This window comes from Salvelinus alpinus, chromosome 14 (genome assembly GCF_045679555.1).
Source record: "Salvelinus alpinus chromosome 14, SLU_Salpinus.1, whole genome shotgun sequence".
Taxonomy (NCBI): Eukaryota; Metazoa; Chordata; class Actinopteri; order Salmoniformes; family Salmonidae; genus Salvelinus; species Salvelinus alpinus.
This window is the reverse complement of record NC_092099.1, coordinates 49792747-49864835: the sequence shown is the minus strand read 5'-3', so window position 1 is coordinate 49864835 and position 72089 is coordinate 49792747.

Sequence of the window (72089 nt, the reverse complement as noted above, 5' to 3'; positions counted from 1 at the left end):
GAGTGTGTGTGTGGCAACAGTGTGCCTGTGTGTACGTGTTATATGTGAGTGTGTGTGTGTTTGAGTGAGTGAGTGAGTGAGTGAGTGAGTGAGTGAGTGAGTGAGTGAGTGAGTGAGTGAGTGAGTGAGTGAGTGAGTGAGTGAGTGAGTGAGTGAGTGAGTGAGTGAGTGAGTGAGTGTGTGTGTGTGTGTGTGTGTGTGTGTGTGTGTGTGTGTGTGTGTGTGTGTGTGTGTGTGTGTGTATATATGTGTTGGAGTGTCAGTGTGTGTGTGAGTGTGTGGGTAGAGTCCAGTGAGTGTGTGGGTAGAGTCCAGTGTATGTGTGGGTAGAGTCCAGTGTATGTGTGGGTAGAGTCCAGTGTGTGTGGGGGTAGAGTCCAGTGTGTGTGTGGGTAGAGTCCAGTGTGTGTGTGGGTAGAGTCCAGTGTGAGTGTGTGGGTAGAGTCCAGTGTGTGTGTGAGTGTGTGGGTAGATTCCAGTGTGTGTGTGTGAGTGTGTGGGTAGAGTCCAGTGTGTGTGTGAGTGTGTGGGTAGAGTCCAGTGTGTGTGTAAGTGTGTGGGTAGAGTCCAGTGTGAGTGTGTGGCTAGAGTCCAGTGTAAGTGTGTGGCTAGAGTCCAGTGTAAGTGTGTGGCTAGAGTCCAGTGTGAGTGTGTGGGTAGAGTCCAGTGTGTGTGTGAGTGTGTGGGTAGAGTCCAGTGTGTGTGTGAGTGTGTGGCTAGAGTCCAGTGTGTGTGTGTGGGTAAAGTCCAGTGTGTGTGTGTGTGTGTGTGTGTGAGTGTGGGGGTAGAGTCCAGTGTATGTGTGAGTGTGTGGGTAGAGTCCAGTGTGTGTGTGAGTGTGTGGGTAGAGTCCAGTGTGTGTGTGTGTGTGTGGGTAGAGTCCAGTGTATGTGTGAGTGTGTGGGTAGAGTCCAGTGTATGTGTGAGTGTGTGGGTAGAGTCCAGTGTATGTGTGAGTGTGTGGGTAGAGTCCAGTGTGTGTGTGTGAGTGTGTGGGTAGAGTCCAGTGTATGTGTGAGTGTGTGGGTAGAGTCCAGTGTGTGAGTGCTATCTGCATTGACCGTTTTTGCACTAACGTGGCTTGTTGGAGAACATAGAGTTCACAGCCAGAGCTTAGTCACAGTGAGTATGTTATTGAGTGACATCTGACTAAATATTTAATAAAAGAGACAAGATGATACACACACAGGTCAAAATGCAGCTCTTAGAGGAGGAGAAGGCTTAGAGGAATCGTTTATTTCCACGACAGACAGAAAAAGGTTCCCCACTTTTGTCCTTGTTCACATGGAATGACCAGACTTTTTTCTTTAACGAGACTGCATCAGATAAAGTTAAATAGCTGTTTGAGGTGATCTCAGCAAATGGTCAAATGAAAGAGATCTGGAACAGAGTCAGACAGACAAGCTTTATCAGATTAGGAAATTGGGGCACAATTTCCCTTAAGAGGATACAATTCAGCTGTAGCTTAAAAACTCTTATACACTGAGGCCTGCTGTCCAAGACCATTCCAGTTCAGTGCTGTTGCCCTATAACCAGAACACACTAATAGTAATGTAAACAGGGTTAGTGCCGCACACTACTAGTCATGTACACAGGGTTAGTTATACACACTACTAGTCATATATACAGGGTTAGGGTAGGGGTTAGTTCTGCACACTACTAGTCATGTACACAGGGTTAGGGTAACGGTTAGTTCTACACACTACCAGTCATGTACACAGGGTTAGTTCTACACACTACTTGTTATGTACACAGGGTAAGGGTAAGGGTTAGTTCTACATCCTACCAGGCATGTACACAGGGTTAGTTCTACACACCACTAGTCATGTACACAGGGTTAGTTCTACACACTACCAGTCATGTACACAGGGTTAGTTCTACACACCACGTGTCATGTACACATGGTTAGTACTACACACTACTAGTCATATACACAGGGTTAGGGTAAGGGTTAGTTCTACACACTACTAGTCATGTACACATGGTTAGTTCTACATACTTCTAGTCATGTACACATGGTTAGTTCTACACACTACTAGTCATGTACACAGGGTTAGGGTAAGGGTTAGTTCTACACACTACTAGTCACATACACAGGGTTAGTTATACACACTACTAATCATGTAAACAGGGTTAGTTATACACACTAATAGTCATGTACACAGGGTTAGTTCTACACACTACTAGTCATGTACACAGGGTTAGGGTAAGGGTTAGTTCTACACACTACTCGACATGTACACAGGGTGAGTTCTACACACTACTAGTTATTTACACAGGGTTAGTTCTATAGACTACTAGACATGTACACAGGGAAAGGGTTAGTTCTACACACTACCAGTCATGTACACAGGGTTAGTTCTACTCAATACTAGTCACAAACACAGGGACATGGTAAGAGTTAGTTCTACACACTACTAGTCATGTACACAGGGTAGTAGTATAATAGTCAGTCGGGAGTTTTTCCTAGCCACCGTGCTTCTACACCTGCATTGCTTGCTGTTTGGGGTTTTAGGCTGGGTTTCTGTACAGCACTTTGAGATATCAGCTGATGTAAGAAGGGCTTTATAAATACATTTGATTTGATTTGATTTGATGTACACAGGGTTAGGGTTAGTTCTACACACCACTAGTCATGTACACAGGGTTAGGGTAAGGGTTCGTTTTCTACACTACTAGTCATGTACACAGGGTTAGTTCTACACACTACTAGTCATGTACACAGGGTTAGGGTAAGGGTTCGTTTTCTACACTACTAGTCATGTACACAGGGTTAGTTCAACACACTACTAGTCATGTACACAGGGTTAGTTCTGCACACTACTAGTCATGTACACAGGGTTAGTTCTGCACACTACTAGTCATGTACACAGGGTTAGTTCAACACACTACTAGTCATGTACACAGGGTTAGTTCTGCACACTACTAGTTATGTACACAGGGTTAGTTCTACACACTACTAGTCATGTACACAGGGTTAGTTCAACACACTACTAGTCATGTACACAGGGTTGGAGTGAGATTTTTGGAGTAGCGGACAGCTTTTTGGTAACATGATTTCCTTGCTGTTCCCACCCCATTCAGAAGGGCAACATTTTTTGTTTTTGTCTTTTAATTTTGTGAAAACAAGGAAGAGTAACCTTCCCTTGCTAATAGTAGCTAGCTAGTAGCCTGGTTAGCTGGCTTTAACCTGGCTAAAAACATAACGAGCTAGCTAGCCTTTTTAGCTTACCACATCTCAATGTGAAATAATCAGATTTAGTATAAAAAATGGATTCTTGATGTTTGGTTTACTGTTTGAACAGTAAATATAATATATTTGGTTATCAATGCAAAATAGGCTACTTTGATGAATAGCCATTACAGCCCACAGATCAGATCAAGGAACCAAGCAACTACACTGCCCCCACAGCTGCTGAAATAATGATCCGGCGTGTCTCAATTTTCAGATAGTCTAAAAGCATGTTGAATGTTGGAGCGTATTACAAGAAGCCGCCCCATTTCTGGCAAACATTTTCATTGCAAAACTCCGAACCTTGCATCTGCGTATAGCTTGTAGTAAGCTTTAGGGTTAGTACTAGACACTACTAGTCATATACACAGAGTTTGGGTAAGGGTTAAGATGTCTGTATGCTTCAGTTCGGCTGGCCTCTCTGGTCTCTCTGGTCTCTCTGGTCTCGCTGGTATCTCTGGTCTTTAAAACTTCTTGAGGGCAGGGGGCAGCTTTTTCACTTTCGGGAAAAATAGCATGCCAAAATTCAACTGCTTGCTACTCATCCCCAGAATATAAGATATGCATATTATTAGTAGATTTGGATAGAAAACACTCTGAAGTTTCTAAAACTGTTTGAATCATGTCTGTGAGAATAACAGAATTTATGTAGCAGGCAAAACCCTGAGGAAAAACCATTCAGAATTTGTATTTTTTTGATGTCACTGTCTTTTCAATTAGTTGTTTTAGAGACACCATATTTCTAATGGACTTGCTTGCAGTTCCTAACGCTTCCACTGGATGTCACCAGTCCTTGGAAATCGGTTGAGGTTATTCCTTTGTGTACTGAAGAAGTAGGGCTATCGTAAATGAGGGTCACATGAAGTACATTTTTGGAGAGAGTCACGTTATGAAAAAAGTTGCGTCAGTTTGGTTTCGTTTTGTATTGAACACAGATCATCCCGTCTTCAAATTGATCGATTATTAACGTTTAAAAATACCTAACGTTGTATGACAAAAGTAGTTTGAAATGTTTTGGTAAATTTACATGTAACTTTTGATATATTTAGTAGTGACTTGGCGAAAGTTGGAAGCTGTGTTTTTCTGGATGAAACGGTCCAAATAAATTGACATTTTGGATATATATCGATGGAATTAATCGAACAAAAGGACCATTTGTGATGTTTATGGGACATGTTGGAGTGCCAACAAAATAATTTCGTCAAAGGTAAGGCATGATTTATATTTTATTTCTGCGTTTTGTGTCGTGCTTGCAGTGTTGAAATATGCTACTCTGTTGTTTACTGATGCGCTATCATCAGATAATAGCATCTTATGCTTTCGCCGAAAAGTCTTTTTGAAATCTAACATGTTGGCTGGATTCACAACGAGTGTAGCTTTAATTTGGTATCTTACATGTGTGATTTAATGAAAGTTTGATTTTTATATCATGTTATTTGAATATGGCTCGCTGTATTATCCCTGGCTATTGGCCGGTGGGACGTTTGCGTCCCAACTGCCCCAGAGAAGTTTTAAAGCCTCTCTGGACTCTCTGGCCTCTCTGGACTCTAAAGCCTCTCTAGACTAAAGCCTCCCTGGACTCTCTGGTCTCGCTGGTCTCTCTGGACTCTCTGGAATCTCTGGGCTCGCTGGTCTCTCTGGTCTTTAAAGCCTCTATGGACTCTCTGGACTCTCTGGACTCACTGGTCTCTCTGGCCTCAGTGGTCTCTCTGGTCTCTCTGGTTTCTAAAGCCTCTCTGGCCTCTCTGGCCTCTCTAGTCTTGCTGGTCTCGCTGGTCTCTCTGGTCTCTCTGGTCTCTAAAGCATCTCTGGACTCTCTGGTCTCTCTGACCACTTTGGACTCCCTGGGCTCTCTGGTCTCTAAAGCCTCTCTGGACCCTCTGGACACTCTGGCCTCTAAAGCCTCTATGGACTCTCTGGACTCCCTGGTCTCTCTGGCCTCTCTGGACCCCCTGGTCTCTGATCTCTAAGGCCTCTCTGGACTCTCTGGGCTCTCTGATCTCTCTGGTCTCTAAAGCCTCTCTGGACTCTCTGGCCTCTCTGGTCTCTCTGGACTATCTGGACTCGCTGGACTATCTGGACTATCTGGACTCTCTAGTGTATCTGGTCTCTATGGCCTCTCTGGACTCCCTGGTCTCTCTGGTATCTAAAGCCAATCTGTCCTCTCTGGCCTCTCTGGTTTCTAAAGCCTCTCTGGACTCTCTGGTCTCTAAAGCCTCTCTGGTCTTTCTGGCTTCTATGGCCTCTCTGGCCTCTCTGGCCTCTCTAGTCTCGCTGGGCTCTCTGGTCTCTCTGGGCTCTAAAGCATCTCTGGACTCTCTGTTCTCTAAAGCCTCTCTGGACACTCTGGCCTCTAAAGCCTCTCTGGACTCTCTGGTCTCTCTGGCCTCTCTGGACTCCCTGGTCTCTCTGGCCTCTCTGGACTCCCTGGTCTCTCTGATCTCTAAAGCCTCTCTGGGCTCTCTGGTCTCTCTGGTCTCTAAAGCCTCTCTGGACTCTCTGGCCTCTCTGGTCTCTCGGGTCTCTCTGGACTATCTGGACTATCTGGACTCTCTAGTCTATCTGGTCTCTATGGCCTCTCTGGACTCCCTGGTCTCTCTGGTATCTAAAGCCACTCTGGCCTCTCTGGCCTCTCTGGACTCCCAGGTCTCTCTGATCTCTAAAGCCTCTCTGGACTCTCTGGTCTATTTGGACACTCTGGATTCGCTGCTCTCTCTGGTCTCTCTGGACTCACTGGTCTCTCTGGACTCTCTGGCCTCTCTGGACTCGCTGGTCTCTCTGGACTCTTTGGTCTCTCTGGACTCTCTGGACTCTCTGGTCTCTAAAGTCTCTCTGGATTCTCTGGACTCTCTGGTCTCTCTGGTCTCTCTGGCCTCTCTTGTCTCGCTGGTCTCTCTGGTCTCTCTGGACTCTCTGGTCTCTCTGGACTCTCTGGTCTCTCTGGACTCTCTGGTCTCTCTGGGCTCTCTGGTCTCTCTGGACTCTCTAGCCTCGAAAGCCTCTCTGGACTCTCTGGCCTCTCTGGACTCTAAAGCCCCTCTGGGATCAAAAGCCTCTCTGGATTCTAAAGCCTCTCTGGACTCTGGTTTTTCTGGCCTCTCTGGACTCCCTGGTCTTTCTGATCTCTAAAGCCTCTCTGGACTCGCTGGTCTCTCTGGCCTCTCTTGTTTCTCTGGTCTCTCTGGACTCTATGGTCTCTCTGGACTCTATGGTCTCTAAAGCCTCTCTGGTCTCTCCGGCCTCTCTGGTCTCTCTGGTTTTTCTGGCCTCTCTGACCTCTCTGGCCTCTGACCTCTCTGGCCTCTCTGGGCTTCATGGACTCTCTTGTCTCTCTGGACTCTATTGTGACTCGGGAATCTCTGGTCTCTAAAGCTTCTCTGGACTCTCTGGTCTCTCTGGTCTCTCTGGATGCTCTTGTCTCTCTGGATGCTCTGGGCTCTAAAGCCTCTCTGGACTCTCTGGTCTTTAAAGCTTCTCTGGACTCCCTGGACTCTAAAGCCTCTCTGGACTCTCTGGCATCTCTCTGGACTCTCTGGCCCCGATAGCCTCTCTGGACTCTCTGTCCTCGAAAGCCTCTCTGGTCTCTCTGGACTCTATGGTCTCTCTGGACTCTCTGGTCTCTCTGGTCTCTCTGGTCTCTAAAGCCTCTCTGGACTCACTGGGTTCTCTGTTCTCTCTGGACTCTTTGGACTCTTTGGATTCTCTGGTCTCTAATGCCTCTTTGGTCTCTAAAGCCTCTCTGGCCTCTCTGGTCTCTCTGGTCTCTCTGGACTCTCTGGTCTCTCTGGTCTCTCTGGTCTCTAAAGCCTCTCTGGACTCACTGGGTTCTCTGTTCTCTCTGGACTCTTTGGACTCTTTGGATTCTCTGGTCTCTAATGCCTCTTTGGTCTCTAAAGCCTCTCTGGCCTCTCTGGTCTCTCTGGTCTCTCTGGTCTCTCTGGTTTCTCTGGTCTCTCTGGTCTCTCTGGTCTCTCTAGTCTCTAAAGCCTCTCTGGACTCACTGGGTTCTATGGTCTCTTTGGACTCTTTGGAATCTCTGGTCTCTTAAGCCTCTCTGGTCTCTCTGGCCTCTCTGGCCTGTCTAGTATCTAAAGCCTCTCTGGCCTCTCTGGACTCCCTGGTCTCTCTGATCTCTAAAACCTCTCTGGCCTCTCTTGTCTCTCTGGACTCTCTGGACTCTCTGGTCTCTCTGGTCTCTCTGGACTCTCTGGTCTCTCTGGTCTCTCTGGTCTCTCTGGGCTCTCTGGGCTCTCTGGGCTCTCTGGCCTCTCTGGTCTCTCTGGTCTCTCTAGCCTCGAAAGCCTCTATGGACTCTCTGGCCTCTCTGGTCTCTCTGGCCTCAAAAGCCCCTCTGGGCTCTCTGGACTCTAATGCCCCTCTGGGCTCTAAAGCCTCTCTGGACTCTAAAGCCTCTCTGGACTCTCTGGTCTGTCTGGCCCCTCTGGACTCCCTGGTCTCTCTGATCTCTAAAGCCTCTCTGGACTCTCTGGTCTCTCTGGCCTCTCTTGTCTCTCTGGCCTCTCTGGACTCTTTGGACTCTTTGGACTCTTTGGTCTCTCTGGACTCTCTGGTCTCTCTGGACTCTCTGGTCTCTCTGGTCTCTAAAGCTTCTCTGGACTCACTGGGTTCTCTGGTCTCTCTGGACTCTTTGGACTCTTTGGACTCTCTGGTCTCTAAAGCCTCTCAAGCCTCTCTGGTCTCTCTGGTCTCTCTGGTCTCTCTGGTCTCTAAAGCCTCTCTGGACTCACTGGGTTCTCTGTTCTCTCTGGACTCTTTGGACTCTTTGGATTCTCTGGTCTCTAATGCCTCTTTGGTCTCTAAAGCCTCTCTGGCCTCTCTGGTCTCTCTGGTCTCTCTGGTCTCTCTGGGCTCTCTGGTTTCTCTGGTCTCTCTGGTCTCTCTGGTCTCTCTAGTCTCTAAAGCCTCTCTGGACTCACTGGGTTCTATGGTCTCTTTGGACTCTTTGGAATCTCTGGTCTCTTAAGCCTCTCTGGTCTCTCTGGCCTCTCTGGCCTGTCTAGTATCTAAAGCCTCTCTGGCCTCTCTGGACTCCCTGGTCTCTCTGATCTCTAAAACCTCTCTGGCCTCTCTTGTCTCTCTGGACTCTCTGGACTCTCTGGTCTCTCTGGTCTCTCTGGACTCTCTGGTCTCTCTGGGCTCTCTGGGCTCTCTGGGCTCTCTGGGCTCTCTGGGCTCTCTGGCCTCTCTGGTCTCTCTGGTCTCTCTAGCCTCGAAAGCCTCTATGGACTCTCTGGCCTCTCTGGTCTCTCTGGCCTCAAAAGCCCCTCTGGGCTCTCTGGACTCTAATGCCCCTCTGGGCTCTAAAGCCTCTCTGGACTCTAAAGCCTCTCTGGACTCTCTGGTCTGTCTGGCCCCTCTGGACTCCCTGGTCTCTCTGATCTCTAAAGCCTCTCTGGACTCTCTGGTCTCTCTGGCCTCTCTTGTCTCTCTTGTCTCTCTGGCCTCTCTGGACTCTTTGGACTCTCTGGTCTCTCTGGTCTCTCTGGACTCTCTGGTCTCTCTGGACTCTCTGGTCTCTCTGGTCTCTAAAGCTTCTCTGGACTCACTGGGTTCTCTGGTCTCTCTGGACTCTTTGGACTCTTTGGACTCTCTGGTCTCTAAAGCCTCTCAAGCCTCTCTGGTCTCTCTGGTCTCTCTGGTCTCTCTGGTCTCTCTGGTCTCTAAAGCCTCTCTGGACTCACTGGGTTCTCTGGTCTCTCTTTGGACTCTTTGGAATCTCTGGTCTCTAAAGCCACTCTGGTCTCTCTGGCCTCTTTGGTCTCTCTGGCCCCTCTGGCCTCTCTGGTATCTAAAGCCTCTCTGGCCTCTCTGGACTCCCTGGTCTCTCTGATCTCTAAAGCCTCTCTGGCCTCTCTTGTCTCTCTGGACTCTCTGGTCTCTAAAGCCTCTCTGGACTCTCTGAACTCTTTGGACTCTCTGGCCTCTCTGGCTCGCTGGACTCTCTGGACTCTCTGGACTCTCTGGTCTCTCTGGTCTCTCTGGTGTCTCTGGTCTCTCTGGTGTCTCTGGTCTCTCTGGTCTCTAAAACCTCTCTGGCCTCTCTATCCTCTCTGGACTCCCTGGACTCTCTGATCTCTAAATCCTCTCTGGCCTCTGTTGTATCTCTGGAGACTCTAGTCTCTAAAGCCTATCTGGCCTCCCTGGTCTCTCTGAACTCTAAAGCCTCTCTGGACTCTCTGTGCTCTAAAGCCTCTCTGGGCTCTCTGGACTCTCTAGCCTCGAAAGCCTCTATGGACTCTCTGGCCTCTCTGGTCTCTCTGGCCTCAAAAGCCCCTCTGGGCTCTCTGGACTCTAATGCCCCTCTGGGCTCTAAAGCCTCTCTGGACTCTAAAGCCTCTCTGCACTCTCTGGTCTGTCTGGCCCCTCTGGACTCCCTGGTCTCTCTGATCTCTAAAGCCTCTCTGGACTCTCTGGTCTCTCTGGCCTCTCTTGTCTCTCTTGTCTCTCTGGACTCTTTGGACTCTTTGGACTCTCTGGTCTCTCTGGACTCTCTGGACTCTCTGGTCTCTCTGGTCTCTCTGGTCTCTCTGGTCTCTAAAGCTTCTCTGGACTCACTGGGTTCTCTGGTCTCTCTGGACTCTTTGGACTCTTTGGACTCTCTGGTCTCTAAAGCCTCTCAAGCCTCTCTGGTCTCTCTGGTCTCTCTGGTCTCTCTGGTCTCTCTGGTCTCTAAAGCCTCTCTGGACTCACTGGATTCTCTGGTCTCTCTTTGGACTCTTTGGAATCTCTGGTCTCTAAAGCCACTCTGGTCTCTCTGGCCTCTTTGGTCTCTCTGGCCCCTCTGGCCTCTCTGGTATCTAAAGCCTCTCTGGCCTCTCTGGACTCCCTGGTCTCTCTGATCTCTAAAGCCTCTCTGGCCTCTCTTGTCTCTCTGGACTCTCTGGTCTCTAAAGCCTCTCTGGACTCTCTGAACTCTTTGGACTCTCTGGCCTCTCTCGCTCGCTGGACTCTCTGGACTCTCTGGTCTCTCTGGTCTCTCTGGTGTCTCTGGTCTCTCTGGTGTCTCTGGTCTCTCTGGTCTCTAAAACCTCTCTGGCCTCTCTATCCTCTCTGGACTCCCTGGACTCTCTGATCTCTAAATCCTCTCTGGCCTCTGTTGTATCTCTGGAGACTCTAGTCTCTAAAGCCTATCTGGCCTCCCTGGTCTCTCTGAACTCTAAAGCCTCTCTGGACTCTCTGTGCTCTAAAGCCTCTCTGGTCTCTCTGGACTCTCTGGACTCTAAAGCCTCTCTGGACTCTTTGGACTCTTTGAACTCTCTGGACTCTAAAGCCTTTCTGGCCTCTCTGGTATCTAAAGCCTCTCTGGCCTCTCTGGACTCCTTGGTCTCTCTGATCTCGAAAGCCTCTCTGGACTCTCTGGTCTCTCTGGCCTCTGTTGTCTCTCTGGACTCTCTGGACTCTCTGGACTCGCTGGTCTCGCTGGTCTCGCTGGTCTCGCTGGACTCTCTGGTCTCTAAAGCCTCTCTGGACTCTCTGGTATCTCTATGGACTCTCTGGACTCTCTGATCTCTAAAGCCTCTCTGGACTCTCTGGTATCTCTATGGACTCTCTGGTCTCTAAAGCTTCTCTGGACTTTGGTCTCTCTGGACTCTCTGGTCTCTAAAGCCTCTCTAGTGTCTCTGGTCTCTCTGGTATCTAAAGCCTCTCTGGCCTCTCTGGCCTCTCTGGACTCCCTGGAATCTCTGATCTCTAAAGCCTCTCTGGCCTCTGTTGTCTCTCTGGAGACTCTAGACTCTAAAGCCTCTCTGGACTCTCTGGTCTCTCTGGACTCTCTGGACTCTCTGGTCTCTCTGGTCTCTAAAGCCTCTCTGGACTCTAAAGCCTCTCTGGACTCTCTGTTCTCGCTGGTCTCTCTGGACTCTCTGGTATCTAAAGACTCTCTGGCCTATCTGGCCTCCCTGGTCTCTCTGATCTCTGAAGCCTCTCTGGACTCTCTGGTCTGTCTGGCCTCTGTTGTCTCGCTGGATTCGCTGGCCTCGCTGGACTCGCTGGACTCTCTTGTCTCTCTGGACTTTCTGGTCACTAAAGCCTCTCTGGACTCTTTGGACTCTTTGAACTCTCTGGTCTCTAAAGCCTCTCTGGTCTCTCTATCCTCTCTGGACTCCCTGGACTCTCTGATCTCTAAATCCTCTCTGGCCTCTGTTGTATCTCTGGAGACTCTAGTCTCTAAAGCCTATCTGGCCTCCCTGGTCTCTCTGAACTCTAAAGCCTCTCTGGACTCTCTGTGCTCTAAAGCCTCTCTGGTCTCTCTGGACTCTCTGGACTCTAAAGCCTCTCTGGACTCTTTGGACTCTTTGAACTCTCTGGACTCTAAAGCCTTTCTGGCCTCTCTGGTATCTAAAGCCTCTCTGGCCTCTCTGGACTCCTTGGTCTCTCTGATCTCGAAAGCCTCTCTGGACTCTCTGGTCTCTCTGGCCTCTGTTGTCTCTCTGGACTCTCTGGACTCTCTGGACTCTCTGGACTCGCTGGTCTCGCTGGTCTCGCTGGTCTCGCTGGACTCTCTGGTCTCTAAAGCCTCTCTGGACTCTCTGGTATCTCTATGGACTCTCTGGACTCTCTGATCTCTAAAGCCTCTCTGGACTCTCTGGTATCTCTATGGACTCTCTGGTCTCTAAAGCTTCTCTGGACTTTGGTCTCTCTGGACTCTCTGGTCTCTAAAGCCTCTCTAGTGTCTCTGGTCTCTCTGGTATCTAAAGCCTCTCTGGCCTCTCTGGCCTCTCTGGACTCCCTGGAATCTCTGATCTCTAAAGCCTCTCTGGCCTCTGTTGTCTCTCTGGAGACTCTAGACTCTAAAGCCTCTCTGGACTCTCTGGTCTCTCTGGACTCTCTGGACTCTCTGGTCTCTCTGGTCTCTAAAGCCTCTCTGGACTCTAAAGCCTCTCTGGACTCTCTGTTCTCGCTGGTCTCTCTGGACTCTCTGGTATCTAAAGACTCTCTGGCCTATCTGGCCTCCTTGGTCTCTCTGATCTCTGAAGCCTCTCTGGACTCTCTGGTCTGTCTGGCCTCTGTTGTCTCGCTGGATTCGCTGGCCTCGCTGGACTCGCTGGACTCTCTTGTCTCTCTGGACTTTCTGGTCACTAAAGCCTCTCTGGACTCTTTGGACTCTTTGAACTCTCTGGTCTCTAAAGCCTCTCTGGTCTCTCTATCCTCTCTGGACTCCCTGGACTCTCTGATCTCTAAATCCTCTCTGGCCTCTGTTGTATCTCTGGAGACTCTAGTCTCTAAAGCCTATCTGGCCTCCCTGGTCTCTCTGAACTCTAAAGCCTCTCTGGACTCTCTGTGCTCTAAAGCCTCTCTGGTCTCTCTGGACTCTCTGGACTCTAAAGCCTCTCTGGACTCTTTGGACTCTTTGAACTCTCTGGACTCTAAAGCCTTTCTGGCCTCTCTGGTATCTAAAGCCTCTCTGGCCTCTCTGGACTCCTTGGTCTCTCTGATCTCGAAAGCCTCTCTGGACTCTCTGGTCTCTCTGGCCTCTGTTGTCTCTCTGGACTCTCTGGACTCTCTGGACTCTCTGGACTCGCTGGTCTCGCTGGTCTCGCTGGTCTCGCTGGACTCTCTGGACTCTCTGGTCTCTAAAGCCTCTCTGGACTCTCTGGTATCTCTATGGACTCTCTGGACTCTCTGATCTCTAAAGCCTCTCTGGACTCTCTGGTATCTCTATGGACTCTCTGGTCTCTAAAGCTTCTCTGGACTTTGGTCTCTCTGGACTCTCTGGTCTCTAAAGCCTCTCTAGTGTTTCTGGTCTCTCTGGTATCTAAAGCCTCTCTGGCCTCTCTGGCCTCTCTGGACTCCCTGGAATCTTTGATCTCTAAAGCCTCTCTGGCCTCTGTTGTCTCTCTGGAGACTCTAGACTCTAAAGCCTCTCTGGACTCTCTGGTCTCTCTGGACTCTCTGGACTCTCTGGTCTCTCTGGTCTCTAAAGCCTCTCTGGACTCTAAAGCCTCTCTGGACTCTCTGTTCTCGCTGGTCTCTCTGGACTCTCTGGTATCTAAAGACTCTCTGGCCTATCTGGCCTCCCTGGTCTCTCTGATCTCTGAAGCCTCTCTGGACTCTCTGGTCTGTCTGGCCTCTGTTGTCTCGCTGGATTCGCTGGCCTCGCTGGACTCGCTGGACTCTCTTGTCTCTCTGGACTTTCTGGTCACTAAAACCTCTCTGGACTCTTTGGACTCTTTGAACTCTCTGGTCTCTAAAGCCTCTCTGGTCTCTCTGGTATCTAAAGCCTCTCTGGCCTCTCTGGACTCCCTGGTCTCTCTGATCTCTAAAGCCTCTCTGGACTCTCTGGACTCGCTGGTCTCTCTGGTCTCTCTGGTCTCTAAAGCCTCTCTGGTCTCTCTGGACTCTCTGGACTCCCTGGACTCTCTGGACTATCTGGTATCTCTATGGACTCTCTGGTCTCTAAAGCCTCTCTGGTCTCTCTGGACTCTCTGGACTCCCTGGACTCTCTGGTATCTCTATGGACTCTCTGGACTCTCTGGTCTCTAAAGCCTCTATGGTCTCTCTGGTCTCACTGGATCTCTGGTCTCTAAAACCTCTCTGGACTCTCTGGGTTCTCTGGTCTCTCTGGACTTTCTGGTCTCTCTGGACTCTCTGTTCTCTAAAGCCTCTCTGGCTCTCTAAAGCCTCGCTGGTCTCTCTGGACTCTATGGTCTCTCTGGACTCTATGGTCTCTCTGGACTCTATGGTCTCTCTGGACTCTATGGTCTCTCTGGAATCTCTGGTCTCTAAAGCCTCTCTGGTCTCACTGGACTCTCTGGTCTCTTTGGACGCTCTGGTCTCTAAAGCCTCTCTGGACTCTAAAGCCTCTCTGGACTCTAAAGCCTCTCTGGTCTCTCTGGAATCTATGGTCTCTCTGGTCTCTCTGGTCTCTAAAGCCTCTCTGGACTCACTGGGTTCTCTGGTCTCTCTGGACTCTCTGGTCTCTAAAGCCTGTCTGGTCTCTAAAGCCTCTCTGGGCTCTCTGGCCTCTTTGGTCTCTCTGGCCTCTCTGGTCTCTCTGGTATCTAAATCCTCTCTGACCTTTCTGGACTCCCTGGACTCTCTGATCTCTAAAGCCTCTCTGGCCTCTGTTGTCTCTCTGGACTCTAATCTCTAATGCCTCTCTGGTCTCTCTGGACTCTCTGGACTCTCTGGTCTCTCTGGTCTCTCTGGACACTCTGGACACTCTGGACTCTCTGGACTCTCTTGTCTCTAAAGCCTCTCTGGACTCTCTGGTCTCGCTGGACTGTCTGGACTCTCTGGTCTCTCTGGACTCTCTGGTATCTAAAGCCTCTCTGGCCTATCTGGCCTCTCTGGACTCCCTGGTCTCTCTGATCTCTGAAGCCTCTCTGGACTCTCTTGTCTGTCTGGCCTCTGTTGTCTCTCTGGACTCTCTGGTCTCTCTGGCTCGCTGGACTCTCTGGTTTCGCTGGACTCGCTGGACTCTCTGGTCTCTCTGGTCTTTCTGAACTCTAAAGCCTCTCTGGCCTCTCTTGTCTCTCTGGACTCTCTGGTCTCTAAAGCCTCTCTGGACTCTCTGTGCTCTAAAGCCTCTCTGGTCTCTCTGGTCTCTCTAGCCTCGAAAGCCTCTAAAGCCTCTCTGGCCTCTCTGGACTCCCTGGTCTCTCTGATCTCTAAAGCCTCTCTGGACTCTCTGGACTCGCTGGTCTCTCTGGTCTCTCTGGTCTCTAAAGCCTCTCTGGTCTCTCTGGACTCTCTGGACTCCCTGGACTCTCTGGACTATCTGGTATCTCTATGGACTCTCTGGTCTCCCTGGTCTCTCTGAACTCTAAAGCCTCTCTGGACTCTCTGTGCTCTAAAGCCTATCTGGTCTCTCTGGTCTCTCTAGCCTCGAAAGCCTCTATGGACTCTCTGGCCTCTCTGGTCTCTCTGGCCTCAAAAGCCCCTCTGGGCTCTCTGGACTCTAATGCCCCTCTGGGCTCTAAAGCCTCTCTGGACTCTAAAGCCTCTCTGGACTCTCTGGTCTGTCTGGCCCCTCTGGACTCCCTGGTCTCTCTGATCTCTAAAGCCTCTCTGGACTCTCTGGTCTCTCTGGCCTCTCTTGTCTCTCTTGTCTCTCTGGCCTTTCTGGACTCTTTGGACTCTTTGGACTCTCTGGTCTCTCTGGACTCTCTGGTCTCTCTGGTCTCTCTGGTCTCTCTGGTCTCTAAAGCTTCTCTGGACTCACTGGGTTCTCTGGTCTCTCTGGACTCTTTGGACTCTTTGGACTCTCTGGTCTCTAAAGCCTCTCAAGCCTCTCTGGTCTCTCTGGTCTCTCTGGTCTCTCTGGTCTCTCTGGTCTCTCTGGTCTCTAAAGCCTCTCTGGACTCACTGGGTTCTCTGGTCTCTCTTTGGACTCTTTGGAATCTCTGGTCTCTAAAGCCACTCTGGTCTCTCTGGCCTCTTTGGTCTCTCTGGCCCCTCTGGCCTCTCTGGTATCTAAAGCCTCTCTGATCTCTCTGGACTCCCTGGTCTCTCTGATCTCTAAAGCCTCTCTGGCCTCTCTTGTCTCTCTGGACTCTCTGGTCTCTAAAGCCTCTCTGAACTCTTTGGACTCTCTGGCCTCTCTGGCTCACTGGACTCTCTGGACTCTCTGGACTCTCTGGTCTCTCTGGTCTCTCTGGTCTCTCTGGTCTCTCTGGTGTCTCTGGTGTCTCTGGTCTCTCTGGTCTCTAAAACCTCTCTGGCCTCTCTATCCTCTCTGGACTCCCTGGACTCTCTGATCTCTAAATCCTCTCTGGCCTCTGTTGTATCTCTGGAGACTCTAGTCTCGAAAGCCTATCTGGCCTCCCTGGTCTCTCTGAACTCTAAAGCCTCTCTGGACTCTCTGTGCTCTAAAGCCTCTCTGGTCTCTCTGGACTCTCTGGACTCTAAAGCCTCTCTGGACTCTTTGGACTCTTTGAACTCTCTGGACTCTAAAGCCTTTCTGGCCTCTCTGGTATCTAAAGCCTCTCTGGCCTCTCTGGACTCCTTGGTCTCTCTGATCTCGAAAGCCTCTCTGGTTTCGCTGGACTCGCTGGACTCTCTGGTCTCTCTGGTCTCTCTGAACTCTAAAGCCTCTCTGGACTCTCTGGACTCTCTGGTCTCTAAAGCCTATCTGGTCTCTCTGGTCTCTCCAGAGTCTCTCTGGACTCGTTGGACTCTTTGGACTCTTTGGACTCTCTGGTCTCTAAAGCCTCTCTGGACTCCTTGGTCTCTCTGATATCTAAAGCCTCTCTGGACTGTCTGGTCCCTCTGGCCTCTGTTGTCTCTCTGGACTCGCTGGGCTCGCTGGTCTCCCTGGACTCTCTGGTCTCTCTGGTCTCTCTGGTCTCAAGCCTCTCTGGTCTCTGGTCTCTTTGGACTCTCTGGTCTCTAAAGCCTCTCTGGACTCTCTGCACTCTCTGGTCTCTCTGGTCTCTAAAGCCTCTCTGGACTCTCTGGACTCTCTGGCCTCCCTGGTCTCCCTGGTCTCTCTGGTATCTAAAGCCTCTCTGACCTCTCGTGCCTCTCTGGACTCCCTGGAACTCTCTGATCTCTAAAGTCTCTCTGGACTCTCTGGTCTCTCTGGCCTCTCTTGTCTCTTTGGACTCTCTGGTCTCTAAAGCCTCTCTGGACACTCTGGACTCTCTGAACTCTCTGGCCTCTCTGTTCTCTCTGGCCTCGCTGGTCTCACTGGCCTCGCTGGTCTCGCTGGTCTCTCATGTCTTGGCTAAATAGGAAACATATTGGCAGCATGGGGGGGGGGGGGGGGGGGGTTTGCTGGTGCGATACTCCAAGGTTTAATTAATGGGCAAATTCAAATATAACAATAAAAAACTGATCTTACAACTATGCTCTTACAGTGCAGGCTAAGGGTCTACTTAGTTTAGGCTAAGGGTCTACTTAGTTGAGGCTAAGGGTCTACTTAGTTGAGGCTAAGGGTCTACTTAGTTGAGGCTAAGGGTCTACTTAGTTGAGGCTAAGAATCTACTCCATGTTCTAATCATCTGAGCATATTTTTTCCCTTTCAATTTCTACTCTTACCTTTCCCTGGCTGCTAGACTTTGAAACCACTTGAACTAACATTTCCCCGTACCATTAAACATTCCGAGACACATTTAATTACCTTCCATATCATTTGCATATCCTTCTGAATGAAAGAGGTGGGAAAAAAACCTTCAAATTTATTCCCAGCTAATGGCAATTAGACTGGATCAAAGTGGAGGTTTGACGAGGACCAGACCCTTATAAGCAGAATGAAATGAACTCTTAGAGAAGAAGAATTGCTAATAGGAACAACTGATTGTACATTATTCATTTTGGGAGAAATTATGTTTAAGTTGGTAATTTAACAATTAGAAACCTTCTTTTCAATTAACAGTTTGTTAATTAACTTCAAGTTCGCACCTAATCAGGGCAGGATTCATTTGTTGTGTTTTCCCGCTTTGTTACTGAAGGCTTTTATTTCTCCCTCACCCTGTTTAACTAACTAAGACGTGTTTCTTTTAGATTAAATCACATCAAATCCTAATTAAAGTTTGATTTTCATAATCAAATAATTACCAGAATGCTGTCTTCATTTCAGGAATGATTTCTTGGGTGTTACAGTGGAATCTTGTCAGGAAGCTCCAGGTCAGAGTCAGTGACATGACATGAATGTAGTTAAGGTTCAGCTCTCCTCCCATGTCTAACTGTGGGCCAGCCTGGTGGACCAGACAGTGTTTATGGTAGTCTCTCCATCCATCCCAACAGGGCCTGTCCTGTCAGCCTTATCAGAACTAATGAGTGGCCACTGCTTATTACTCCCCTTCTTCTCCATGCGGTCCCTGGGTCTGGATCTCTTGGAGCACTATCCTGGCTCATCATTCTAGCCAGTGTCTGCCCAGTCCAGTCAGAGTGTCTAACCTCTGTAGACCTTCCCGCCGTGGGAACGATGTGCTCTTCATACCCTGATGAACCAAAGGCCCTGTCATCCTCCGACTCTCAGCTACCTCTCTCTCTCTCTTTCTCTCGCTCTCATAAATTGCCAGGAGTGCTGGGCAGCTGTCTGAGCCATGTTCGTAGGCCTTCCTGCTCCGAGTACATTAGACCATCTCTGGGGACAGAGGGGGGCAAGGGCAGGGACATGGGGTGAGTGTTTCGCAGAGTGTGTGTTTATGAAGGGAGTGGGGGCTGTAGTCAAGGCAAACCTGCACATATAAGCAAGGTCTCCTCCCACACACTTTCTCTCAAGCTCCTTGTGAGTGCTGCTGGGCAGGCCGATAGTGGCGGACAAGGATTTGTCGGAGTGGCGGGGGCAGGGTGAGGGGGGGATTTCAACCCCAGCTAAAGTGTCCTCTTGGGCGAGTGATATTCCCATGCCCTGACGCATTCCTGCTTGAGATCGCAGACGCGTTTTTGGGGGTTGTATTTATTTTTCCTCCCCCTACGTGGAGTCCAGGATGTAGCCCCAATGCATTCCCACTGACCTACGTGGGAGGAGGAACTACAGAGCCCTCCTGTACACACACACACACACACACACACACACACACACACACACACACACACACACACACACACACACACACACACACACACACACACACACACACACACACACACACACACACACACACACACACACACACACACACACACACACACACACACACACACACACACACACTCTCCCATGGGGCTGTGCTCTCTGTTAAAGACCGAAGTGACACTGAAAGCTCTGCTCTCTGAGTTATTCTAACTGGGGATAGAAGTCAGATTAAGAGCAGGTTGTCATCTTCTTCTTCACAAGACAGGGTCCCTTTGAAAAGGAAAGTGACACAAATATTTGATGTTATGTTACGGTGAATGAGATCTTCGTGTAGGAAGATCCAAATCTCTAGCTGAACACAACTGCTGTACATCCAGCTATTCATTTACATGTTCACTTCAAAGCACTCTGCAACCAATCAACTGAATCCTTATATTGCGTAAGCAGCTCTTTAAATCAGCTCTCGTGTAGGTTATTTACTCTCTGTGATTAGCAAATTGTATTTGAGTTTGTTAGGTTGTTAAATTTAAAAGATAATATTGAAACAATGTGCATGTCTTGCCCTGGCCTTACATTAGTAGTTAATAATTGATGCATGTGCATATGACTTCAGGCCCAGTGGATGTAGAACTAGTATTCATGGTTTTGTAAGGAAGGACCCTGAGGGTGTATGAAAGGATTCCCATGAGCATTTTATAGCTCAGTGACAGACTTTAGGGTGCATCCAGTAGGTGACAGACTTTAGGGTGCATCCAGTAGGTGACAGACTTTAGGGTGCACCCAGTAGGTGACAGACTTTAGGGTGCATCCAGTAGGTGACAGACTTTAGGGTGCTACCAGTAGGTGACAGACTTTATGGTGCACCCAGTAGGTGACAGACTTTATGGTGCACCCAGTAGGTGACAGACTTTATGGTGCACCCAGTAGGTGACAGACTTTATGGTGCACCCAGTAGGTGACAGATTTTAGGGTGCACCCAGTAGGTGACAGACTTTAGGGTGCACCCAGTAGGTGACAGACTTAGGGTGCATCCAGTAGGTGACAGACTTTAGGGTGCATCCAGTAGGTGACAGACTTTAGGGTGCACCCAGTAGGTGACAGACTTTAGGGTGAACCCAGTAGGTGACAGACTTTAGGGTGCACCCAGTAGGTGACAGACTTTAGGGTGCACCCAGTAGGTGACAGACTTTAGGGTGCACCCAGTAGGTGACAGACTTTAGGGTGCACCCAGTAGGTGACAGACTTTAGGGTGCACCCAGTAGGTGACAGACTTTAGAGTGCATCCAGTAGGTGATAGGACAAAGGTGAAAGGCATACAATAACACAATTAAGTGACTAAATGTGTTGGATCCATAATGTCTGTTTATTTTTTGTATAGTAGTAAACCGTATTGTGGTGGGGGGAACAGAGTAGTCAAACGTATGTTGAATTTCTCTTGACAGACATTGACCCTGAGCTGAAAAAGTGATGCATTAATACCCAAGCGATGGTGTGAGGAGGACAAAGAGGAGGAATGACATCCCTTCTTCCTGGGGAAGAGAGAGTGAAGCCAAACACCCCTGTTTTCTCAGAGCCGTCAACATCTCTGGACTGTTTCCTGTCTGGGTCCTTCCCATCCCTCCACGTGGAGGAACACAGGAAGTAACTATCCTCTAGGTGCTCTGAATGTCAGAATGTGGTGAGATCATTGCTCGGGGGCCTGATTCATGTTATCATCACACTCCAAACCTTCACACGTTCCCCTCGCTCATCTCCTACGCTGGAGCTAGGAGCCTTAGGGGCCAGTGACATCACCAGGAAAATGAACCACTCTTCCTGCTTTACTGTGACTAGAGTACAGCCAATGGTTAAGTAGAGAAAGAGAGAGGAGAGGGGTGTGGTAGGTTCTGAAGAAGTGGAAATCTAGGGGCTTAGAGAAACCAATCAACTCAATTTGATTGGTTGGAAACACACATGCTTATGATGCACATGCTTGATAATTACTGTGTTGTCACTTCACATGCTTGATGATTACTGTGTTGTCACTTCTCATGCCTAATGATTACTGTGTTGTCACTTCTCATGCCTAATGATTACTGTGTTGTCACTTCTCATGCTTGATGATTACTGTGTTGTCACTTCTCATGCCTAATGATTACTGTGTTGTCACTTCTCATGCCTAATGATTACTGTGTTGTCACTTCTCATGCTTGATGATTACTGTGTTGTCACTTCTCATGCTTGATGATTACTGTGTTGTCACTTCTCATGCTTGATATTTACTGTGTTGTCACTTCACATGCTTGATGATTACTGTGTTGTCACTTCTCATGCCTAATGATTACTGTGTTGTCACTTCTCATGCTTGATGATTACTGTGTTGTCACTTCTCATGCTTGATGATTACTGTGTTGTCACTTCTCATGCCTAATGATTACTGTGTTGTCACTTCTCATGCTTGATGATTACTGTGTTGTCACTTCTCAGCAAGACTTTAAAGGCTGACTGTTGTGATTTACAGTATAAGGTCAAATAAAGGTGTCTGCTGTCTTCTTGGAGTAATTGACGCAGATGTACAAATGTTTGTTTTAAAAGACATCAGCATATGTTTACAAACGATGTGCAAACAAAGGGATTAAGTGACTCTGATAAATCAACTTGCTTTTGTATCTGGTGAGTCACAGGCCTGAGACCTGAAGTCATCTTTTGAATGGAACATACTGCAAAAAAGTAGTAATGGAGAAAAATACTATTTTGTGCTTGAACACATCTTGGTTTGGTTACCGCTCCGATGTAGGCATTAAAATCGGAAACACGCCGGATTTTTCCCTTAGCGTACGCCTTGGTGACTCCAAACATAGCATAACATTTACGTTTCCGAGATATCCTGGGATGTTGAGTAGCATGCAGACCCTCATAAGGAAGAGTACCTGACGGGATGTTACAGAGGCTGTATGAGTGACATAAAAACCAGCTGTTACATTCGCCACTCCTAGCTAGCACAGAGCAGAGCCATGGAGCTCTATGATGTCATCCGGAACACTCTCATTCTCACTGTGTCACGGAAAGAATTCTGGCATCACTCAGCTTTTTACAGAAACATACAGTCATTTGACAGTGTGACTTGGATAATTTACACATGCTCCAATCGGGACCCTTTTCTCAGCCCCACAAAATACAATTACCCACAGCACTTGTCACGCTTGTTGGATGATTTTGAAGTCGTCCGTTGACTGCACCTTCATAATCTCAAAATTAGGTACTCTTATGGGCCTAATAACTTACCTCATTAGAGGGAATGTTCTTTTTGAGGGGGGGGGGGGGTAAGCTATTGGAACGGGAAGAAAACGAATAATGTAGAAATACGCCATGTCATCCTCAATCAAAGGCATGTTGATAAACTGAAGATAGTTACCCTTTGTCTATGCTGACGTGATAATTAGGAATGACAGGCTACGCAGTTGTTCTACAATAAGAATGAAAGATCTGAGTGTTTCTTTGGGTATACATATTAATAATAATGTGTGCAATGGTAGATTGTCCTTCTGTTACTTGGGGGGGATTACATCATTTTGGACAGTTTGAACAGCCTTACCATCAGAAACATAGAGGAAATGCAATAGGTGAATCTCCGGTACGTATACCTATACCAAATTTACATGGATTATAGGGTTAAATGACATACAAACAAATAACCAAAAAAGAAATAAACATCTAGGATTTTGTATTCTAGCGTAAATGAGACTTGCAATGTGTAACAAAAACAGGATAGCATTACACAGAGATATATTACACAGTGATGGATGAGTAGATTAAGTAATGCAGAATACCTGTGGTTGCTTTGAATCAATAGCCGTGAATGATGGAGTTGTAGTCAGTTATCTATTAGCTAGAATACAGGCCAATTCCAGTGACTGGTGCAGATGCAGCAGCCATAATCTGTTTACCTTTGTTCCACCCCGAGGCACTGCAGTGCAGAACAGATGTTAGCAGATGTTAGGAGCCAGGTTCCATGTGACATAAAAGAGTGACATTTTATCCGATAAAACCCAATCCACACAGGAACACTATAATGAGATTGTGGATATGCAGAGACCTAGAGCGCCTCTGGTTTGAACTATTTTAATGATTCAACACCTTTATCCAGTGGGAACTCATTCTAGTCATACTGTAACTAACCATCCTCTTATATGAACTCCTGCTCCTTCTGATGCATTATCTGTCTAAGGAGCCGGTTTAAGCGCTCAAGGCGACTTGGAGCATTACAGCAACTCTCTCTGGGTCAAATAATGAACAACCCTGCACTATGAAACAACCTGCTAATCTCTTTACGAAGAGGACCTGAGAGGAAACAGCCGGCCTGTAAAGAGTAGCTATCGCCCCCTCCATTCCTCTTCCCGCCCTCTACTCTCATATCTTACTCTCATATCTTACTCTCTTCCTTTCTCTTCCTGCCTTCAAAACTCTCAACGTTCCCAAGAGCTCCCACCTTTATTCCTGCGGTTTGTTTCCTTCTGCGGACTTACCTAACATGATCTTGGCAACGGACCACGGCCAATAATCCCTGGTGTGGGAGAGAGGTGGTGGGTGTACGCTACGTCTTCTCCACTCCTCTTCCACTTATTCCACTTCTGCCCTCCTTAAACTCACACACAAAAATATTAACGTTGATGTTTGGATGAGTTTACTTATGTTATGTTTTCTCTCTTCTGTTCAGCAATTTCCTAACACATTCTCCAACATATAAAATGTAAATAATTGGGACTATATGTTTGATTGGGCTAGCATTCAGAGTGTAAAATTTGGTACGGCAATACAGTGCTGGGTGTCAATGTAAAAAGACAAACATCACATATTTGGGGGAAACCTTATTTGCGCTATTCTCTGGCAACAGAGAACAAATACATGTTTTTGCTATCTAGACTGGAGGGAAAGTGGTCTTTACAACTGAATTAAACATGTGCACCTCAGAAAACATCAATTTGTTGTTATACTGATGGAGAGTTAGGGATTTATGAAATGTTCCTAAATTATATTGTATATCTTTCTGTGTAAATTCTGCATTAGGCATCAGACGATGCTTGGAAACTACTTGGCCCGACAAGGTGGGGGATTGGCAACATAGGCTTATGCTCGTTAATCAGTCTTACAAAAACGCAATCTCCGAACAGATGTTTCTCCTTCTTTTCTTTTTTTTCTCGCTGGCAGCTGCAAAGCTGTTTTAGGATGAGGGAGATTGGGAACAGGACACCACCTGTGTCTGCGATGTTTTCGCGCGCAGCCATACAGGACCCCGTGGCCGGGAGCATCTGAGCTAATCTGTTGGAGACAAGAGAAGCAGAGGCACAGTGTGTTATTTTCAGATTGCCCTCAGTCCAGGAGGTGCTTTGTGCTCTCCCTTAATTGAACAGCATGTCCAGGCAAGACAACATGAAGGGAGTTGGTTTCTGGTAATCCTTAGGAAATTCTGTAAGACCTACAATCTTAGAAAAAAGGTGCTATCTAGAACCTTAAAGGGTGCTTCGGCTGCCCCAATAGGAGAACACTTTGAAGAACCCTTTTTGGTTTCAGGTAATGTAGAACCCTCTGTGGAAAGGGTTCTACCTGGAACCGAAAATAGTTATTCTATGTGAACAGCCGAAGAACACTTTTGGAACCCTTTTTCCATGAGTGTACAATAGGCCACATGGAGGGGTGGACTCTGCTTCAGCAGAAATATACAAGAGGACTTCTCTATCAGTAAAGTGGCAGTTTCTCTCACGACAGCCACCTTACTATAAACTCTTAGCAAAAAGGGTTCCAAAAGGGTTCTTTGGCTGTTCCCATAGAATAAACATTTTTGGTTCCAAGTAGAACCCTCTGTGGAAAGGGTTCTACATGGAACTCAAAAGGGTTCTACCTGGAACCAAAAATGGTTCTTCAAAGGGTTCTCCTATGGGGACAGCCGAAGAACCCTTTTAGGTTCTAGACAGCACCTTTTTTCAAAGAGTGTACCACTCCAGTGCCTCTTAGCTTAACCCTCAGCTTAACCATTCATCATGTAAAGGCCTTTCTGTTGTTTAGCTCCGATAGTCATCTGGATATTATGAGCAGCTATTTGATCATGCTTGGCTAATCATTTAGCTCAGGCCATGTGGATATGGGCCTAATGGATTCAGTTTACAACTGACCAGGTATCCCCTTTCCCTTTAAAGCCTCTCTGTCGGTCTTTGACAAAACAAACTCTAGCTGCTCTGCTCTCTCTGCAGTTTGGCATTTATTGTCTGTGCCTGTTATATTCCAGGGACTAGAACCGTTCAAACTGAACATCCAAATCTCTGGACTGATACTGTGTTGGTTGTTATATTCCAGGGACTAGAACCGTTCAAACTGAACATCCAAATCTCTGGACTGATACTGTGTTGGTTGTTATATTCCAGGGACTAGGACCGTTCAAACTGAACATCCAAACCTCTGGACTGATACTGTGTTGGTTGTTATGTTCCAGGGACTAGAACCGTTCAAACTGAACATCCAAATCTCTGGACTGATACTGTGTTGGTTGTTATATTCCAGGGACTAGAACCGTTTAAACTGAACATCCAAACCTCTGGACTGATACTGTGTTGGTTGTTATATTCCAGGGACTAGGACCGTTCAAACTGAACATCCAAACCTCTGGACTGATACTGTGTTGGTTGTTATGTTCCAGGGACTAGAACCGTTTAAACTGAACATCCAAATCTCTGGACTGATACTGTGTTGGTTGTTATGTTCCAGGGACTAGAACCGTTTAAACTGAACATCCAAACCTCTGGACTGATACTGTGTTGGTTGTTATATTCCAGGGACTAGAACCGTTTAAACTGAACATCCAAACCTCTGGACTGATACTGTGTTGGTTGTTATGTTCCAGGGACTAGAACCGTTCAAACTGAACATCCAAACCTCTGGACTGATACTGTGTTGGTTGTTATATTCCAGGGACTAGAACCGTTCAAACTGAACATCCAAACCTCTGGACTGATACTGTGTTGGTTGTTATGTTCCAGGGACTAGAACCGTTCAAACTGAACATACAAACCTCTGGACTGATACTGTGTTGGTTGTTATATTCCAGGGACTAGAACCGTTTAAACTGAACATCCAAACCTCTGGACTGATACTGTGTTGGTTGTTATGTTCCAGGGACTAGGACCGTTCAAACTGAACATCCAACCCTCTGGACTGATACTGTGTTGGTTGTTATATTCCAGGGACTAGAACCGTTTAAACTGAACATCCAAACCTCTGGACTGATACTGTGTTGGTTGTTATATTCCAGGGACTAGAACCGTTCAAACTGAACATACAAACCTCTGGACTGATACTGTGTTGGTTGTTATCTAACTTCACAGACTTTATTCAACATCCCAAATGCCTTATAGTTTTTTTCTCCTTAGCAGCAGTTCATTGTTTCAGGGACGACTAACATCACCATACACAGTGGACCTGTAGAGTCCAACCCAACCTCAAAATGAAGGACGTTAAAATGTTGAATTTCCTATAAAAGCAGTATTTAACAGCAATATTTTTTTAAGGCAATAAAGGACAAGATTCCGTCATCAAAAGACCTTTGATATGTTTTGTTAAACTGGAGGTGAACAGCAAATATCGGTTTTAGAGGCATTACTGACATTTCCTTGAAATTGGATAATTGTACCCTGTATATGCAAAGCATTCAAAGGAGGCCACACAATTTGGCATGAAAGATATATTTTTTGGTGAGGATGAAATTATATGTTGTCGATGGAAGCATTTGTGCTGTAATTTAGTGTCTCCCTTTCTTGAGACGTATAATTTTATACTGGATGTACTCTGTGCCAGCAAATGCATAATTTTACATTGTTGCTATGTGCTAGAGGATGGTGATTATCAGCGTGGGATGATGGTTAACTTAGCCTGAAGGTTGAACAAATATCACATCTGTGAGAGTGCTCTTTTATAGGAAAATCAAATTCTTTACCCTTTTTTAACTAATTCAATCTTTGCTGATCTCACCACTGGTTGCGCTAATCATTGTTTTTTACATTTGTAAATAAAGTGTAGGTTAGATTTTGTGAATTAGACGGATAAACACTCAAAGATTGCTCCTGAGGCCTCCTACTGTGCCCCAGGCATTAATTCAAGTTCAAGTTAAATAATCTTAACATGTTTCAACTCCACAACCACTGTATAGGGTGTGACAAAACCGTGTTCTGTAGTCAGAAGTCAAAACGGTGGGCATAACACAAATTAACACAACACATTGTTTAATTTCCCTTTTTTATTTGACTTGTAACAACATCCGTTCAGTTCATGTGGCATTCCAGATGTGTGGTACTTATGTGACATTATATCGACTTAAGTCTTGTTTGAAGCTTTTTCGTGCATCAGAAATTGCAACAACAAACAGTAACCTCACAGCATGGGGCCAGGGAAGGCATCTGCTCGCAGTGACACAATGTCATAATATGGGAGGGGGGAGGTGCCCTCTTTAGCTGTTAAGCTGCCAGGCTAACACACCGGCTGTGACGTAACAAGCTACCAATGTCAATATGAAAAGATAGCAAAACCATTAAGGTACAGTACCAGATATGTACACACCTGCATTCTGATGCAGGTACCTGATTACAGAGAGGAGAGTACTAATAAACATGACAAGCAAGCATGTGTATACACACACACACACACACACACACACACACACACACACACACACACACACACACACACACACACACACACACACACACACACACACACACACACACAATCACAAATTGTTATGATTATCTGTAATCAGATTACACTAAGCATCCTAAATACACAGCGTTATACATTTCTTTTAAAATATAAATATATAACACATCTTTCAAAAAGCATTTATCCCTGGAATTACAAACTAATCTGAGGACGTGTGTGTGTGTGTGTGTGTGTGTGTGTGTGTGTGTGTGTGAGTGAGTGAGACGTAGGGGGGGGGGGGGGGATCTATACAGTGAGTATGTGGGGTATTAGCCACGTTTCTGTAAATGATCATAGACATATTGTATTATGATTTTGACCAGTTTGAACTTACAAACCCTGTTCGTCTGGACAAAATTAGAAGCACCATAATAACAGACGGATGCAAGATTTAGCTGTTGTCAGGCAAACTTAGAAGAGACTGTTTTTAAAATGTGTAGCATTACCAGTTGCATTTGCTCTATATTGGGTCCATTCAAGCTTAATTTCCTTTATAAAGCATTGGTAAAATTGTTCCTCTGCTGTTCTTTACTCTAAATCATAGGGTAGCTGTATTTACTCTTTAATTATAGGTCTATTTTCCCCTCACCACTCAATTGTTCCATTCAACCACAAATTCCTGTGGGATGCCTATATCGACATAGGTGACATAAAAGATTAATATTCAAATAATAATCAAACAACGTCAACCATATCCACCAAGTTACACAACTTGTGTTGTCGACAAAACATATATCATTCGGTTAGCTCAATGAAATATCCCTATATGGGGTACCGTTGAGGTATAACTAACGGCATAGAATGGTGCCAAGCCACAGGTTTGCTCCTGGGATGGAGGATCCAGGAGAGAGGGAGGCTGAGCTGAGCTGTGAGCCAGTCACACCCATGCTCTTAGGGCCTGTGGTCGGCTGGAGTGGGCTGAAGCCCTGCGTGACAAAGCAACAGCAGAAACCTTTTGGTTAGTTACAGAGGCAAAAAAAGAGACTCTGGGTAAATAAACACTGTACTATGGAGAGAGACCTCATCCAAGAAAATATATATTAAGGATCTTACTTCTGAAAGAGCTGCAGAGAAATGAAAATACCCTGATATAGAATCCAGTAGTGTATACTTTATTACTTTCATGGCCTCTATTTATACATTGTATCAGGTTTCAGGTATGACCCAGATGCAGACAGTGTCGAAGAAACAAAAGTTTATTTCTGGAACAGAAGACAAAGGGCTGTGAGTCATGGGTTTAACTCTGGGCAACAGAAGACGAACACTAGAGGGGCTAATGACTTTGGAGGTGGGAAAAGGGCCGATAAACCAGGGGGAGAGTTTGCGGGATGCCACCCAGAGGGGCAGATCCCAGATGAATAGTCATACCACCTTCTGCCCAAGATGATACCGGGGAGCCGGGGTCCGGTGGTGACCCGCTTGTCGTCGATACCTGGAGGTGGTCTTGAGGAGGGCCGGCCGGGCTCTCCTCCAGGTATGACGACAGCGGCGGACAAACGTCTGGGCCGAAGGTATGTCGACCTCTTCTTCTTGCTCAGGGAAGACTGGGGGCTGATACCCCAGGGAACACTCAAAGGGTGATAGGCCCGTGGCTGAGCAGGGAAGGGTGTTGCGGGTGTATTCGACCCAGACATGCTGCTGGCTCCAGGTGGTGGGATTGGAGACCAGACAGCGCAGAGTAGATTCTAGGTCCTGGTTGGCTCACTCCGACTGGCCGTTGTACTGGGGGTGGAACCTGGAGGACAGGCTGGCCGACGACCCAATGAGGGTTCAGAACACCTTCCAGAAACAGGGGGACTCCGGGAGGACTCTGGTCAGAGACCATGTCTAGTGGTGCCTGGGAGAAGGTCAATCCCGCGGTCATATGGTCGGTGCGGTGGCAGCAAAGTGGCCCGGGCCTTAATGAACACCTCTTGGTACTCCGTGGGAATGAAGGAGAGGTTCGGGGCAACTTCCGAGCCCCCAGGAAGACGTCCCGGGGCAGGCTTTGCTGACTTCAGGCAATGGGCGTGGCAGAAGTGGCTCCAGCCCATGATGGCACCGGCAGACAGGTCAATGAGGCGATTGTGTTGCTGGAGCCAGGAGAATCCCAATACCACGGGAACCTGAGGAGACTTAAGAGCAGGAACTGGATCGGCTCACTGTGGTTCCCTGACAGACGTACAGTGGCTTGCGAAAGTATTCACCCCCTTGGCATTTTTCAATTTTTTTGCCTTACAACCTGGAATTAAAATAGATTTTTGGGGGGTTTGTATCACTTGATTTACACAACATGCCTACCACTTTGAAGATGCAAAATATTTTTTGTTGTGAAACAAAACTTGAGCGTGCATAACTATTCACCCCTCCAAAATCAATACTTTGTAGAGCCACCATTAGCAGCAATTACAGCTGCAAGTCTCTTGGGGTATGTTTCCATAGGCTTGGCACATCTAGCCACTGGGATTTTTGCCCATTCTTCAAGGCAAAACTGCTGGTGTACAGCAATCTTTAAGTCATACCACAGATTCTCAATTGGATTGAGGTCTGGGCTTTGACTAGGCCATTCCAAGACATGTACATGTTTCCCCTTAAACCACTTGAGTGTTCCTTTAGCAGTATGCTTCGTGTCCTGCTGGAAGGTGAATCTCCGTCCCAGTCTCAAATCTCTGGAAGGCTGAAACAGGTTTCCCACAAGAATTTCCCTGTATTTAGCGCTATCCATCATTCCTTCAATTCTGACCAGTGTCCCAGTCCCTGCCGATGAAAAACATCCCCACAACATGTTGCTGCCACCACCAAGCTTCACTGTGGGGATGGTGTCCCGGGGTGATGAGAGGTGCTGGGTTTGTGCCAGACATAGCGTTTTCCTTGAGGGCCAAAAAGATACATTTTAGTCTCATCTGACCAGAGTACCTTCTTCCATATGTTTGGGGAGTCTCCCACATGCCTTTTGGCGAACACCAATTTTTTTCTTTAAGCAATGGCTTTTTCTTCCCACTATTCCATAAAGCCCAGCTCCTTGGAGTGTACGGTGGTCTTATGGACAGATACCCCAATCTCCGCTGTGGAGCTTTGCAGCTCCTTCAGGGTTATCTTTGGTCTCTTTGTTGCCTCTCTGATGAATGCCCTCCTTGCCTGGTCCATGGGTTTTGGTGGGCGGCCCTCTCTTGGCAGGTTTGTTGTGGTGCCATATTCTTTCCATTTTTGTAATAATGGATTTAATTGTGCTCCGTGGGATGTTCAAAGTTTCAGATATTTTTTTATAACCCAACCCTGATCTGTACTTCTCCACAACTTTGTCCCTGACCTGTTTGGAGAGCTCCTTGGTCTTCATGGTGCCGCTTGCTTGGTGGTGCCCCTTGCTTAGTGGTGTTGCAGACTCTGGAGCCTTTAAGAACATGTGTAGATATACTGAGATCATGTGACACTTAGATTGCACGCAGGTGGACTTTATTTAACTAATTATTGACATCTGAAGGTAATTGGTTGCACCAGATCTTATTTAGGGGCTTCATAGGAAAGTGGGTGAATACATATGCACCCACCACTTTTCCGTTTCATTTCTTTTCTTTTGAAACAAGTTATTTTTTAAATTTCACTTCACCAATTTTGACTATTTTGTGTATGTCCATTACATGAAATCCAAATAAAAATCTATTTAAATTACAGGTTGTAATGCAACAAAATAGGAAAAATGCCAAGGGGGATGAATACTTTAAGGCACTGTAGATTGATAGGGGTTGTATTGTCGCTGACCCGGCCTATAGAACGCCCATCCAGTGCTCTAACGACCATGGGAATGTAGAGGGGCTGAGTGGGGATAACCAGCTTGGAAGCCAGGTTAGCGTCCATAAAGTTATCATCTGCCCCAGAATCGATGAGTATCCAGAGAGATTTCGATTGATTCCCCCACAGCAACATGGCATGAAAAGGGATGCGATTAAGGGGAGAGGAAAAGTTATCCTAATGGACCACCAGAGTACTCGCTCCTACCGGTGAGCCTGGTGTTTTAGTGGTCAGGTGGAGACAAAATGATCAGTAGTCCCGCAATACAGGCAGCTCTTAGTGTGAAGCCTGTATAGCCGTTCAGCTGGAGACAGCCTAGCTCTGCATCATTGCATGGGCTCAGGAAGAGGTGAATCGGCAGTCTTCGGAGGCTCTCGGCAGAACTTGGGTAGCCTCGGGTTCTCTCGGCAACGGAGCCATCGGGGACTTCCAGGATACATCAGAGGCATGGTGGAATCTCCTCTCCTCTCCTTCCTTTGTTCCTGTAGTCGCCCATCGATCCGAATGGTCAAGGCAATGAGCAAGTCGAAATTCATTGGTAGTTCCTGGGCTGCAAGCTCGTCCTTTGCTTCCTCCGATACTGTCCAACAGCGCTCCTGGGTTCAAGCACTCTCAGCTGCCAACTTGCGGAAATCCACAGCGTAGTCTGCCACACTACGGGAGTCTTGACTTAGCTGGAGCAGCTTGTGAGCAGAATGTTCAGTTTCATCATAGTTTGGGCTTGTAATGATTTTGAAAGACCTTGTATATGAAATCAGAAGTAATAATGTGGCTTCATACCTTGTTGTGGTTTTGATAGATTTGATCATAAATAGTGAAAATAGCCAATTTATATCACATTAACAACACATTTATAACATTGAGGGATTGTGAGCCTTTTCGCCACAAGTATGTTGGAGACCCTCACCAAACTTGATAGAAAGGTTCATTTCAGCACTGACCAAATCTGAAGTTGTTTTTACCAACATGTTTTTTTGTTTTGAAAGGTTCTAATCTGACATATAATTTGGACTGTGGTCTGTTTGAATATTGCCCTGCGGCTTGGCTGACATTTAGCAAACCTGTGTGGAGTTGACATAACTTGTTTGTGGTTTACCTTACTCCAAAGGAGTATATTCACAAAGAACATTTTTATGACTTAATGCTATGAGAGTTGGCTCCACGTTCACATATCACACAGCAGAACTTTCCCATCTGGACTCTGGACTCTGTCTTATTAAACGTTAGCACGTCTTTATTTCGTAATGGACAATGGAAATGGTCCCTCTACATTTGGACTCTAAGACAACTGTCAAATGTTTCTTGACTCACTAAGTTCCTATAGGGCTACATTAGAATTACTTGGTTGCCATTGTATTAGTGGACTTGAGTCTTTGTCTGCTATTTACCCGACCCATCGGCTGAAAGGTTGAGACTATATACAGTATTGTAATAACTGGGCCTGGGTCAATTTATATGACATACGCGTTAAGTACCAGCCACTCTCTGTCATAGTTCTGGAGTCATTGATGTACACACACATGAGAGCAGAGTACATCTGAAATACTTCTTATTTCTGGTAATTATGTAAATTAAGTAGAAAAGGAACCCTCATGCTGAGTTAGTTGTTCTTGTTTATTGAAATACATCCAGTGTTGTCTTGTTCATTGAAATACATCCAGTGTTGTTCTTGTTCATTGAAATACATCCAGTGTTGTCTTGTTCATTGAAATACATCCAGTGTTGTCTTGTTCATTGAAATACATCCAGTGTTGTTCTTGTTCATTGAAATACATCCAGTGTTGTTCTTGTTCATTGAAATACATCCAGTGTTGTCTTGTTCATTGAAATACATCCAGTGTTGTCTTGTTCATTGAAATACATCCAGTGTTGTCTTGTTCATTGAAATGCATCCAGTGTTGTCTTGTTCATTGAAATGCATCCAGTGTTGTCTTGTTCATTGAAATACATCCAGTGTTGTCTTGTTCATTGAAATACATCCAGTGTTGTTCTTGTTCATTGAAATACATCCAGTGTTGTCTTGTTCATTGATATAAAACCAGTGTTGTCTTGTTTATTGAAATACATCCAGTGTTGTATTGTTTATTGATATAAAACCAGTGTTGTCTTGTTCATTGAAATACATCCAGTGTTGTCTTGTTCATTGAAATACATCCAGTGTTGTCTTGTTCATTGAAATACATCCAGTGTTGTCTTGTTTATTGATATAAAACCAGTGTTGTCTTGTTTATTGATATAAAACCAGTGTTGTTCTTGTTCATTGATATAAAACCAGTGTTGTCTTGTTTATTGAAATAAAACCAGTGTTGTCTTGTTTATTGAAATACATCCAGTGTTGTTCTTGTTCATTGAAATACATCCAGTGTTGTCTTGTTTATTGAAATACATCCAGTGTTGTTCTTGTTCATTGAAATACATCCAGTGTTGTCTTGTTTATTGAAATACATCCAGTGTTGTTCTTGTTCATTGAAATACATCCAGTGTTGTTCTTGTTCATTGAAATACATCCAGTGTTGTTCTTGTTTATTGAAATAAAACCAGTGTTGTCTTGTTCATTGAAATACATCCAGTGTTGTTCTTGTTCATTGACATACATCCAGTGTTGTCTTGTTTATTGAAATACATCCAGTGTTGTTCTTGTTCATTGAAATACATCCAGTGTTGTCTTGTTTATTGAAATACATCCAGTGTTGTTCTTGTTCATTGAAATACATCCAGTGTTGTCTTGTTCATTGAAATACATCCAGTGTTGTTCTTGTTTATTGAAATACATCCAGTGTTGTTCTTGTTCATTGACATACATCCAGTGTTGTTCTTGTTTATTGAAATACATCCAGTGTTGTCTTGATTATTGATATAAAACCAGTGTTGTCTTGTTCATTGAAATACATCCAGTGTTGTTCTTGTTCATTGACATACATCCAGTGTTGTCTTGTTTATTGAAATGCATCCAGTGTTGTCTTGATTATTGATATAAAACCAGTGTTGTCTTGTTCATTGAAATACATCCAGTGTTGTTCTTGTTCATTGAAATACATCCAGTGTTGTTCTTGTTCATTGAAATACATCCAGTGTTGTCTTGTTTATTGAAATACATCCAGTGTTGTTCTTGTTCATTGAAATACATCCAGTGTTGTATTGTTTATTGAAATACATCCAGTGTTGTCTTGTTCATTGAAATACATCCAGTGTTGTATTGTTTATTGAAATACATCCAGTGTTGTTCTTGTTTATTGAAATACATCCAGTGTTGTATTGTTTATTGAAATACATCCAGTGTTGTCTTGTTCATTGAAATACATCCAGTGTTGTTCTTGTTTATTGAAATACATCCAGTGTTGTATTGTTCATTGAAATACATCCAGTGTTGTCTTGTTCATTGAAATACATCCAGTGTTGTATTGTTCATTGAAATACATCCAGTGTTGTCTTGTTCATTGAAATACATCCAGTGTTGTATTGTTTATTGAAATACATCCAGTGTTGTTCTTGTTTATTGAAATACATTCAGTGTTGTCTTGTTTATTGATATAAACCACTGTTGCGTTATTTATGGATATGTTTTTACCATCTGCTATTAATCAAAGGGAAGACTGGGAAATGTTTTTGGCACTGCTCCCTTCCCTCCCACCCTATGCAGCGCGCAACACAGACGCCGGAGTTCAGCACTTGGGAAATACTGGATTCCCGAGGGGATATAACTTCAGTCCCACTCAACAGCTCCATTAACAATAATAATGTTCCTCTGCCTTATGGTGACATTCTCAATTTAGCATTATTTGTGTCTATAAATTGTATTCCTTGGTTCCGAACTCACCCGGACAGTCTTTGTGTAAGGCGAATACACTGACTCCCATGGGACCAATATCCCCCATTTAATTAAATTCATTAAACTACCTCATGGACAGATATTGATATGTTCTGTCTGACCTCATGGACTACCATCTCACCAACTGCCAGGAAATCATGGAAAGCTTTTCTGTTTCCATACTCTGTGTGGCAGTAGAGTTTGTCATTTATCATCCTCAATCAATTGGGAGGATGGTAATAATTTCATACCTGTTGTCACCTTAGAGAGAAAAGTGACTATATTAACAACACATGGTTAAACACGATAAATGAGTGATGGATATTATTTAAGCAATGGATAATGTATTTGATGTGGTTTACTGTGTTACAGTCCTACAATAACCCTAATGATTTACCCATCCAGAAGTAAACATTTTGTTTTTAACGTATTGTGGAAATGTGTCTAGTTTGTAATCAACAGCAGATTACATTTCTTTGATGTGAACAAAACAACTTACAATAATTACATTGTGTTATTAACTTCTACAGGATCGGTGTCCCTTCCACAGGACGGTTGAGTTAATGTAGGCTAATGCGATTAGCATGAGGTTGTAAGTAACAAGAACATTTCCCAGGACATAGACATATCTGATATTGGCAGAAAGCTTAAATTCTTGTTAATCTAACTGCACTGTGCAATTACCAGTAGCTATTACAGTGAAAGAATACGGTTGTTCTTTTCTTTATACATTTTGACCAGATATATAGTGTTATATTCTCCTACATTCCACAAACTTCAAAGTGTTTCCTTTCAAATGGTAGCAAGAATATGCATATCCGGATGCTACGCTACAGGACTGTTTTGCTAGCACAGACTGGAATATGTTCCGGGATTCATCCAATGGTGTTGAGGAATACACAACCTCAGTCATCGGCTTCATCAGTAAGTGCATCGATAACGTCGTCCCCACAGTGACTGTACATACATATCCCAACCAGAAGCCATGGATTACAGGCAACATCTGCATCGAGCTAAAGGCTAGAGCTGAGCCGGACTAAGCCGGACGCTTATAAGAAATCCCGCTATGCCCTCAGACGAACCATCAAACAAGCAAAGCGTCAATACAGGATTAAGATTGAATCCCACTACACCGGCTCTGTCGCTCGTCGGATGTGGCAGGGCTTGAAAACTATTATGGACTACAAAGGGAAACTCAGACGCGAGCTGCCCAGTCATGCGAGCCTACCAGACAAGCTAAATGCCTTTTATGCTCGCTTCGAGGCAAACAACACTGAAGCATGCATGAGAACACCTCTCGGTAGCCGATGTGAACAAAACCTTTAAACAGGTCAACATTCACAAAGCCGCATGGGTAGCTATCACAATTTCGACCAAATAAAGATATATATAGCCACTAACCAAGAAACAACTTCATAAGATGACAGTCTGATAACATATTTATTGTATAGCATATGTTTTTTTTGAAAAATGTGCATATTTCAGGTATAAATCACAGTTCTACATTGCAGCTGCAATCTGAAATAGTGCCGAAGCTGCCAGAATAATTACAGAGAGCAACGTCAAATACCTAATTACTCATCTTAAAACATTTCTGAAAAATACACAGCGTACAGCAAATGAAAGCCCAACATCTTGTGAATCCAGCCAATATGTCAGATTTTTTAAGTGTTTTACGGCGAAAACACAATATAGCATTATATTAGCTTAGCACAATAGCCAGAAACACAAGCAATTTACCAGCAGCACAGGTTAGCGATCGTAACAATACAGCAAAAGATATATAATTTTGGACTAACCTTGATATACTTCATCAGATGACAGTCCTGTAACATCATATTACACAATGCATATAGGTTTTGTTCGAAAATGTGCATATTTAGCAGCACAAATCGTGGTTATACAATGTGATCAGTGGCAACAGGTCATGCATTCTGGCCGGCGCCATCTTGGAAAGGCACCTAATCTAATCAATAAATAATCGTAAACTTGACAAAAAAATACAGGTTGGACAGCAAATGAAAGATGCATTAGTTATTAATGCAACCGCTGAGTTAGATTTTTAAAATTAACGTTACTAGACATACAGTGTGCGTTACAGCCAGACTAGTGCCGCAATAATGGCGGACAAATGCGTTTACATTTTTCCACATAAATACGGAATAACATCATAAATAGCTCTTACTTTTGGACGAGCTTCCATCAGAATCTTGGGCAAGTGGTCCTTTGTCCAAAAGAATCGTTGCTTGGTTGTAAAACGTTGTCTTCAACTTCGGAATTAGCAGCTAACAATAGCTATGTGGCCACAACATGCCCAAATGTTCAAAACGCAATACTAAGGAAATTCCGAAAATAGCAATATACTCGCATAAACTGATATAACTCGGTTTAAAATAACTTCGTTATGATGTTTCTAACACCTATATCGAATTAAATTACAGACGGATATATCTAAGGTCGATAACTGAGCGTTTCAAAATGCCATCCTGAGGTCTTGCTTTGCGCAATGACGAACGACGAAAAGAGAGCTCCCTTCGTTCCTTGGCCTTTTATAAGCTCTGAGAACTACGTAGAAACTCCATTCCACTTCTCATTGGTTACTGACATCCAGGGGAAGGCGGGTGCAGTTCATGTCGACCCATAGGATACATACAGAGCTTTAAACTGATCTGAGAACAGAGCCTCGTTTTCAGACCTTCGCAGTTCCTGTCATGGATTTCGCTGCAGAAAGAGTTCTGGTTCACCCACAGACATAATTCAAACGGTTTTAGAAACTAGAGATTGTTTTCTATCCAATAGTAATAATAATATGCATATTGTACGAGCAAGAATTGAGTATGAGGCAGTTTAATTTGGAGACGATATTTTCCAAAGTGGAAACAGCACCCCCTATATTGAGAAAAGGTTAATCGACTACAGCTCAGCATTCAACACCATTGTGCCCACGGAGCTCATCACTAAGCTAAGGACTCTGGGACTAACGGGCCGCCCCCAGGTGGTAAGAGTAGGCAACAACACGTCCGCCACGCTGATCCTTAACACTGGGGCCCCTCAGGGGTGTGTACTTAGCCCCCTCCTTTATTGCCTGATCACCCATGACTGTGTGGCCAAACACGACTCCAACACCATCATTAAGTTTGCTGACGACACAACAGTGGTTGGCCTGATCACCGACAACGATGAGGCGGCCTGTAGGGAGGAGGTCAGAGAACTGGCAGTGTGGTGCCAGGACAACAACCTCTCCCTCAATGTGAACAAGACAAAGGAGCTGATCGTGGACTACAGGAAAAGGTGGGCCACACAGGCCCCCATTAACGTCGACGGGGCTGTAGTGGAGCGGGTCAAGAGTTTCAAGTTCCTTGGTGTTCACATCGCCAACAAACTATAATGGTCCAAACATATCAAGGCAGTCGTGAATACGGCACGACAAAACTTTTTCCCCCTCAGGAGACTGAAAAGATTTTGCATGGGCCCCCAGATCCTCAAAAGGTTCTACAGCTGCACCTTCGAACGCATCCTGACCGGTTGCATCACCGCCTGGTAAGGCAACTGCTCGGCATCTGACCGTAAGGCGTTACAGAGGGTAGTGCGAACGGTTCAGTACACCAAGCTCCCCCCCAAACCCCCTCTTGTACACTGCTTCTACTCACTGTTTGTTTGTTACCCATGCATAGTCACTTCGCCCCCACCTACATGTACAGATTACCTCAACTAGCCTGTACCCCTGCACACTGCCTTGGTACCGGTGCCACCTGTATATAGCCTCTTTATTGTTATTGTTATTCTGTTGCTTTTTATTATTACTTTTTATTTTAGCCTACTTGGTAAGTATTTTCTTCTTCTTGAACTGCACTGTTGGTTAAGGGCTTGAAAGTAAGCATTTCACGGTAAAGTCTACACTTGCTGTATTCACTTGCATGTGGCAAATAAAGTTTGATTTGATTGGAAATCCATCGATTAGGGCCTAATACATGTATTTTAATTCACTGATTTCTTTATATGAACTTAACTCTGTAAAATCTTTAAAATTGTTGCATGTTGCCTTTATATTTTTGATCGGGTACAAAGAAGTATTAGCTTATTAGCACTGCCAGGCCACTAACACTGGCAAAACTGTCATTTTCATTCTACAGTGTGTGAGAAAATCTGTTCAGCTGTGCCCCACAATGTCATATTAGGATCCCAGCAAGACACATCCTGCCTCGCCAAGCAGGCTTTCTTTATTTCTACAGAATCCAGATTGTTTCAACCATTCAAGTTGAAGAGGGGAAAATAAAGGGGAAATGAAAAAAAAACATAAATTGAAATATAATGAATGGTTAGGGATTTTGGCCCTTATTGAAAGAGGTGATAAACAACAATGCACTACTGACAAGTAGTTTGACTGCTGTGTCAACTTGAGATGCCATGGCAATATTCTTTGACAGGAAGTTTATTTTCTCAGGCCTAGTGGAATATTAATAACCAAGTTGTGAGTATTGCCAAGTTTCATTGGACTATGTTCAAAATTCAAACCCATGCTGCGAACCGGACACACACTCGGGATATAATGTAAGCAATAGATAAATTGCTTATGTTATTTGTGCAGCGTATCATAATTAGCTGTCTTTTAAAACTCTTGATGTAAATTGTCATTGATGGGAGAGCCGATAATGCCAAGTATCTGCCATACTCTACAGAGGCTAACATAGGAAGGTCTCTCAGTGCCAACCTATGAATTCCACTGCAGTGCTGATTGTAATGAAAGTCTTCACCCAGTTGGACTGATGATTAAAATATTTTGTCATAGGCATATCTAACCACGTATTCAAGTCAATGCAAGTACATGAACTCTAGCCCATCAAGTTGCGAATGTTTTATTTTTTGACGTAACAAACATAGTGGTCATTTCAAACTCCATCGCTTTAATATTGTATAGTCTTAGGAGGAGAGTTCTGGGGTAGTCTGGAGTATTCTGGGGTAGTTGTAACGACGGTGCCGTTTTGTTTTGTACATAAGGTTGCTGGTACCGTCTCTTATGACCGAAAAGAGATTCTGGACATCAGAACTGCGATTGCTCAAACTGGACGAAAAGTTCTTCTTCAATGAGTCGACCGGGAGGGAAATACTACTACAGACACCCGACCAGGCCCAGATCCCCGTGATTCCCTGGAGAAGGAAACAAAGATTTAGTGGTTAAAGATCAGAGTGGCTTGCGAGGATCAGGCGATGAGTGGCTAATCTGCCTTGACCTGCGTCCTGCTACATAATGTTCAATCACTGGGAAAAAATGGGACGAGTTCGAAGCACCTATATCCTACCAACGGGACATTAAAAACTGTAATACATGTATCTTATGTTTCACTGAGTCGTGGCTGAACGACGACATAAATAACATACATACCTAGAGAGGTTTCATTTGTATTTTTCGTAGCTGTCTACATACCACAACAGACCGATGCTGGCACAAAGACAACGCTCAATGAGCTGTATACCGCCATAAGAAAACAGGAAAACGCTCATCCAGAGGAGGCGCTCCTAGTGGCGGGGACTTTAATGCAGGGAAACTTAAATCAGTTTTACCTCATTTCTATCAGCATGTTAATTGTGCAACCAGAGAAGAAGAAAAAATTCCACACACAAAGCTCTCCCTCGCCCTCCATTTGGCAAATCTGACCATAATTCCAGCCTCCTGATTCCTGCTTACAGGCAAAAATGTAAGCAGGAAGCACCAGTGACTCGTTCTATAAAGAAGTGGTCAGATGAAGCAGATACTAAACTACAGGACTGCTTTGCTAGCATAGACTGGAATATGTTCCGGGATTCTTCCAATGGTATTGAGGAGTACACAACATCAATCACTGGCTTTATCAATAAGTGCATCAAGGACGTCGTCCCCACAGTGACTGTATGTACGTACCACAACCAGAAGCCATGGAATACAGGCAACATTCGCACTGTGCTAAAGGGTAGAGCTGCCGCTTTCAAGGAGCGGGACTCTAACTTTTCAAACCGCCAAACAGGCAAAGTGTCAATACAGGACTAAGATCGAATCATACTACACCGGCTCCGACGCTCGTCGGATGTGGCAGGGCATGCAAACTACTACAGATAACAAAGGGAAGCACAGCCGAGAGCTGCCTAGTGACACGAGCCAACCAGACGAGCTAAATAACTTCTACGCTCGCTTCGAGGCAAGCAACACGGAAACATGCATGAGAGCATCAGCTGTTCCGGACAACTGTGTGATCACGCTCTCTGCAGCTGATGTGGGAAAGACCTTCAAACAGGTCAACATTCACAAGGCCGCAGGGCAGATTACCAGGACCTGTACTCCGAGCATGCACTGACCAACTGGCAAGTGTCTTCACTGACATTTTCAACCTCTCCCTGTCTGAATCTGTAATACCAACATGTTTCAAGCAGACCACCATTGTCCCTGTGCCCAAGAACACTAAGGTAACCTGCCTAAATGACTACTGACCCATGGCACTCACGTCTGTAGCCATGAAATTCTTTGAAAGGCTGGTCATGGCTCACATCAACACCATCATCCCAGACCCACTCCAATTTGAATACTGTACCAACAGATCCACAGATGATGCAATCTCTACTGCACTCCACACTTTCCTTTCACACCTGGAAAAAAGAAACACCTATGTAAAAATGCTATTCATTGACTACAGCTCAGCGTTCAACACCATAGTGCCCTCAAAGCTCATCACTAAGCTAAGGACCCTGGGACTAAACACCTCCCTCAGCAACTGGATCCTGGACTTCCTGACAGGCCGACCCCAGGTGGTAAGGGTAGATAACAACACATCCGCAACGCTGATCCTCAACATGGGGGCTCCTCAGGGGTGTGTGCTCAGCCCCCTCCTGTAGTCCCTGTTCACTCATGACTGCACGGCCAGGCACGAAGTTTTCTGATATTACAACAATCACCGACAATGATGAGACAGCCTATAGGGAGGAGGTCAGAGACCTGCAAGGACAACAACCTCTCCCTCAATGTGACCAAGGCAAAGGAGATTATTTTGGACTACAGGAAAAGGAGGACCGAGCACACCCCCATTCTCATCGACGGGGCTGTAGTGGAGCAGGTTGAGAGCCTCAAGTTCCTTGGCGTCCACATCACTAACATGTTCCAAGCACACCAAGTAGTGCGTACGGCCCAGTACATCACCGGGGCCAAGCTTCCTGCCATCCACGATCTCAATACTAGGCGGTGTAAGAGGAAGGCCCTAAAAATTGTCAAAGACTCTAAGTCCTTTTGTTCTGCCGACCTAAAATTCCTTACAATCAAATGCCGACCGCATTATCTTCCAAGAGAATTCTCTTCGATTATAGTCACAGCCATGTATATCCCACCCAAGCAGATCCCTCGTCGGCCCTGAAAGAACTTCACTGGACTCTATGTAAACGGGAAACCATACATCCTTAGGCTGCATTTATTGTAGCTGGGGATTTTAACAAAGCTTGGGGATTTAGAACAATACTTCCTAAATTCTATCAGCATATTGAATGCGTGACACGAGCTGATAGTATTATGGATCAGTGCTACTTGAAGTTCCGCGATGCATACAAAGCCGTCCCCAACCCTGCATTCGGCAAGTCTGACCATGACTCCATTTTGTTGCTCCCAGCCTATAGACAGAAACTAAAACAGGAAACGCCCATGCTCAGATCAATACAACGCTGGTCTGACCAATCGGATTCCACGCTTCAAGATTGCTTCGATCACATGGACTGGGATATGTTCCGGATTGCCTCAGACAACAACATTGATGTATATGCTGACTTGGTGAGCGAGTTTATTAGCCAATGCATTGGAGATGTCGTACCCTCTGTGACTATTAAAGCCTTCCCTAACCAGAAACCGTGGATTGATGGCAGCATTCGCTCAAAACTGAAAGCGCGAACCAACGCTTTTAATCATGGCAAGGCGACCGGAAACATGACCGAATACAAACAGTGCAGCTATTCCCTCCACAAGGCAGTCAAACAAGCAAAGTGTCAGTATAGAGACAAAGTAGAGTCGCAATTCAACTGCTCAAACACGAGACGTATGTGGCATGGTCTACAGTCAGACACGGATTACAAAAAGAAAACCAGCCCCGTCGTGGACATTGACATCTTGCTCCAGGACAAATTCAACTTCTTCTGTGCTCGCTTTGAGGACAATACAGTGCCACTGAAACGGCCCGCTACCAAAGCCTGTGGGCTCTCGTTCTCCGTGGCCAACGTGAGTAAAACATTTAAACAAACTAACCCTCGCAAGGCTGCCGGCCCAGACGGCATCCCTAGCCGCGTCCTCAGAGCATGCGCAGTCCAGCTGGCTGGTGTGTTTACGGACATATTCAACCAATCCCTATCCCAGTCTGCTGTCCCCACATGCTTCAAGATGGCCACAATTGTTCCTGTTTCCAAGAAAGCTAAGGTAACTGAACTAAATGACTATTGACCCATGGCACTCACTTCGGTCATCAAGAAGTGCATGGAGAGATTAGTCAAGGATCATATCACCTCCATCCTTTTTGATACCCTATACCCACTCCAATTTGCTTACCGCCCCAATAGGTCCACTGACGATGCGATCGCCATCTGGACAAGAGGAAAACCTATGTAAGGATGCTGTACTTTTATTTTATTTTATTTATTTATTTCACCTTTATTTAACCAGGTAGGCCAGTTGAGAAAAAGTTATCATTTACATCTGTGACCTGGTGAAGATAAAGCAAAGCAGTGCGACAAAAACAACAAAACGGAGTTACACATGGGATTAACTTCTCTAGGGTAGGGGGCAGCATTTTCACGTTTGGATGAAAAACATACCCAAATTCAACTGCCAGTTACTCATCGCCAGGAGATAAGATATGCATATTATTAGTAGATTTGGATAGAAAACACTCTGAAGTTTCTAAAACTGTCTGTGGGTATAACAGAACTTATTTAGCAGGCGAAACCCAGAGGACAAACCATTCAGATTTTTTTTTTTTTGAGGTCACTGTCTTTTCAATGATCTTTCATTGGGACACCAGATTTCTAAGCAACTTGCTTGCAGTTCCTACGGCTTCCACTGGATGTCAACAGTCGTGAGAAATAGGTTGAGGTTATTCCTTTGTGTAATGAAGAAATACGGCCATCTTGAAGTCGAGGCACTCCTGGTGTCCTATACATGCGTTTCAATCAAACAGAAGGCATGCTACATATCGTTTTAATCCTGTATTGAACACATATCATCACGTCTTCAATTTTATCGATTATTAACGTTAAAAAATACCTAAAGTTGTATTACATAAGTAGTTTGACATTTTTTGGCAAAGTTTACAGGTAACCTTTGATATATTTTGTCGTCATGTTTGAGCAAGTTGGAACCGGTGTTTTTCTGGATCAAACGCGCCAAATAAATGGACATTTTGGACATATATCGACGGAATTTGTCACGAATCCCGCTTCCTGAGTCTGGGTTTGCCTGTGTTGTCTGTCCTGGAGTGTGTTTCAGGTGTCCTGGAACGCACCCTGTCTGGTTGCCGGGCGAATTAGCTCATTGGGAGATTGATTTCACCCGCACCTGTTTCCCGTCAGTAATCTGCACACCTGTCCTGATCATCATCTCTACCCTTCAAAAGCTCTGACCTGACTTCCATTCCCTGCCGGATCGTTAGCCATGACCAGTATGTTTTGCTCACGAACCAGTCTCCAAGTTATAGAGTTTGTTTTGTTTTGTTTTATTGTTTTGTACATCTGCTTGCCTTTAACTGACCTCCGTTTTGTTCTATCTACAGCCATTCTCCCGGAACCCATCAACCATCCCTGTCTGCTCGTCGCTAGTGTTTTTTCCTATCTTTTGGATCTGCTCATCCACTCCCATCAACCCACCTCCGCTGTCCGCTCCGCCACCCGGAACTATCTACCTCCACGTTCTCATCATTTAAATAAATTCTCACCATCTTCATACTCACCTTGTCCTGGTCTGCTTCTGGGTCCGATTTTTGTAAAGCGTGACAGAACGATCCGGCCAAGTATGGACCCAGCGGACCTGGACTCCGTTCGACATGCCATTTCCCATCAGGGGATGATATTGGGTCAACACAGCACAGCGCTACAGGAGATAGCGAGTTCTGTCCAGAACTTCTCTACCAGCTTGGCGAGAATCCAGAATCAGCTCAGTTTTCCGGCGGATTCTCCACCACCTGTTTCACCCCTCTCACCTGCCGCTTCTGGAGCGGTTTCCTTCCGTGAGCCCAAGGTACCGACGCCGGATAAATATGAAGGGGATTTGGGAGGATGCCGTTCATTTATTATGCAGTGTGGGTTAGTTTTTGAGCTGCAGCCCCACTCTTACGCCACAGACAAGGCTAGGATAGCTTTTGTTATTGAACTGCTGCGTGGTAGAGCTTTGGAATGGGCTTCAGCTGTTTGGGAACAACAGGACACCTGCATAGCATCATACCAGGAGTTCACGGCAGAAATGAGAAAGCTTTTTGACCATCCAGTCCGAGGTAAGGACGCAGCTAAGCGGTTGTTTTCTCTTCGCCAAGGAGCTCGTTATGTGGCAGACTTTGTGATTGAGTTTCGAACATTGGCTGTGGAGAGTGGGTGGAATGAGGAGGCACTACAAGCGGCTTTTTACCAGGGGTTGTCGGAGCAACTCAAGGATGAGCTGATTTCCTATCCGGAGCCTTGTGACCTGGACAGTTTGGTCGCATTATCCATTAGGGTGGATAACAGAGTTCGAGAGAGAAGGAGGGAGAAGCAGTGGGTTCGGTCCAATCTATCAGCTACTCGGTTACCATTCGGGTCAGGAGGGGAACCAGAAGGGGTTAATCAGGTTTCCTCACACGGGATTAATAAAGGAGTCCTGCCGCCAGATCCTGAACCTATGCAAGTGGGGCGGCACGGGTTAACTAAGGACGAGCGCCAACGTAGACGTGAGACCAACAGATGCCTCTACTGTGGTAGTTCGGGACATTACATCTCCGTTTGTCCTCAGCGCCCGTTAAACTGCTCGGCTCGTTAAGTTTGGGAGGGTTGTTAGCGAGCCAGTTTCAACCTCTCAAGATACCCGTCAGACCTCGTTTTCCTGCTACTCTCATAAATAAGGATCAGAGTTTAGCGATTAACGCTTTCATCGATTCAGGTGCCGATGACAGCTTCATTGATGCCGACTTAGTGGAACAGCTGGGGCTTTCCAAGGAGCAATTACCGGAAGCCATTGAAGCAACCACTCTGAACGGTAGTGTTCTGGCACGGATCACTATGAGGACGGAACCGGTTAAGATGTTGTTGTCGGGGAATCATTCAGAGGTTATTTCTTTTTTTATTTTGCCTTCCCCCCATGTACCTCTGGTTCTTGGATACCCCTGGCTAAGAGAACACAATCCTTCGTTCGATTGGGTGACTGGTAAGGTAACTAGTTGGAGCATTGAGTGCCATGCTAACTGCCTCAGGACTGCCTGTTCTCATGCGGTCCCCAGTCGGGTCAGTGAGTCTGCTCCTCCTGATTTGTCCCTGGTTCCTGAAACATATCACGAGTTGGGTGAGGTGTTCAGTAAGCAGAGAGCTCAGTCACTTCCTCCCCACCGACCTTATGATTGTACGATTAAGCTGTTCCCTGGAGCTGCCTTTCCCAAGGGACGGTTATACAGTATTTCTCGACCTGAGCGGGAAGCCCTGGAGACCTACATAAAGGAGTCTCTTGCTGCAGGTCTCATTCGTCCCTCGTCATCACCCCTGGGAGCTGGATTTTTTTTTGTTAGTAAGAAGGATGGCTCTCTTCGACCGTGTATTGATTATCGGGGGTTGAATGATATTACGGTCAAGAACAAGTACCCCTTGCCCTTGATGAGCTCCGCTTTCGATTCTTTACAGGGTGCTACTGTGTTTACGAAGCTTGATCTACGCAATGCGTATTATCTGGTTCGGATCAAGGAGGGGGACGAGTGGTTGACTGGATTCAATACACCTATGGGACATTTCGAGTACCTGGTGATGCCGTTTGGACTTTCCAACGCTCCAGCAGTGTTCCAAGGTTTGGTGAATGACGTGCTGAGGGATATGATCGGTCTGTTTGTGTTCGTTTACCTGGATGACATCCTGATTTTCTCCAAGGAGCTTTCCAGCCACATCCAGCATGTTAAGCAGGTCCTGCAGCGGTTATTGGAGAACCGTCTGTTTTTGAAGGCAGAGAAGTGTGATTTTCACGCCCATACTACATCCTTTCTCGGGTACATCATCTCCAGGGGAGAGATCAAGATGGACCAAGAGAAGGTTCGGGCGGTTCGGGATTGGGTCCAGCCCGGTACGAGATTGCAGCTCCAGAGATTCCTGGGGTTTGCGAACTTCTATCGGAGGTTTATCCGTGATTACAGCCGGGTGGCCGCCCCATTAACGGCTCTGACGTCTTGCACCAGAAGGTTCTGTTGGACTCCTGAGGCAGACCGAGCATTTCTGGATTTGAAGAGTCGATTCACCAACGCCCCGATTCTCTCTCAACCTGACACTTCCCGTCAGTTTGTTGTTGAAGTGGACGCGTCTGATGTGGGGGTGGGCGCCATCCTGTCTCAGCGTAGCTCCACTGACGGTAAACTCCATCCCTGCGCTTTCTACTCTTGTCGTCTTTCTCCAGCTGAAAGAAACTACGATGTGGGTAACCGGGAGCTTCTCGCTGTGAAGCTTGCTTTGGATGAGTGGCGTCACTGGTTGGAGGGAGCGGAGCAACCGTTTGTGGTCTGGACTGACCACAAGAATCTGGCTTACATGCAATCGGCTAAACGTCTCAACTCCCGTCAGGCCAGGTGGGCTTTGTTTTTTGGACGCTTCAATTTTTCCCTGACGTTCCGACCTGGGTCGAAGAACGGCAAGGCGGACGCCTTGTCCCGGATGTTCTCCAAGACGGAGGAGAGTGGGGCCAAGACTGAGACGATTCTTCCCCAGAATCTTGTCGTGGGAGCCGTTACGTGGAGGATTGAGGAGGATGTGATGGCGGCCCTTCGGACGCAGCCCGGTCCTGGTAACGGTCCACCCGGTCGGTTGTTCGTGCCTGAGTCGGTCCGTTCTGCTGTTCTTCAGTGGTCCCACGCCAGCAAGATAGCTTGTCACCCTGGCGTGGCTCGGACTATGGCGCTACTGCGCAGACGATTTTGGTGGCCTGCCATGGGAGAAGATACCCGGAGGTTTGTTGCCGCATGTCCTGTTTGTGCTCAGAACAAAAGTACCAATCGGCCCAGCTCTGGGCTTCTTCACCCTCTACCTATTCCTCGGCGACCTTGGTCGCATCTGGCCCTGGATTTTGTCACGGGATTGCCCCTTTCTGTTGGGAACACGGTCATTCTGACCATTGTGGACAGATTCAGCAAGTTTGCTCATTTTGTTCCTCTCTCCAAGCTTCCATCGGCTACGGAGACGTCTGAGATCCTGGTTAGGGAGGTTTTCAGGGTCCACGGATTGCCCAGTGACATTGTTTCTGACCGTGGTCCTCAGTTTACCTCTGCTGTTTGGAGATCTTTCTGTTTGGCCATTGGAGCTACAGTCAGTCTCACTTCTGGATTTCATCCTCAATCTAATGGTCAGGCGGAGAGAGCCAACCAGAAGATGGAGTCCACGCTGCGTTGTCTTGTCTCTTCTGATCCTACCTCTTGGTCATCTCAATTACCCTGGGTCGAGTATGCCCATAATACCCTTCCGTCATCTGCCACTGGGATGTCCCCCTTCCAATGCCTGTACGGTTACCAACCTCCTTTGTTTCCTTCTCAGGAAAGGGATCTCTTGGTTCCCTCTGTCCAGACCCACATTCGTCGTTGCCACCGGACCTGGCATCGGGCCAGGAAGGCTCTCCTTAGAGTGTCTGATCGGTATCAGATACAGGCGAATCGTCACCGTATTCCTGCCCCAGCTTATACGGTTGGAGATAAGGTTTGGTTGGCTACACGGGATCTTCCTCTACGGACGGAGTCAAGGAAGTTGTCACCTAAGTTCATTGGTCCGTTTGTAGTGGAGAGAATCATAAATCCTGTGGTGGTTCGACTCAAGTTGCCTGCAACACTTAGAGTGCATCCCACTTTTCATGTCTCCTGTCTCAAGCCGGTTCACCTCAGTCCTCTGTTGCCTCCTCCTCCTCGTCCTCCTCCTCCTCGGATGATCGGAGGTGGTCCTGTCTACACGGTGCGCCGCATCATGGACTCCAGACGGCGGGGTCGAGGGTACCAGTTTCTAGTGGACTGGGAAGGATATGGTCCAGAGGAGAGGAGTTGGATTCCTCGGCGACAGATTCTGGATGACGACCTGATTCGTGACTTCTACCGCCTCCATCCTGGCGCTCCAGGTAGTCCGCCCGGTGGCGTTCGTCGGAGGGGGGGTACTGTCACGAATCCCGCTTCCTGAGTCTGGGTTTGCCTGTGTTGTCTGTCCTGGAGTGTGTTTCAGGTGTCCTGGAACGCACCCTGTCTGGTTGCCGGGCGAATTAGCTCATTGGGAGATTGATTTCACCCGCACCTGTTTCCCGTCAGTAATCTGCACACCTGTCCTGATCATCATCTCTACCCTTCAAAAGCTCTGACCTGACTTCCATTCCCTGCCGGATCGTTAGCCATGACCAGTATGTTTTGCTCACGAACCAGTCTCCAAGTTATAGAGTTTGTTTTGTTTTGTTTTATTGTTTTGTACATCTGCTTGCCTTTAACTGACCTCCGTTTTGTTCTATCTACAGCCATTCTCCCGGAACCCATCAACCATCCCTGTCTGCTCGTCGCTAGTGTTTTTTCCTATCCTTTGGATCTGCTCATCCACTCCCATCAACCCACCTCCGCTGTCCGCTCCGCCACCCGGAACTATCTACCTCCACGTTATCATCATTTAAATAAATTCTCACCATCTTCATACTCACCTTGTCCTGGTCTGCTTCTGGGTCCGATTTTTGTAAAGCGTGACAGAATTAATCTAACAAAAGGACCATTTGTGATGTTTATGGGACATATTGGAGTGCCAACAACAGAAGCTCGTCAAAGATAAGGCATGAATTATATTTTTATTCTGCGTTTGGTGTCGCTCCTGCAGGGTTGAAATGTTTTCTCTCTTTTGTTTACAATGGTGCTATGCTCAGATAATAGCATCGTATGCTTTCGCTGAAAAGCCTATTTGAATTATGACATGTTGGCTGGATTCACAACCAGTGTAGCTTTAATTTGATATCTTTCATGTGTGATTTAATGAAAGTTTGATTTTATAGTAATTTTCATAGTCATTCATTTTAATGTGGCGCTATGCATTTTCTCAGGCTTTTTGCCAAGTGATACAGTAGCGTCTTGCCTAAACTCATATTTTTGGATATAAATATGAACTTTACCGAACATAAAATACATGTATTGTGTAACATGAAGTCCTATGAGTGTCATCTGATGAAGATTATCAAAGGTTAGTGATTAATTTTATCTCTATTTCTGCTTTTTGTTAATGCTCTCTTTAGCTGGAAACATGGCTGTCTTTTTCTGTGACTTGGCTCATACCTTACATAATCGTTTGGTGTGCTTTCGTCATAAAACCTTTTTGAAATCGGACACTTTGGCTGGATTTACAACAAGTGTAGCTTTAAAATGGTGTAAAATACTTGTATGTTTGAGGAATTTAAATTATGGGATTTCTGTTGTTTTGAATATGGCGCCCTGCAGTATCACTGGCTGTTGATGTGCCTACCCTAGAGAGGTTAACAAACGTACAGTCAATAACACAATAGAAAAGGTCTGTGTACAGTGTGTGCAAATGTACTAAGATTAATTGACTACAGCTCAGCATTTAACACCATAGTACCCTCCAAACTCATCATTAAGCTCGAGACCCTGGGTCTTGACCCCGCCCTGTGCAACTGGGTCCTAGACTTTGACGGGTCGACCCCAGGTGGTGAAGGTAGGAAACAACATCTCCACCCCACTGATCCTCAACACTGGGGCCCCACAAGGACACATTCTCAGCCATCTCCTGTACTCCCTGTTCACCCATGACTGAGTGGCCATGCACTCTTTAAACTCAATCATCAAGTTTGCAGACGACACTACAGTGGTAGGCCTGATTACCAACAATGATAAGACGGCCTACAGGGAGGAGGTGATGGCCCTCGGAGTGTGGTGTCAGGAAAATAACCTCTCACTCAACATCAACAAAACAAAGGAGATGATCGTGGACTTCAGGAAACAGCAGAGGGAGCACCCCCCCCATCCACATCGACGGGACAGTAATGGAGTAGGTGGAATGTTTTAAGTTCCTTGGCGTACACATCACGGACTAACTGAAATGGTCCACCCACACAGACAGCGTGGTGAAGAACGCGCAAGGAGGCTGAAGAAATTTGTCTTGTCATCTGAAACACTCACAAACTTTTACAGTTGCACAATCGAGAGCATCCTGTAGGACTGTACCACCGCCCTCAACTGCAAGGCTCTCCAGAAGGTAGTGTGGTCTGCACAACGCATCACCGGGGGCAAACTTCCTGCCCTCCAGGACACCTACAGCGCCCAATGTCACAAATTGGAGTGGGTCTAGGCTTTCTGGGATGGTGTTGATGTGAGCCATGGCCAGCCTTTCAAAGCACTTCATGGCTACGGATGTGATTGCTTCAGGTCGGTAGTTGTTTAGGCAGGTTACCTTTGTGTTCTTGTGCACAGGGACTATGGTGGTCTGCTTGAAACATGTTGGTATTACAGACTCGGACAGGGAGAGGTTGAAAATGTCAGTGAAGACACTTGCCAGTTGGTCAGCGCATGCTAGCAGTACACGTCCTGGTAATCCGTCTGGCCCTGCCTCTTTGTGAATGTTGACCTGTTTAATGGTCTTACTCACATCGGCTGCGGAGAGCGTGATCACACAGTCTTACGGAATAGCTGGTGCTCTCATGCGTGTTTCAGTGTTATTTGCCTCGAAGCGAGCATAGAAGTAGTTTAGTTCGTCTGGTAGGCTCGTGTCACTGGGCAGCTCTCGGCTGTGCTTCCCCTTTTAGTCTGTAATGGTTTGCAAGCCCTGCCACATCCGACGAGCGTTAGAGCCGTTGTAGTACAATTCGATCTTAGTCCTGTATTGATGCTTTGCCTGTTTGATGGTTTGTCTGAGGGCATAGCGGGATTTCTTAAAAGCTTCCGGGTTAGATACCCGCTCCATGAAAGCGACAGCTCTAGCCTTTAGTTCATTGCGTATGCTGCAAGTAATCCATGGCTTCTGGTTGGGGTATGTACGTACGGTCACTGTGGGGACGACGTCATCGATGCACTTATTGATGAAGCCAATGACTGATGTGATGTACTCCTAAATGCCATCGGAGGAATCCCGGAACATATTCCAGTCTGTGCTAGCAAAACAGTCATGTAGCTTAGCATCTGCTTTATCTGACCACTTTTTTATTTTCTAGTGAAATCTTAACGCTACAGCATACAATGACATTCTAGACTATTCTGTGCTTCCAACTTTGTGGCCACAGTTTGGGGAAGGCCCTTTCCTGTTTCAGCATGACAATGCCCCCGTGCACAAAGCGGGGTCCATACAGAAATGGTTTGTCGAGATCGGTGTGGAAGAACTTGACTGGCCTGCAGAGAGCCCTGACGTAAACCCAATCACACACCTTTGGGATGAATTGGAACACCAACTGCGAGCCAGGACTAATCGCCCAACTTTAGTGTCCGACCTCACTAATGCTCTTGTGGCTGAATGGAAGCAAGTCCCTGTAGCAATGTTCCAGTATCTAGTGGAAAGCCTTCCCAGAAGAGTGGAGAATGTTATCGCAGCAAAGGGGGAACCAACTCTATATTAATGCTCATGATTTTGGAATGAGATGTTCGATGAGCAGGTGTCCACATACTTTTGGTCATGTATTGTACTTGGTTTTTACCTGCATTAAGTACCAATTTCAGTTCAACAAAGGCTTTCTGCAGGGCAATAAAGGCAGATTGAAGCTCTGACAGAAATGTATTAGCTGTGGAAGCAATAGCATACACCACAGTGTCGTCCGCATACAAGTTAAAGTTATAATTTTGTACTGATAAACTAATATTGTTAATGTAAATAGTGAAAAGAACCGGACCAAGAATGGATCCCAGTGATACACCTTTTGTTATGTCCAGAAAACCTGATTTAACACCATCAGTAAATGTTTGTTTGAACTCATCCACAATTGATAGAGACTATATTTTTCTTACAGGCCTTTCTGTTGTCACCTTCAGGTTTCCCCAAGAGATAACAGGTACTGGTAGACATGCAATATAGAGACTGAGATACAAGTCAAATGACCATAAACTCACTCCTTCCTTCCCCAGAGGAGATGTACAACTGTACAATCAATGAGAGAGAGACCAAAACATCTGGTGCCTTCCTTGTGAAATTAGTTCAAATCTTCGCAGCTTCTTGATTATTTAAACATTATTTGAGCCAAATTACGGACCCTTATTCCATAGCGGAAAGAACACTGGAACGACTCTAAAAAAAGACAGGAAGAAAAAAAGAAAAGCTGTGCTTCGGGGGAAGAGTTTGTTTTTTCTTTAGAATTCATCATCAGACGTCACGTTGTTCCAAGTACTCTTCAACGGGGCCCTGACTTTTTGCTTTGATGTGGAAGGCCTGAAGGGATAATAAGTCAAACCTATGGGACTGTGTGGCGACTGTGTACACTGTCTCCCACACTATTTTGCTATTGTTAATGTAACATACCCTTTTTTAACTTTGTGATCTGAAAGTTCACAAGCCTAATATCTAGATGATCTTTTGTTGCAACTGGGTGCTGGAAAGATCATTACAAATCAAATAACATGAAAGAAAATAGTTGTTGTAAATTGTATTCAATTCAGATTAATAAGACTTTTTTACAGTTCCACAGAGACAAAGCAGGAGATACGAGTTAAACACATAACATTACTGTACCATGTCAAATATGGTCATGGTGAGGGATTGTTAAGGTTGCACCTCGCTGACTCTGCTATCTGAGCTAAGTCGTTTCAGAGTGTGAACAACCTAGCAGTCTGTGGGTGGTTGAGGCCACATATCACTTATATGCTGTCCTTTCGTTTGTATTGTTTACAAAACAGTTGGACTCACACGGAGCTGGCGTCTTTCTGCAGGGATTTCTTTCTAAATTGCCCTGTAGTGCTTGTAACGTGGGAAAGGTCTGTCCTCTCCCCATCCTTGTTTTTTGATGTGTTCCAGCCTGATGTCAAGATGAGAGCCAGCGAGCGTGCAGCAGTGGTACATTCGCTTGTATACACATGTTTATTGACTGTTCTCTTTGTAATTCTGTATTTACTACAGAAAAATGTGCATAGTATCTATGCCCCGACTGTGCAAAGTTTGGTTTTTGTGTGTGTGTATTTCTATTCTCCGATCACTGATCATCAGCACCCAGAGCTCCTCTGCCGCTCTTCCTGCTCTCTGTTGGTTGACTGACATTTAGTTTCTGGACAGGAAGTGGATCTGCTGCCAAAGATGATTAGAAGCCAGGGAAAGCATAACATCTCCAACTCCTTAGCAGTATACTGTGGGAGCGCACAAGGCCTGCCCTGTGTCCAACACATGTGACTGTATTGTTTGATAGATTTGTTCCCCAATAAGAAAACAAACATTTATGCTCAAAATAAATAAGGAACTAGCAAATGAGCCAGCGGTTTCACTCTTCCAACATCTCTTTTTCCACCAGATGCACCAGGCTAGCAGCTGTGCCAGCACAGGTAAAACGGCTTCTGACTTACGAGGTGACAGGTACAACACATCCTGACCAACGACGATGATTACAATCAGTACCCCATACTACCCCAGAACACACCGGACTACCTCAGAATACCCCAGAATAACCCAAACTATCCTAGACAACCACAGAATACTCCAGACTACCCCAGAGTACCACAGAATACCCCAGACTACACTAGACTACCCCATAATACTCTATAATACGTCTGACTACCCCAGAGTCCGCCAGAATAGCCCATAATACCACAGACTACCCCACCAAACCAAGATTAATCTGCCGGACTGCCAGATGGCGAAGCGCTATATTCATCACTTCAGAGAATGTGTTTCCACTGCTCCAGAGTCCAATGGTGGCGTAAAGCTTTACGCCACTCCAGCCGGCGCTTGGCATTGCGCATGGTGATCTTAGGCTTGTGTGCGGCTGTTCAGACATGGAAACACTTTTCATGAAGCTTCCAACGAACAGCTATTGTGCTGAAGTTGCTTCCAGAGGCAATTTGGAACTCGGTAGTGAGTGTTGCAACCGAGGACAGATGATTTTTAAGCGTTACGTGCTTCAGCACTTGGCGGCCCCGTTCTGTGAGCTTTTGTGGCCTACCACTTTGCGGCTGAGCCGTTGTTACTCCTAGATGTTTTCAATTCACAGTAACAGCACTCACAGTTGACCGGGGTAGCTCTAGCAGGGCAGAAATTTGACGACCTGACTTCTTGGAAAGGTGGCATCCTATGACGGTGACACATTGAAAGTCACTGAGCTCTTCAGTAAGGCCATTCCACTGCCAATGTTTGGCTATGGAGATTGCATGGCTGAGTGCTTGATTTTATACACCTGTCAGAAACGGGTTTGGCTGAAATAGCCAAATTCACTAATTTGAAAGGGTTTCCACATACTTTTGTACATATAATGTTTGTTATTTTGCAAATTATTTTTCCAAATTGTATTACGTTACAGCCTTATTCTAAAATTGATTCAATTGTTTTATCAATTACACACAAGACCCCATAATGACAAAGCAAAACAGTTTTTTATACATTTTTGCAAATGTATATACAAAAACTGGACATATCACATTTCCATAACTATTCAGACCCTTTACTCAGTACTTTGTTGAAGCCCCTTTGGCAGCGATCACAGCCTCAAGTCTTCTTGGGTATGATGCTACAGGCTTGGCACATCTGTATTTGCAGATCCTCTCAAGCTCTGTCAGGTTGGATGGGGAGCATCGCTGCACAGCTATTTTCAGTTCTCCCCATAGATGTTTGAACGGGTTCAAGTCCAGGCTTTGGCTGGGTCACTCAAGGACATTCAGAGACTTGTCCTGAAGCCACTGCTGCGTTGTCTTGGCTGTGTGCTTAGGGTCATTGTTCTGTTGGAAAGTGAACCTTTACCCCAGTCTGAGGTCCTGAGCACTCTGGAGCAGGTTTTCATCAAGGATCTCTCTGTAATTTTCTCCATTCATCTTTCCCTTGATCCTGACTAGTCTCCTAGTCCCTGCTGCTAAAAAACATCACCATAGCATGATGCTGCCACCACCATGCTTCACCGTTGGGATGGTGCCAGGTTTCCTCCAGACATGACGCTTGGCATTCAGGCCAAAGAGTTCAATCTTGGTTTCATCAGACCAGAGACTCTTGATCTCATGGTCTGAGAGTCCTTTTGGTACCTTTTTGCCAAACTCAAAGTAAGCTGTCATGTGCCTTTACCTGAGTGGCATCCGTCCCTTCACTTTACCATAAAGGCCTGATTGGTGGAGTGCTGCAGAGAAGCTTGTGCTTCTGGAAGGTTCTCCTATCTCCACAGAGGAACTCTGGAGCTCTGTCAGAGTGACCATCGGGTTCTCGATCACCTCCTTAACCAAGACCCTTCTCCCCCGATTGCTCAATTTGGTCGGGCGGCCAGCTCTAGGAACAGTCTTGGTTGTTCCAAACTTCTTCCATTTAAGAATGATGGAGGCCACTGTGTTATGTGGGACCTTCAATGCTGCATAATGTTTTTGGTACCCTTCCCCAGATCTGTACCTCGACACAATCCTGTCTCAGAGCTCTACGGACAATTCCTTCAACCCCATGGCTTGATTTTTGCTCTGACATGCACTGTAAACTGTGGGACCTTATATAGACAGGTGTGTGCCTTTTCAAATCAAGTCCAATCAATTGAATTTGCCACAGGTGGACTCCAATCACGTTGTAGAAACATCTCAAGGATGATCAAAGGAAACAGGATGCACCTGAGCTCAATTTCGAGTCACATAGCAAAGGGTCTGAATACTTATGTAAATAAAGATTTTATGTTTTTATATTTGACAAATTATTTAAAAAATCGAAAATCTGTTTTCACTTTGTCATTATGGGGTATTGTGAGTAAATTGTTGAGGATTTTTTTTATTTAATCAATTTTAGAGTAAGGCTGTAATGTAACAAAGTGTGGAAACGGTCAAGGGGTCTGAATACTTTCCGAATGCCCTGTAGATGGGTATCTGGATGGACGAAAAGCTATCTTTCAAAAAGCATGTTGATCCGTTAATTAAGAAACTAACTCTAAAAATAGGAACGTAGGCTGACCTTTCCTTGAAGTCTCGTAGATTGCACTCTTTTTTGTATAAAGCTCTCTTCCGCCATACCTTACCTTATTGTTAACCTTCAGACGTATAAGTCAACAGACACGGATTCAGGGATGGCTAACCCTGGAGATTCTTTCAATCTCCACGAGTTGGATAAATCTGCTTAAAAACAATTGCGCCCCTCATGTCGAATGATCTCCAAAAGTCCTTAAAGTTGGTGAAGTTGGTGCCTCTAGGGCAATTCAGGTCAAATCAAATCAAATGTATTTATAAAGCCCTTCTTACATCAGCTGATATCTCAAAGTGCTGTACAGAAACCCAGCCTAAAACCCCAAACAGCAAGCAATGCAGGTGTAGAAGCACGGTGGCTTGGAAAAACTCCCTAGAAAGGCCAGGAAGAAGGAAGAAACCTAGAGAGGAACCCGGCTATGAGGGGTGGCCAGTCCTCTTCTGGCTGAGCCGGGTGGAGATTATAACAGAACATGGCCAAGATGTTCAAATGTTCATAGGTGACTAGCAGGGTCAAATAATAATAATCACAGTGGTTGTAGAGGGTGCAACAGGTCATCACCTCAGGAGTAAATGTCAGTTGGCTTTTCATAGCCGATCATTCAGAGTATCTCTACAATTCCTGCTGTCTCTAGATATTTGAAAACAGCAGGTCTGGGACAGGTAGCACGTCCGCTGAACAGGTCAGTATTCCATAGCCGCAGGCAGAACAGTTGAAAATGGAGCAGCAGCACGGCCAGGTGGACTGGAGACAGCAAGGAGTCATCATGCCAGATAGTCCTGAGGCATGGTCCTAGGGCTCAGGTCCTCCGAGATAGAGAAAGAAAGAAAGAAAGAAAGAGAGAAAGAAAGAAAGAAAGAGAGAGAGAGTTAGAGAGAGCATACTTAAATTCACACAGGACACCGGATAAGACAGGATAAATTCTCCAGATATAACAGACTGGCCCTAGCCCCCCGACACATAAACTACTGCAGCATAAATACTGGAGGCTGAGACAGGAGTGATCGGGAGACACTGTGGCCCCATCCGACCATACCCCCGGACAGGGCCAAAGAATGTGTTTGTTTCTTAAGATTGTGTTTTGTGTTTGCTTTTCATGTATAGTGTTTTTGCTTTGTCATAATGGGGTATTGCGTGCAGATTGATAGAGGAAAAAACTATTTCATTAATTTTAGAATAAGGCTGTAACGTAACAAAATGTGGAAAAAGTCAATGGGTCTGAAAACTTTCCAAAGGCAATGTATGTACAGTGTAATTTATGTGTATGTAGATGTGTATAGTGTAATTGATGTGTATATAGATATGTATAGTGTAATTGATGTTTATTGATGTGTTCGTGCAGGACTCATCTGTGAAAGATACCGTGGTCTCATCATGATTCCCTGCTTAAATAAAGGTACAACAAATTCTAAGAAATACAAATACACATTTTTAAGACAATTGGATATTATGTTTTTTTCCCCGTTGACAATGTTTCTTTCTCAGAAACGCAACACACGCACACACACAAACACACACACACACACACACACACACACGCACACGCACACGCACACGCACACGCACACGCACACGCACGAGCACACACACACACACACACACACACACACACACACGCACACGCACACGCACACACACACACACACACACACGCACACGCACACGCACACGCACACGCACGAGCACACACACACACACACACACACACACACACACACACACACACACACACACACACACACACACACACACACACACACACACACACACACACTCAGTTGATCACCAGAGATCCATTGTGTGGGTAAGCTTTTGAAGACTTCCTGCAATGTGTTGCACATGTTGAGTGATGCTCTGAACCTTCCTTTACCCATAATGGATTCATAATTGCAGTAAATGAACCACAGAAGAAATGTGTGCTCAACATTTTCTTAACTCCTCTTGGGTGTTGGGGATAAATAAATCAATACATTTGAAATATGTTGAACAAAGAGTGGAAGATCACCCTGAAAGATTTCATCTCACATTTGATATTTGTGTATATAGATGAATGCAAATTTCTAATCAGATTCTCTGCATTTAATTTGAGAATGATGAAAAGGAGAGACCAGGCCTAAATGATGTTGCTTGCTGGGCCTCCAAAGGAGAGATTGAGAGGAGCTTGTGAGACTGTTTTTATTTGAATCCCGGTAATGAAGTTAATTTTACAAGGTTTCCGTTCATTAAGCACAGCTGGCTCAGGTGAAATGTAGACATTTACAGTAAGCACTAGCACACACACACACACACACACACACACACACACACACACACACACACACACACACACACACACACACACACACACACACACACACACACACACACACACACACACACACAGAACTGAGATTTGAACTGAGAACATATAAACTGAATATAAACTGAAAGTATTGGGTGATTGATCCTTGGTAAGTGAAACCAGAAAAAAGGCAACTGGGACTGAGATGGACCTTTATATTTCATATCTTTTGCAATGTGTTGGAGACAACCTCCCCCCAACTAACCACTGAGGGCCTATATAACCACCACCGTGCTACAGAGGTCTGACACAGTGTGTTGAACCTGAGAGGGCTCTCTCCCAAGCTTTCACATGAAAAAACGCCCAGGAATGTCCATGAAAAGTTCACTGTTACAACAGGACATCCTTTTCTCATTACGCTTCAATAACATACCTTTGATTCTGGCTATTTTTAGCCACTTCCTGTCTATCTGTGGGGCAGTGGGGTAGAGTAGAGTGGGCTTTAGAGGGCCAGGTGGTCCATTCTCACAGGAAGTCAAGGCTTAGCACATCTAACCTTACTTACTCATAGATCATATCTTATGACATTATATTACCTTCGAATTAAATTAAATTGTCCAAAAAAACTCCAATCAATGAACTTTAAACAGTTGCCAATATGTTTATTTTTCACATTTATCTGAGAAATATAGTTGTCTGTAAATCTGCATGTTCAGCTAGCTGCCTGGAGAGTTGCCACTTTGAGCCAGCCCCACTTTGAGCCGGCCCACGATGGAAAGAAGCAGTTCATTACACACTCCCAATTAAACAGATATTAAATGGGGTCCACACTCAGAGAGAGTGTAGAGTGCAGAGCATTTCCCAGGCCTTACCCCCTCCACCACCCTGTAGGTGACATCAGAGACCCTTTCCTAAACAAAGGCAGTTAGCTCTGAGAGAGAGAGAGAGAGAGAGAGAGAGAGAGAGAGAGAGAGAGAGAGAGAGAGAGAGAGAGAGAGAGAGAGAGAGAGAGAGAGCGAGAGCGAGAGAGAGAGAGAGAGAGAGAGAGAGAGAGAGAGAGAGAGAGAGAGAGAGAGAGAGAGAGAGAAGATTTGACAGAGAGAGAGAGAGAGCGAGAGAGAGACAGAGAGAGAGAGAGAGCGAGAGAGAGAGGGAAGATTTGACAGAGAGAGAGAGCGAGAGAGAGAGAAAGAGAGAGGGAGAGGAGTGTCCTGTTTAAGACGGAACGGTTGAGTTATGTTCGTCTTGGCAGCGCAGAACATCGGCTGGGCCCAAGGCATCACGGCGCCACCTCAGGCTCTCAGCAGCGGCCGGGGCGTTCTCCCAGCACATGGCATTCATTTTGGGGGCTGTTGGGGAGCGAGATGGGGCTGCTTTTCCAAAGCCGAGCGGTGCCTGAGCAATTAGGGGCAGCAATTACAAAGGGTGGATCTCCTCTCTGCTCATGCCAAGAGTAATGCTGGGGCTGCCAGGGGTCTAATGGAAGTGACAGGGAAGGGAGTCGTAATGGTGATCGTATGCTTGATTTACACCAGGAAAGGCGCAGTGTTTTTGGGTTGTTTTTACCCTCTGTTTCAGTGTCCCGCCAATCAGAATCAGAAAAAAGAAAACAGTAACACACATCTGAGAGATGTAGCGGTGATGATGAGAGATTGAATATGTGACTGAACCGCAGCCTGGTTTCCTACCAATCACAGAAGATGTTTAACTTCCCCCCTCCCGTGATGGAGGTATTTCCAGAAGTGGTAATCAAGTGCCACCAGAGTGTGAGGGCGGCATTGGCCTGGGGTGCTTTCTACATTTTAACAACAAATGTGGATTTTCACTTAGGGACCCCGGCCTCCAGAATAAGATGGCTTGGCATCAGACAGAAGCACATCTGGACTGATCAAACAATGTTATGTTTTAAAACAAGTATAACTAGCAATTATCCAAAGTATTTTCATAATAGCAATACAGTTTGCCCACACCACTTTGAGCAACATCTCTTTGGCTATTTACCCTCTACCCCGCCAACAGCAATTGTCTTGACCTTGGAAGCTCCATATAATTTTTCTTTATAGATGTTTTTCTATGATATATGAGCAGTGATTATTGAATTTCTGAATGATGTAAGAAATAAGAAGAAATGATCCATGTTGTGACTCAAGCTGTTGGCATGTTTCTGACCATATATTCGGTCTTGAAACTGCTAGATGCTTTGCGGTAAAGTTAGTTATTTTTCAGCATAATTTAAACTCCTTTCTGCAGGCTAATGACCAAATCTCCCTCTAGTGGCCTCATGGGTGGAATGTTATTAATAGTTTCCATAATTTCATAATGAATAAACATTATTTAAAAACCCCACCAAAAATCCGGTGTTTCTTTGTCAAATGATTTTGTTATATTTCAATATTCTGTGATGTATACTACTGTTCAACAGTTTGGAGTCACTTTTTTGTCCATTAAAGTAACATCAAATTGTTTTGAAATACAGTGTAGACATTGTTAATCTTGTAAATGGCTATTGTAGCTGGAAACAGCAGATTTTTCATGGAATATCTACATAGGCGTACAGAGGCCCATTATCAGCAACGTTGTGTTAGCTAATCCAAGTTTATCATTTTAAAAGGCTAATTGATCATTAGAAAACCCTTTTGCAATTATGTTAGCACAGCTGGAAACTGTCATCCTGATTAAAGGAGCAATAAAACTGGCCTTCTTTAGACTAGTTGCGTATCTGGAGCATCAGCATTTGTGGGTTTGATTACAAGCTCAAAATGACCAGAAACAAAGAACTTCATTCTGAAATTTGTCAGTCTATTCTTGTTCTTAGAATTGAAGGCTATTCCATGTGAGAAATTGCCAAGAAACTGAAGATCTCGTACAGCGCTGTGTACCCTTCACAGAACAGCGCAAACTGGCTCTAACTAGAATAGAAAGAGAAACAGACAAGTCTACAACTGGCAGCTTCATTAAATAGCACCCGCAAAACACCAGTCTCAATGTCAACAGTGAGGCCGGGATGCTGGCCTTCTAGGTAGAGTTGCAAAGAAAAAGCAATATCTCAGACTGGCCAATGAAAATAAAAGATTAACGTGGGCAAAAGAACATAGACACTGGACAGAGGAACTCTGCCTAGAAGGCCAGCATCCCGGAGATGCCTCTTCACTGTTGACGTTGAGACTGGTGTTTTGCGGGTACTATTTAATGAAGCTGCCAGTTGAGGACTTGTGAGGCGTCTGTTTCTAAAACTAGACACTCTAATGTACTTGTCCTCTTGCTCAGTTGTGTACCGGGGCCTCCCATTCCTCTTTCTGTTCAGTGAAGGGTACACAGCGCTGTACGAGATCATCAGTTTCTTGGAAACTTCTCACATGGAATAGTGAAGGGAGTAGTACACAACGTTGTACGAGATCTTCAGTTTGTGCAATGAAATAAAGAGGTCAGGGGGTGTGTGTGATTGGAGTTCTTTGACAATATAGTCATAGATGCGCAACGGCTTCTACAACAGAGACAACAGAGACAACTCAATGCTAGTATAGGCCGGCAACTGGTGACCTAGCCCAGAATAGGTCACAATTATAGAGACTCCTATGGAGACTCCTAGTAGATTCCGATCTACCAATCAAAATGGTTTCGCACTTGCCACCTGCTACACGTACTGTTCACAAAATGCCTTTTTTATAAGTTAGTTGGAGGACGCTAACGCACATTTCTCATGCTCTGAAAATAATCTCCCTGTTTTGGAGAGAATCTGAGTATGTGTCCCTGATCTAACTTTGGGATCATATTTTTTTTGCTTCTGAATCACAAACGCCGGCCTTCCTCAACAAATAGTCGCAGAAGATACATAATTGACCAAAATTTGAAAATGTGCCGATGTTCACGAGCATAAAGTGCCCTATTTTTTCCATAAATGTAATCCTAAGTATAAACATTCCGTTATCTGGCCTGAAAACTGAGAGTGCTTTGTACGCTGGCCGTGTAGGTTTTATTTGATTACAGACACACCATATGAAGTACTTATACATCTATGGCCAGACGTCATCATTTCACTGTTTTCTGAAGAATCCATGTTTATTAGTTGATTTTAGTTTAGCACAGAGCTTTGTGGGGCGGCAGAAATGGCACAGGCCACTGTTGACGATGAACAGGCGCTTGGTTGTTGGCGTGCGACGTGGTCAGTGTCCCTCTCCTGCTCTATTCAGACCTCTACCGCCTACACTGTCTGTGTAGTTTTATAGCACACTGTAGGCTACAAGTCGTAGGGCAACAAATGTGAGTGGAGAATAAATCTGTTTATGGCTTTTGTGATGACCTTTCATATTAGAGAAGGCATGAGGAATTGTAACACCGCTTGCCGTTTTGACATTATTTACAATTAATATGACTACACTGTTCAGAAAGGGATGTTAGCAACTGACTCAAATGCATGACATGAATAGTATTCAGGTTTACGCAATTGAACTATGGGGAAAATAAAATGTGTTTATTTGTTGCTCAAGCTGTTACCCTCACCCATTGACATCTAAACACGCAATTGAACTATGGGGAAAATAAAAGGTGTTTATTTGTTGCTCAAGCTGTTACCCTCACCCATTGACATCTAAACACACAAAACACATAACTAAATGTTACCTTCAGTTATAAGGACAACCATGACTTGTTTTATGCTCCAAGTCCATGTCAGTGATGTATCCAGGAGAAAATCTGGTAATTTCTGTCGCCTCATCAAGATTGAAAGTTTAACGACGTAGCTATATTATGTTAATCAGGATGTGAGGGAGAATATAGGCCCACGGAGGAGGAGGAGGAAGAGTGGGTATGAGGGAACAGAATGAAGATTGATAGAACTCATGTTCTAGGGAGCAATAAAAGATGACAGTGATAAAATCTAGAAAACGGGTGGACTTGTTACTGTGCAGTAATTTTTCTGCCCAAAACCCAAAAGGAACTTTGTCTGTGCCTACATTTCCAGTTTAGCAAACGTTCAATCAAAAGTTGAATCAAGCCTAACCATAATGGAGGCAAACGATGAGTTGAACGTTGGTACTCTCAAATCTCAAAGTGGCTGGTCTTCATTGTTTTCTCATCTCACAAAAGAGATCCCTCTTTTAGTTTTTTTCCCACAACATTAAAATACTGTCAGGGATAAAGCAAATATAGGCTACTGCAGAAGAGCCTTCACTCTGAGACCACCAGTACCTAACACCTCCCTCGTTCCCTCCCTCCCTGGCAAGCTGGGCTCCTAGCTCCAACACCCCCGCTTTGTGTGTATGTAGCGGTCTGGTTGTTTTTACAGAGTAAGGATGCAGAGAACAAGAGTTTTAACCCCGGAACATGCTTACTTTAATTATGATAGTCAACGGGCTTCAAGTGGGAAAGTGTATTTGTTTCTGTTACAGTATCTCAGGGATTAGAACTGAACTGGCTCTCACACAAGTCATTTATTGTGTGTGTCTACCTTTCTGAACCTCTGTGGTAACAGCTGCCTGTTTCTCTTCCCTGGCCTCCCCATCTCTGACCTTCCTCCAAGTCCTCCTTTTGTGCTTTCATTTTCTTCCATTATGTCTTGGGAAACCCAGTGATATTGCTTGTGGTTTTGAGGCAAATAAGCTGGAATGAAAAAATGGATTCCTCTAGCCGTATCCTTAGCAACAGGCCCGTCTGTTCTGACAACGGAGTCGGATGCCATTACAGGAGCATGCTCTGTCACCTGCTCCATGTAAAAGTTGTGTGTGTGTTGCCTTTTGTCTCTGAGATAAAGAGGCCTTATTTTAGAATGTCCTATCACCTAAGGGATCAGTGAAACCTACAGTAATTGAGTGGAATGTATATATTCGCTCCAAGCTAAATGTAGTGTAACATGGCTTGTCACCACTGTGAAGCCAAACAAGTCACTTCAAAACCTCTTCAAAGTAATAGACCTTATCAGAATTATAGATGACGTCAAGGAGAAATCATGGACTCTCTCCTTTCCGCTTTCCTATTCATTTTACACTCACTGGCTAAGTAGAGTAAACATAGAGAGAGAGAGAGAGAAAGAGAGAGAGAGATGATGGAGGCAGACGAGAGAGAGATGAGAGGTGTGAGAGAGAGATGAGAGAGAGATGATAGAGGCAGATGAGCGAAAGAGATGATAGAGAGAAGATAGAGGCAGATGAGAGATGAGAGAGATGAGAGAGAGATGAGAAAGAGAAGATAGAGGCAGATGATAGAGAGAAGATAGAGGCAGATGAGAGATGAGAGAGAGATGAGAAAGAGATGATAGCGATAGATGAGAGAGAGATGAGAGAGGCAGATGATAGAGAGAGACGTGAGAGAAAGATGAGAGAGGCAAATGACAGAGGCATGAGAGAGAGATATAAGAGAGAGATATGAGAGAGAGATGATAGAGAGAGGTGAGAGAGATGATAAAGAGAAAGATGAGAGAGGCAGATTAGAGAGATGAGACAGAAAGATGAGAGAGAGATGAGAGAGAGAGATGAGGCAGATGAGAGAGGCAGATGAGAGGCAGATGAGACAGAGAGATGAGAGAGAGAGAGATGAGAGAGATAGATGAGAGAGAGATGATAGAGAGAGATGAAAGAGAGAGATGAGAGAGAGAGATGAGGCAGATGAGAGGGGCAGATAAGATGAGAGAGATGAGAGAGAGATGAGAGAGGCAGATGAGAGAGGCAGGAGAGAGAGAGATGTGAGAGAGTGAGATGATAGAAAGAGATGATAGAGAGAGATGAGAGAGAAAGATGACAGAGGCAGATGACAGAGGCATGAGAGAGAGATATGAGAGAGAGATGGGAGATGAGAAATATGAGAGAGAGATGATAGAGATAGGTGAGAGAGAGAGATGATAAAGAGGCAGATGAGAGAGGCAGATGAGAGAGCATAGCCTTTTTTTCATTTGTTTTAGTTAACTTATATTTTTTCCCACAATTCATAAAGACATTATGAATAGGTAGAAACAGTGACCAAAGTTCGGAGAACCTTTAAAATATCAAGGTTGATATCCCCTGAGCTGAAGACAATCTTGAGGTTTAATCATTAGACACTCCTCAGTAAGTCATCCAGTCACAGTGGATGGTCGGGGGAGACAAGGCCCGCCTTTATCACAGCCCACGGAGACCAACTCAGACACCATTTAGCCACAGGGAGTCCCCCTCCCCAGCCCCTGGGGGAGCCCCGGCCAACATTCAACCAACCAGGGCATCGACAGCTGCTGAACGCCCCCCGACTCACCCCGACTCACCTCACGTATATTAAACTATTACACGGATTTTGAAACTAAGCCCACTGACTGTGAGTGCCCAAAAAACGCCTACGGCATTATCAAATTCAGAGCATTTAGAATGAGAATTTACCCAAACCAGAGACAGTTGAATGAAACCCTGAGGAAATTAAATTTGCTGGTACTACAAGGCCAATATATTGTAATAAGTCAGAAAACCCTCTAGAGTCGATTTCCGTGCCCCTGCAGACATCTAATTAGCATAATAAAAAAATCCCCATCAAAATCTGTCCGTTTTAACTATCTGTTTTTGTGCCACATCTGCGGTGAAAGGTGACAGAGCTTAGAGCGATGTTTGTCAGACCATGAGACATCTCGAAAATCGATCTTCTCATAAAATTATTTGTAGCGTCCTAACGGTTTGCCAACTATTATGACCCTTCTATGGAACGATGAGACTCTCACGAACATGAAACATGTTCCCTGTTTTGATCTATGACACCCACACGGGTCTTGGGACTCGTCTGAAGTCGATACAGCCGGTCTGCCAACTTCTGTCTGTAGCGTCCGAATAGTTTGGGCTACACAGGGAGCTTCCTCTCTGTACATGTTGTTTGTTTTGCTCTAGTACGTCCACAGGCCTCACAAGACTCGTTTTAAGGTCCCCCATACCAGTTGAAAAATGAAGTGCAGTATATATGGAGACTGTTTAATGCCAAAAATAAGGGGTTAAATACATGTAATAAAAATACATATTAGCTTTTCCTTGTTCCATCTTCTACACTCCAAATGAGATGGATTCCGGTTTGATTCTCTCCAGACTATATTATGGCAAAAAGTCCCTCGTAATATGGGTCTTTCTAACGCAGTTTATAAAATAAACATTTTAATCATTTCAAGATATTGCAGTACGCGTGTGTGTGCGTGTGTGTGTGTACGTGTGTGTGTGTGTGCATGTGTATGTGCGTGTACGTGTGTGTGTGTGTGTACACATGTGTGTGTGTGCACATGCGTGCACAGTGAATTGACTGTGGAGAGTCATCAAACTTGGTCCCTAAGAAACTAGACGACAGCTGACTGCCAAGGGGACAGTCCCTGTGATCAAAGGAGTATGTGTGACTAAGCGTGCTCACTGTGACAAAGTCCTGGCTCCTGATCCACTTCAGAGACTGAGGTTAGAGAGTGGTTTACGACCTGCAGGAGGCATGGAGGAAGCATCACAAGGCAGATGACCTCTTCATCTTTATTACACACAAGACTGTGCATGTGGACAGAGCACGGCGAATCAATCACCGTCTGGTCCTCAACAAGACCTCAGGCCAAACAACAGAGAACAGAGATTAGCTATAGTTTTTAGTTTTACTTTAGTTATAGAGTTTTTGAAGGCAATCATTTGACAAAAAGGTTCACCTTTGAGACAACGTACATCTTCTGAAATACAGGTGCAGAGCAATAAATTCATTGTTAAAAGATTATATTTTGGAGTGCTGTCCATTTCATGACAAATAATACACGGAGGACAAGGTAGCCGAAATATCTAGCTTTTTGTTCCCGGTGGGAAAGCACTCCGACAATACGAGTTCACAGGACCATGCGTGCGGGCGTTACACAGTATATTATTTTTAGTGGCATGATAAGGAATCACTGCCCATTCACACAGAGCTATCTAAGGTCAAACATGATAAATGGAAGGTCAACCATCTTATTATGAAGAAGCTTCTTCCAAGCTCTGCTCTATTCATTAGTTATTGCTTCATTTATTCCTTTTACCAGAGGCAATGCGTGACTATGCGTCCAGACGCCTAAAAACCCGACGCGATATGAAAATCAGACCCCTGAGGCCAAACTGTGCTGGAGACTGAGCAGACAAAAGGACTCTCTGTGATGCTGTGTCACCCCATTGATATTTGACTTGAGGTTTGTTGTGGAAGCCTTCTCCATAGTCCTTCTCATTAGCATATCTACTTTAAGTTTGGAGGTGGTGGTGGGTTGTGAATCTATAAACAAAGTTTCCATCATGTCTGATCTCTCCAAGAAAATGTGGAGAATGGCAATAATGCCACCAGTGTAGTAGGAACATGGAGCAAAGTGTAATTGTGTAAAGGAATGTATGACCAACTGCCATCCACAAAGGGCCTCTCTTTGGGAGATGAGAGATCATGTGATATTTATAGAATACAGTTCGTCTGTTCATGGAGTTGACTTCAATTCGTTTGTTTTCCAAGGAGCAAGGTAGTCTGGTCCTCTGTCCAACGAAATGTTATATGGTGAAATAATGAAGTCACTGTGTTCACATCAGCATTGATATGCAAGTTGCATAAGATCCGGCTTGGAAGTGGTGATGTGATTCCAAGGTATACATGCTCCATAACATCCTTTGTGTGTATGGCACTATATGCACTAGAGCGGACTCAGGGAGATCTATATGCCTCAATGGCAAACAACAAAGAGCAGATATTTCTGGATGTGAAATGCATAAGTCACATGTAGCTATAGACAGAGGACAACAACACTGTATTTCACCCCAGAGTGCCTGGCTGGTTGCACCAGTAAATTGAATCAAATCAAATTTTATTGGTCACACACATGGTTAACAGATGTTATTGACAGGGTAGTGAAAGGCTTATGCTTCTAGATCTGACAGTGCAGCAGTATCTAACAGGTAATATCTAACAATTCCACAACAAAACCTAATATCGAACAAATTCCACAACAAAATCTAATACACACAATCTGGTAAAGGATTGGGATAAGAATGTATAAATATAAAATATATGGATGAGCAGTGACAGAGCGGCAAAGGTGCAATAGATAGTATAGAATAGATAGTGTAGTGTACAGTGTACAGTATTTAAACTCAGCAAAAAAAGAAATGTCCTCTCACTGTCAACTGCATTTATTTTCAGCAAACTTAACATGTGTAAATATTTGTATGAACATAACAAGATTCAGCAACTGAGACAAAAACTGAACAAGTTACACAGACATGACTAACAGAAATGCAATAATGTGTCCCTGAACAAAGGGGGGGTCAAAATCAAAAGTAACAGTCAGTATCTGGTGTGGCCACCAGCTGTATTAAGTACTGCAGTGCATCTCCTCCTCATGGACTGCACCAGATTTGCCCGTTCTTGTTGTGAGATGTTACCCCACTCTTCCACCAAGGCACTTGCAAGTTCCCGGACATTTCTGGGGGGAATGGCCCTAGCCCTCACCCTCCAATCCAACAGGTCCCAGACATACTCAATGGGATTGAGATCCGGGCTCTTCGCTGGCCATGGCAGAACCCTGACATTCATGTCTTGCAGGAAATCACGCACAGAACGAGCAGTATGGCTGGTGGCATTGTCATGCTGGAGGGTCATGTCAGGATGAGCCTGCAGGAAGGTTACCACATGAGGAAGGAGGATGTCTTCCCTGTAACGCACAGCTTTGATATTGCCTGCAATGACAACAAGCTCAGTCCGATGATGCTGTGGCACACCGCCCCAGACCATGACGGACCCTCCACCTCCAAATCGATCTCGCTCCAGGGTACAGGCCTCGATGTAACGGTCATTCCTTCGACGATAAACGCAAATCCGACCATCACCCCCGGTGAGACAAAACCGCAACTCATCAGTGAAGAGCACTTTTTGCCAGTCCTATCTGGTTCAGCGATGGGGGGGGGGGGGGCTTGTGCCCATAGGCAACGATGTTGCCGGTGATGTCTGGTGAGGACCTGCCTTACAACAGGCCTACAAGCCCTCAGTCCAGCCTCTCTCAGCTTATTGAGGACAGTCTGAGCACTGATGGAGGAATTGTGCGTTCCTGGTGTAACTCATGCAGTTGTTGTTGCCATCCTGTACCTGTCCCGCAGGTGTGATGTTCGGATGTACCGATCCTGTGCAGGTGTTGTTGCACATGATCTGCCACTGCAAGGACGATCAGCTGTCCGTCCTGTCTCTCTGTCGCGCTGTCTTAGGCATCTCACAGTACGAACATTGCAATGTATTGCCCTGGCCACATCGGCAGTCCTCATGCCTCCTTGCAGCATGCCTAAGGCACATTCACGCAGATGAGCAGGGACCCTGGGCATCTTTTTTGTGTGTTTTTCAGAGTCAGTAGAAAGGCCTCTTTAGTGTCCTACGTTTTCATAACTGTGATCTTAATTGCCTACCGTCTGTAAGCTGTTAGTGTCTTAACGACCGTTCCACAGGTGCATGTTCAATAATTGTTTATGGTTCATTGAACAAGCATGGGAAACAGTGTTTAAACCCTTTACAATGCAGATCTGTGAAGTTATTTGGATTTTTACGAATTATTTTTGAAAGACAGGGTCCCTGAAAAAGAAACGTTTCTTTTTTTGCTGAGTTTACATATGAGATAAGTAATGTGAGATATGTAAACATTCTTGAAGTGGCATTATTAAAGTGACTAATGTTCCATTTATTAAAGTGGCCAATGATATCAAGACTGTAGGTAGGCAACCTCCTCTCTGTGCTAGTGATGGTTGATTAACAATCTGATGGCATTGAGATTGAAAAACAGCTTCTATCTTTCTGTCCCAGCTTGATGCACCTGTACTGACCTCGTCTTCTGGAACGAAGCAGGGTGAACGGGCAGTGGCTTGGGTGGTTATTGTCCTTGATGATCTTTTTTGCCTTCCTGTGACATCAGGTGTTGTAGGTGTCCTGAAGGGCAGGTAGTTTGCCCCGGTGATGCATTGTGCAGACTGCACTACCCTCTGGAGAGCCTTGTGGTTGTGGGAGGTGCAGTTGCCGTACCAGGCGGTGATACAGCCCGTCAAGATGCTCTCGGTTGTGCACCTATAAAAGTTAGTGATGGTTTTTGGTGACAAGACAATTTTTTCCAGGCTCCCGAGGTTGAAGAGGCACTGTTGTGCCTTCTTCACCACACTGTCTGTGTGCGTGGATCATTTCAGTTTGTCGGTGATATGTCCATCGAGGATCTGCAAACTTGATGATTGAGTTGGAGGCATGCATGGCCACACAGTCGTGGGTGAACAGGGCGTCGTGGGTGAACAGGAGGGGGCTGAGAACGCACCCTTGTGGGGCCCCAGTTTTGAGGATCAGCAGTACCAGGCGGGAAGCAGGCAGTTCAAATGGCCCAACCGACATGTCCATTAGGTGACACAGAGCTCACCCTCCCTCCATTCCGCCAGTCCAGAGCCAGCCTTGTGCCCTGTGGCCCTGTGGCTGTAAATGCCCTCTCTCAGGGATTGGTTAATGATTCTCCTTATCTGGGGCCAGCGAAGGACCCTCAAGCATATCATTGGACACTCAATGGACAGATAGAGAGAAATAGTGAGAAAGAAAG